We start from the raw sequence: 60,948 nt of genomic DNA, 5'->3' as shown, positions 1-60,948 counted from the left end.
AGTTTAAAAATGTTTAAAATGTTTTACTATATTTTTTTGTAAAATTCCAACCTCTGAAGGCTGTTAGGCTTTTTCATATTTAAACCCAAACAGATACTACTAAATGAAAGTTCAGTCAATTATTGAAACAAAAATACAACTACCCAGAATGGTAATTTATTCTATTAAAGTATTCTTCCCATCCCAAATAATTTAGTAATTTGTCAAGGAAGTTAGCAAGACAGGAAATGCCAATACTGTATTACTTTACTAAATTCAGGTTGACGTTGACGGCCCCGGTCTGGATTACTATACATAATTACTAGTATGAAAGTAATTCCGCTAATCTTTACAATAAGTTGGAGTTACGTGACAAGGTAAATTATTGTACCTTAATTTGAGATAATACAGAATTATTGTTTTGGAATTTTTCTGTTACTTTTTATTTTACCTTAGATTTTTTTTAAATATTACAGTCATTTATTGGTGCTGTTCATAGTGCCATCATCATGTAGCTATAAATGAATAAATATATTATTGAACATTTATGTTTAATTTACATGGCTGCGTTGGCAAACTTGGTTAGAGCAGTTTTTTTCCAAATTGTAAACTGTCGAACTGTCAAGTCAAGTCAGCCAGCACAGCATAGCATAGCAAGAAATCAGATTGTTTATGTTTATATTGTTGTGTTTGTTTTGCTTTACTTTACTACTTTGTTTCGTTTGAAAGTTCCAGTTAGTTGTTGTTACCCAAACTAAATTAATTTAGACCTACATTTTATTTTTGTTATTTTATAAAAAAAGTATCTGGTATGACGGTTTAACCTGTGGTTTAACGTAGATTAACTTACCAATATAATATGTCCGAATGTGAAGAGCAGCAAAGTCTTTTGCAAAAAGATTTGTCTTTAAAAGAGAGTGTAAACTTAAGGGGTAACCGTAACAATGACAAAGACACTTTTATCAATAGAAATAGAGACTTGCCTTACTCTGATGAAGACTGGTCCGACACAGATTCAAGCAGTTGTAGTTCATATTATAGCGATTGCAATTCTAGGTAAGTGTGTAACAATAAATCTTGTACAGAAGCCATTCTTATATTTTTTTTACTGGTGCAGAATTAATTATATTAGGTTAACTTATTGGTACCCTGAAAGTACAATTCCTAAGTGCCGACTGAAGGTGCAATTAAGGGTGGCGTCGTCCTTTAATCCAGCTTAAGGGAAAATAAGCAATAAGGGAAAATCACTTAATTAAAAGTTGAAATCACCCATTTCATTTTTGAAATCCCGGCCGATGAAACCCTATTTTTCCTAGTGTGGGCGGTGGTTCAGAGCGCCCCCCAACCACCGGCACCCCTGGGCATATGCCCAGTCTGTCCGTTTATAAAAGTGGGCTTGCCTACATTTAAGGAATATAGATGTTGGCTACAACTGTTACCTAGCTGTACAGGTTGAGCTACAACTCCCTGTACGTTTTGGTTAGTAAATATCTAAGGATATCTTGATATATTATCTGAAACATTAGGATAGCATAACTAACCTAGCTTAAAAAACCTTAGTTTTAAATTAGACCTGCCTTTTAGCGTGTATCAAATTACACCTGAGGCAACCTTCCTTCCTACTAGCATCGAGCATCAGCGTTGCTATGCATAGCAAAGCTGGTGGCACTGCCTACGAATTGACAGGCAAAGTTCTCTCCAAGTACTTAACGCTCTTTACCCTGTGGTTAGCATTCTGGGTTAAAGTAGTATATTTTCTGTGCATCGAGGGAACATGGCTTTAAGTATTGATTCACTACGTAAATAAGGGTGGTTGACTCAAGATACAATGTATTTTGGAATCATCAAAGTAGGCCTAGTCATTTAATGGAGCATCAAAACCGTTAACTTAGGCCTATTAATATATTAGTGCCTAGCAGGCTTAATACATAGATAGGCTAGGCCTACTTATATATTTTTTTAATTAATGAGCACCTGACTTACAGTATTATTTGTTTGTTAGCTCAATTATTGAATGGGAAAATGAAGTGACTCCCGAGGGTGAACTATTTTACATTGAGTCGTACTCCCAACCGAAATATCATCAGAAACAGTTGACTTCACCAGAGGCCGCATCAAAGGATGAAAATGCAACTGACTCTTCAGCCAAAGAAAAGAGGAAAATCACAACTAAAGGTAATAAGAAGAATTTATCATAAATTCACTCATTGCATCCTTACTTTCTATGGGGAAAAAGCAAATGGGCCCCTTGAGTGATACTTACTTACCCCTTGTTATGGAGTTAACAGTAATTAACAGCAGTTAATTTATTTTGCATAATTTGTTTACTTCTCATAAAAGAACATAAAATGGGAAATTACATTTTCACTGTACACTAAACCCCAAAACAGGCAGTGACATGTTTGTACATAATCCAGCAAGTTTAAAGTTCAATATGTGTATGTCCAGGGGCGATAGCTCTATGAATGAATTTTAGTTCAAATTAGGTTTAACTTTTAAAATGTAGTTATATGCCTTATAAAAGTTGAGTTGCAGTATTGTTTAGTTCACCCAAGTGCAGGGCCATCCCTAGGGTTTGTGGCGCCCGGAGCAAATGTGGTCGTTGCGCCCCCTCCCCCCAGTAAAAGTCGCATTCACATATTTTAATACTATATGTTAATACAAATAGCCCCCATATATATTTAATGTATATGTTAATACATATATGTTAATACTATATGTTAATATAAATGCGCGGCGCCCCCTCAGCCGCGGCGCCCGGGGCAACTTTCCCCGGTTGCCCCCCCTTCGGACGGCCCTGCCCAAGTGTCTCTGTGGTGTTCTATGGCCTTGAAATATTTTATCTATGATGGCTTTGTTAGCCTATGAAAATGCACAGCTCTAAAATTATAGATCCAATATATACCCAAAACTAAATTTCTTAGTCATACTATAGGCTAGCTTAAGTCAACATCCTGTCTTTGAAATAGTTTTTCAAAGTACATAATCAAATGCCTACCCACTTAGAAGTTCAAAGTTTATGTATGTTTGCTACTTCATTTAGTTAAGTCTATTTTGTCATGCGTTGCTGTAGGAAAACTAGTTCGTTTGATCAGAAGAAGAAGTAGCAGAAGGAGCACTCGAAAAAAACCTGATATTAAAAATGTGGAAGACTCAGAATCAAGCAATAAGACAGGAAGTAAAGTCACGTTCAGAGAATCTCAGGTAAGTTTTTTCAATCTCAAATTGTTCTTAAAAAAATACTTTAGGCCTAAATCACAATATTCTTTTTATCATTATCTGTTCATAAGTAAAGTAACAAATATTAGACAAAACCTTTGACTATGGGTAGGCTAGATGCCGGTATTAAATTCTATTTTAAGCATTTTTAAGTTCCATCCAACTTTAAATTAAAAACGAACGTAGTTTTATTGCGCCACCAACAGAGTGTGCAGATGAAAATTACTGGTTTCTGTCTAATTTGACTGTGATGATAAATTATTTACTTCTACACTTTCTTTGGTACTTAATTTACAATTACTTACAGATGTTCATTCTTAGGTTAAGGTACAAGATGACTAATTATTTTCTTAGTCATCGGAAAGAGTATGAAAATATTTATAATCCTGTCAAAATATAAGAAAATAGAGAAAGCATTTAGCTTCAAGGTGAATCATGTGAAAAAATTGCGGAAACTTTTGTTTTTAAACACATAAATCTCAAATTTTTTCTATACCAACCTGCCCTTGTGGTCAACTTCAGCATCTCTCACAAAAACAAAACTGAAGGCCCGCACATTCTATTACTGGTAACAAAGATTGCGGCAGAAAATTGTAGAATCCAGAATCTATGTCCCCAACAAATAACCTTGAGTTCCGCCCATCTACACAAAGTATAGTTTGTGAGTGAAGTAACTAAGTAATGATCTGCTGTAGGAAGGGGAGTGCCGAGAAGTGATGCTGCGTGTGGTCGGGGACGGCAGTAGTCTCGGCCGTAGAGCCACCCTGTCCGAGACATTGCTGGGACTGGTACTGACCACCCTGTCAGACCAGACCAGGATCATGGTAGCAGGGTTCATCCCCAACAGCCAGGCCTCCAAGAAACGTAACATCAAAGTCGGTTCGTAAAACACTACAATCATTAACACTTTTAAACCTAAGCCTGAGTATAGCTCGAGACATTGTTATTTAAATTATTAAATAAAATAAACTGTTACCTGTTAAATATCTTTTGATTCTTGTTATGACGACCGGCTTTGTTTATTCAACAAGAGATCGGTGCTAGTAACAAGACCAGGATTTGGACCATCCTCTCATCAAAACATGTAAAAGGTGCTAACGGCACTAAATCACACACAAAGTAGACTTAAAAACTTACAGATTATGTCTTGGTTTCAGGAGATTGGCTCAAAAGTATTAACGGGGAAGAAATCGACAACAGTTCATTGAATGATGTTTTGAATAAAATAACTCCTCCCTGCGAAGTAAGTGATCTTCAATAAATCTTACAATTATAGGTATTTTCTGCAACATCTCTAGATTAAGTTCAATATTATTATATTATTATAGTTGATGTTGTTGTAGCTATTACTATCAGACAATTAGGTTTGGTTGCTGGCTTCAAAATATTTGACCCTACAGTAGAATTTCTTTTATGAATCACTACTGATGCTCGTCACAACTGAAAAAGAATTGAAACCATCAGAATTACATACAAAAATGGAAATGTTTCAAGCCACACATTATTTGGGGGAAATTAGTGGATAGAGTGCAGTAAACTTACTGCCAGTTGGAATGTCACCATTTTCACTCCACATTTTTATAAAAAATATCAAATTAAGTTTTGTACTGGTTTTAAATCAGTTTCAATAGTAAATAAAAATATCTTTGTTTTACTGCATTTCCCATTTAGGGAATAAGCTATTACCGTAGTACTCATGGTAAGACCTGGACCCGGGACCGATTTAAATTTTTGTGACAATTTATTTATTTATTTATTTATTAAACATCATCACATTACATCAATTCTCTTGACAGGTGATTTGTCACAAAGTCTAATACTAATACTATACTACATTTTAAAATAAAATAGCTTACAAAAGAAATAAAGCATATAATAAGCTAAAAACCTGTGGGAGAAGCAATATCTTTCAAATATACTCATTTTCCAGATATTCCTCTAACGAGTAAAATGCCCTCTCCAAAAGGAAATTTTTTAAAGATAGTTTAAATTTAGAGAATGAGGCAATGTTTTTAATCCCAGCGGGTAATTTATTGTAAATTTTTGGTCCCATATACTGAGGGGATAAATGAAAGATTTTAAGCCTATGTTGAACTGGTTTTATAATATTTTTGAATCTTGTGTTATGTGGATGAGATTGTTGACAGTCCATGAATGTGTCGAAATCACTTTTAACCATTAATGCCAATTTGTAAATATAAGAGCTAAAAAAAGTTAAAATTTTAAAATTAATAAATAAATCTTTACAATGTGTTCTACGGGAGACTCTGGCCATTAATCTTACAGCTCTTTTTTGGAGAATAAATATTTTTTTGGCCTGGCTTGATGAGCCCCATACAGTAATTCCATAATTCATAATCGATGAAAAATATGCGTGATATACTACTATTTGTGTTTCTAGATTAGTAGTATCCCGAATTATTGTGAGAACAAATGTTGCTGAGCGTAGTCTTTTTGATAGGTTTTTAATGTGTTTTTGCCAATTTAGTTGTGAATCGATTTCTATTCCCAAATAATTTATTGACTGTTGTGAATGAATTGTAGTTAAGTTTGTATTTACAATTATTTCTTGGTTAATATTGGATGCAGAAAACTGAATTAGTTGAGTTTTTGCCACATTCATGGACAGGCCATTTACTGCAAACCAATCCCCAAGGAGTTGAAATTCCTTAGTTATTGAGGCTTGAATGAACTCATTGTTTTGTCCTGTGCATATTAAAGCGGTATCATCTGCGTATTGAAAGGTGGACATCTTAGTAGCATTGCATAGATCATTAACATAAATAATAAATAAACAAGGGCCGAGAATGGAGCCCTGAGGAACTCCATTGGGGTTAATGTTCCACTCTGATTTATAATTTCTCTGCATTTTTTGTAAAATAAGTCTTTGTTTTCGGGTCTTTAAATATGATATGAACCATTTTAATTCAGTATTTTTTATTCCATGAATACTTAATTTTTCTATGAGTATCTCATGATTCACACAGTCAAAAGCCTTGGATAGGTCACATAGCACACCCACAGTCTTCTGCGATCCATCCAAGGCTTCCGCAATGTAGTTAATCATTTTTGTTATGGATTTTTCAGTACCGAGTTCTGGGCGGAAACCAAACTGTGAAGGATTTATTAAATTATTGCTTTCTAAATATTCTGTTAGTTGAATCTTTACAATTTTTTCAAAAATCTTTGAAAAACAAGGCAGAAGGGCGATGGGGCGGTAGTTAGAGGGATCGTTGACATCGCCCTCTTTGAACAGAGGTTTAATCTCAGCCAACTTTAGCTTATCAGGAAAAACCCCCCTCTCAAGGGACTGATTCACTATTTGGCATAATGGATGTTCTATAAATTTAAAAACTCTTTTAATGACAAAAAGAGGAATTTCATCCCAACCTGAGGACTTAGTGTTACTGAGAGATGTAACAACTTTTCTTAACTCGTCAATTGAAACATTTCTAAATTTAAATGTTAATTTGGAACGTGGATGATTTTCGATTAGTAACTGAGTGGCTTTTAATTTATCTGTTGATTTGTTGGCATACTGAGAAACATTAATAAAAAAGTTATTGAATTTATTTGCTACCAATACTGCACAATTTTGTATATCCCTTTCATGTTTGAATTTAATCTCAACTGGAGTATCAGATATTTGTTTATTAAGTCCTGTTTCATTTTTCACTACTACCCAAGATGCTTTACTTTTATTCTTAGATTTTTTAATAAAATCGTCATTAGCTTTCAGTTTTGCTAATGCAACTACTTTTTTAAAGACCTTTCTGTAGTTTTTGTAATAGATTAAAAACTGAGGGTTACGATTCCATTTTGATTCTTGGTGCAACCTATTTTTATTTTCTGCTGAAATTTTTATTCCTGTTGTTATCCAGTTATTTTTGTTACGTTTATTCTTTGGACGATCTACTGTTTTGGGGAATGCCTCGTTGAATGAATTTAGAAAGTTTGTAAAAAATTTATTGTAATTTGTATCTACATTAAAGGTTTCAAAAGGGTTCCAAATAACATTATTTAGTGTGTTTTCAAAGGTTTGAAAATTTGTTTCTGTAAACTTCCGAGTAAGTTTTTTATTTACACCCTTAAGTCTTGGAGAGGACATTTTCTCAAATGACAAAAGTAAAACTTTGTGGTCTGATGCACCTATGTCTAAAACTAAACTGCTAGTTTTTTTTGTCTGCAAGTTAGAAATAATATTGTCAATGCAAGTACTTGAAATACTCGTTACCCTAGTTGGAACAAGAACGTTAGGTTTGAATCCAAAACAATCACAAATTTCTAGTAAATTATCAGTACTTACTTTATCGGTAAATAAATCTATATTTGTGTCTGACATTATAAAAACATTTTTTGACATTGCTTCCAAAGCTATTTTGTCTAATAACATTTCAAACTTTTCTAAAAATATCTTATCTATGTCCCTACCTGGAATTCTGTATACTGAAATAAAAACTGAATTCCAGTCCTTGACTTCAATAAAAGATCCTTCAAAACAACATTGTTCATTTAAAAATTTTAAGTCATTTCTAACCTTAAAACTAACATTTTTGTCAATCATTAAACATGAACCCCCCCGCCATTGATCTATTCTAGCATAGTAGTCAGCAATTACAAAACCATCTAGTTTATTTAAAACATTTATACTTTTAACATCAAGCCAATGTTCATTTATAGATATAACATTAATTTTGCAATCCATATTTCCAATAAACAGATTAAGGTCTACATAGTTGTTTAGAAAACCCTGAATGTTAAAATGTAATAAAAACATATCTTTTCCAAATTTACTATCAGACGCTAACTTGACATGTGCATCAGTAAAATTATCTATTTCTCTAAAAAAATATCTTTACTATTAGTACTACTTGTATTCTGCTTGTTGTTACCACTTGTACTCTGCTTTTCACTACCACTTTTGCACTTGTTACTTTCACAATGCTGTAACTGATGGTGTGATGGGATGAGTGGAGGGAAGGTGTTGAGGCTGGCCAGGATAGGCACATCATCGTCTGGCCTCTGTGATGTTGGATGGTCATGGTGGGGTGAAGGACCTGGAGCCGCAACAGCTTCAGACATAGAAGCATCCTGCTCAGTAGCTGACAACTTAGTATGCCTCTGTATTTCCTTGTATTCATTACTGATGTCATGAGTTCCGGGACTGCTGCAGATGTAATCAGTTTGTGGAGAAGCAGGATGACTGGATTGTTGACTCTCACAATACTGTAAGCGGGAGTTGACTGTAGAATTATCTAGCTGCTGTGGAACTTGCAGTTTTGAAGGATCAGATGGAAGATCATCACTTTGACTCTCGGAAGCTCGTAAGTTGGTGGGTCTTGTCAGTCGAATTAATTGTTCGAGTCGATGCTGAAATTCTTCATGTGCCAAACCGTTTCTTAGTTGTCGGTGAGATTTTTGATAGTACGACACAATAGTAACCGTAGCCTTAGTTTCCTGTTGAAAGTTTTTTAGGTTGGTGATAAAGTGGTAGAGCTCAATCCTATCTTGCACACATCCAATTGGTGAACAAATTAAGTGATTTAGACCTTTTCTTTTGAAATCCTGGGTCAAATTTTTAAAAGCTGTATCATAATCAAAAATTTTGGGTTTACCGTAGTATTTGCCTTTAGTGATGAGGCTGTATATGAAAGTACCTTGATTTTCTTGTAAGGCTAGGTGTTCAGTTAGACGTTGTTCAGGACTAGGTTTACCAAAATGTTTTTTGAAAACTACAGCCACTCCAGCAGACATATGGCGAGGATCGCTAAAGTCAGCTGAGATAGAGTGTGCAAAGCCTACAGTTTTACAGCCTCCATACTTCTTAATGACTTCCGACATGTGCATATCTGTGACAGTTATGTTTGTGTTCAATTCTTTTTTACTATGAAATAAGTTTGGTTGAATTTTTTTAATTGTATTAAATATCAGATGAACTAAGAAATTTTTGCCTCTATTATTAATATGGAGACCATGCTTCGTGAAGTGAAACCTCTTTAAATTATCAACGTCAATAATATATACATTGTCAAGCCGGGCCACTAGTTCTTTAAGGTAGTTATTTAAAAGGTCAATTTCATTGTGAAGGGAGTCATTTTGATGCAAATCATATCTTCTTGGTATTGTTGTTATAACCACAGGCGAATTTGCACTGATGTCTTGCAGCTTTTTTTCCACACCAGAGTAGAGAGGGGATAGATCTTTACGTAGAGTATCATTGGTCCCACCCATAAGCACTGTAATGTCACCCTTTGAATGTGACGCAGTCTCGGCGACTTGAAGGAGGCAAGCATTTGGCATCACAGATCCCAGAGTTTGAAGCTTATCTGGATACTTTTGTTTTAATGTAGTACCTATATATCTCCCCTGACTATCCGAAAAAACTGAGACATTCAAAACAGGCTTACCAACACGGAAATTATCTGAGAAGACAGCTGTTTTTTCCTTTTCATACTTTGGCTTCACTAGTTCACAAAAACACAATCCGTTCAAATTCATAGATATATATACAGGGTGTCCATAAAAAACGTTTCAGGACTTTGGGAAATGGATCCCCATACTAAAAGGAAGAAAAAAGATTATGGGAAGGTATGTCCGAAAATGCATATTTACCCAGATATCCGCCATTTTGTTTTTTATACAAAAATATTTTTATCTGTGAAGTTTTTTATTCGATGATTATGAAACTTGGTAAACATGTTACCATACACAAGACCTATTATAGAAAAAATAATAAAGTTGTTCCGATTGTAAATTTCAAAATGGCGGCCGGTTGATTTTTTCTAACTTAAATAACTAAGAGATCAAAAAGATCGGACAAAAGATAACTGAAATATTAAGTTTTTTCTGTAAAAATAAGGCAAAAATTGAGGGTTCCCCGACTAACATTGCCTTATTTTTACAGAAAAAACGTAATATTTCAGTTACCTTTTGTCCGATCTTTTTGATCTTGGTATTGTTCGATAGGCAATTAAAAATGCTAAAAGAAACTACTCTTAACTTTTTTCATAGAATTAGCCGTTTTTGAGTTACTTAAGTTAGAAAAATTCAAATGGCCGCCATTTTTAAATTTACAATCGGAACAAATTTATTATTTTTTCTATTATAGGTATTGTGTATGTTAACATGTTTACCAAATTTCATAATCATCGAATAAAAAACTTCACAGATAAAAATATTTTTGTATAAAAAACAAAATGGCGGATATCTGGGTAAATATGCATTTTCGGACATACCTTCCCATAAACTTTTTTCTTCCTTTTAGTATGGGGATCCATTTCCCAAAGTCCTGAAACGTTTTTTATGGACACCCTGTATATGTGTCCTTTAGCACGATAATTTAAGCAAAAATGATCAGATTTTGATTCAATTTGGTATAAACATGTAAACCTACATTTATTCGAACGAGTACGCGAACCAGCATGATCGGGCTATAGGAAATTTGTTCTTCATGGGGGGTTTTACGGGATAAAAATGGTGGTTTTCCACTTTTAACCTGTAAAACATAAAATTTTGCAATTTCTTGTACAACCATTTTGTAGAGCTTAAAAAAAAACACAAATAATTTAGTATGTTAAAGTGTTATCATTCGCCTAATGCTTAGAGAGAAAATACAACAAAAATTGTTATTTTAAAATTCCCATGTTATTCTTATGGAGAATAAATAAACTGTTGTAGTTTGACTGTTTATGGATTTGGAAAATGCATTTATTTTATACTAAACTAGGCCTATTAACATAAAAAAAACACACTTTTTACCCTCCCTGTTGCAGCAAACCTAAGTTACTTGTTAAACTAATGCTATTTAGATAGGGAATAAATATGATATTTTTTTAGGAGATATTTCATTGTAAATCCAATCAGGCAAATGGGAATTCGCTTAGTCTGCAGGTATGCTGCCCTGGGGGTATTTTGAACTATTTTAATAACAAAATTCACAGAAATAAAACTGATGATACTTTTTTTAGGTGACACTGCAGTTACAAAGAGTCGCTGAATGCGATATCACTCAAGTACCCGTCTCACAGCCAGATAAGGTATAGTTTTATAATCACATACAACCAAACTTATTACGACTTAAAAAATGCTATAGTTTACGATAAGCTGTCTTATCAGTTTGGCTTGGTTAACAAGTTAACGTATTTAGCAGAAATCAGTAATTTACATCATCACATTCTGTCAGTGGCTCAGTTCAATTCGTTTATTTTCTAAAAAAAAACTGGCACAACTTTAAAATCTTATTACAAAAACCGTAGTAAAAAATCAGGTAATTTCCCATCTGAGTAAGGTAGGTAGTAGATTTTGTATCCAAAAATGTTGTGGAAACTCACTTTTACCAATCTTCATAGAAAATGTTTAAAATAATACCTTAAATACTAAAAATTTGCTTTTAGGTTACCGTCGAGCAGTCGCCGCTGGTGAAGCAAATAGTGTCGGGTACGGTGGAGAGGGCGGGGGAGGAACTGCCGTTCTGGGTGGTGTATGCAACACAGGAAGGGGTAACGGAGACCAGTCCAGCTGATCAGGGGGTGGTTTACTGCTACCCCCGCCAAAACACGTTAGCAGCTGCTCGAGGAGTGTTCCTTACCATAGCACATATGGCTGGACAACTCATTCCGTCACCTGTCACTAGGTTGGTTTATTATGTGTCTTAAAATTATAAAATTAATTCATCTCGTTCAAGCCACCTTAGGACCACCAGGTGTCAGAAACAAAATAGGGGCATTTTTTGTTATTTCACAACCACTATGTAATTAGTATTCATAACAATATACAATTGAAATTTTAAGTTACACACCTCCATTACCGCAGGGCGTAGAAGATATTCAGAACTGTGCCATGACTGCAGGAGACAATGAAGATATCTACACAACTGCGGGAAACGATGACTATGTCTACATGACTGTGGGACATGATCAGAATTTAGCAGTGATTGCAGCAGAGGATGATAATGTCACATGATAAAGGGATATGTTCATGATTTTGCCGCGATTTTGGGATACGATGATCAAATCAAATCAAATCAAATCAAAATGTCTTTATTTCGCAAAAGTAATCATTTTTACATTTTTACAAAAATACAGTATCAGATTACCATAAGAAAATAACTGAGTACTTGAACTAAACGAAATTAATCCCACATGGGAGAACCCGTGCGTGGGAGTGAGTCATTCTGTACTTTTATATGAAAGAGAAAAAAAAAAAATTTTTATACGTAATAAGAAACAAAACAAAATACTTCTATCCACTGGCATGATTCCAAAGCGCTAGCGGAATTTTGGCAAATCACATTGGAACATAGATAAAATGATATCAGGTTGACTCGTTGACTTTCCCCTACCATTAACCCCCCAAAACGCCCCCCTCCCCCCCCCCCAACACACACACACACACACACACACTCACACAGACACGCGTGCAAACACAAACACACGCTGTATCAGCTGTATCACCTATTGTCTGTATATGGAAACTAATAATCTATTAGCTCCATCCCTCCCAATGAGTTTTAGCCAGTGAACAATGTGTTTTTTGTACGTTGTAATTGAGTGTCTGTCATAGTCTCGTAAGTCTAGTGGAAGGTTTGAGTAAATGATGTGTGCAACGTAATAGCAATTTGTTGTAGAAAATGTCTTTGTAAGTCTTGGTAAGCGTATGCCTTGGCCTAGTGCATGTCGAGTATTATGGTCATGTTGTGGACGATCAAAGAGTGACTCATGATGATTGTAAATAAACATCGAAACTGTTCTGATGTATATTTGCGTTAAATCAAGTACATTCATTTCGGTGAACAGAGCATCCGACGAGTATTGCTTACCCTTGCCCAGTGCCGCTTTTATGATTGCCTTTTGTGTCACAACAAGAGGTTGTAGAACATTGCTGTAAGCACAGCCCCAGGCAATTATCCCCCCCTCAAGCAGTGACTGTACATAAGCAAAATATGCATTTTTAATTTCATCTATTTCAAGAAAATGGTGAAGTTGGCGAAAAGCAAAAATTAGTTTTCTTAGCTTTTTGTTTAAGTATGACACGTGATCTGCCCATGACAATTTTGAATCAAACACAACTCCAAGATATTTATAATTTTGAACTCGATTTATTACCGGGCAAGCACAATTGTTTCCGATTTCAAGACCACATGAATGAATTTTGATTTCTTTGCGAAGTGTGTCCCCTCGAGCTCTTAAGGAGATTGGAATAAATTTTGTTTTAATGACATTGAGCGTTAACACATTCTGATCAAACCATTTTTTAATTTTTGACACGCCTCTTTCGGCATTGGCAAAAGCTGAGTCCCAAGTTTCGCCTTGGAATAAAACTAGGGTGTCGTCAGCAAAAAGGTAAAAATCACCTTCAATATTTAATTTCACAAGATTGTTAATGTAAATTAAGAATTGTAAAGGCCCTAACGTGCTACCTTGGACCACCCCAAAGTCTACATTACCAAGATTTCCATTGATTCCATTAATATTTACAAACTGCTTTCTATTATCAAAATAAGATCGGAACCATTGCAGAGCTACACCTTGAACACCTATCAGTTCTAATTTTTTTAAAAGGAGCGATCTATCAACTGAGTCGAAAGCCTTGGCCAAGTCAAAAAATACCAGAACAACACGCCTACCTTTACTGATGGCCAAATTTATATCTTTATTAACTTCGAACAACGCATCTGTGATGTTTTTTGATTTTCTAAAACCAAACTGGTGGTGAGTTAAAATATCGTGCTGGTTAAGGTAATGAAAAACTTGATCTTTGATAATTTTTTCCAAAATCTTAGTGAACACACTTAGCAAAGAAATTGGCCTAAAATTTGAGATATTGGTGACGTCACCGGACTTGAAAAGGGGAACAACCTTGGCAATTTTGTAGGCGTTGGGGAAAATACCACTTTGGATGCTCTTGTTAGTTATATGTAGCAGTGGTTGTCTAAGTGTCTCCCAGTTGTCTTTGAGTAGTTCAGCTGATACACAATCATACCCTGGAGCTGAGCCACCTCGCAGTCTAGTGACGTAGGTGTAGAGTTCCTGTTCAGTTACAGTGTGAAGTGTGAGTATGGAGTCAACAGCGTGGTCAGTGTCATCGACCACAGGCAAACCGCCCGAATCTATACTTGCTGCCAAGTTGGGACCAACGTTGGCGAAGTACTCATTAAATTCGTCGGCTACCTGTAATCTACAGTCGTTGTCAACATTCAGTCTGTTTCCTGAAAATTGTGTAAGCGGGAAAATGTCCTTTCTATTACCTCTACCAGCTAATTCGTTTAATGTACTCCAGAACGTTTTTGGATTGTTTTTAGAATTTGAAAGTTTTTCCCTAAAATAATTGTATTTAGCTAGTTTTGTATCTTGATTTAACTCATTTTTGATTCTTTGATATTTTGAAATCAATTCCATATTAAAAGGTTGTCTCCTAACTAACTTGCTCAATTTGTCCCTATCCCTTATTTTTCGTACCAAGTCATGGGTGATCCATGGTTTGAGTGGCCTCAGCCTCGGTTTGAGAACAGGTCTTTGTTTGGTGGATTTATTTACACAATCTTTAATTTTGTCAAAAAGAATGTCTGTAGATGTGTTAACGTCACACGTTTGTGAGACGTCTGACCAATCACACTCTTTAATGTTTAAGCTCAAAGATGTTTTGTCAATGTACGTGTTTGTGTTGTGTGACGTGTCCTTAGTGTAGGGTTTGTGACTTATTTGTAGGCAGATACTGTAGTGGTCAGTTATGTCTGTCCTCACCACAGCAGTTTGTAAGGCAGTGTAATCATTGTGGTTAACAAATATGTGGTCAATATTTGTTTGACTATTTCCTACTACTCTAGTAGGTGTATTTATGCCACATATAAAACCGTGTTCGAAAAAAACGTCCAAGTAGCGTTCAGTTTTGTAGTCAGTTTCTAGTAAGTTGGCGTTAGTGTCACCCATGAAGACGTATGTGTTGCAGTCATTTTTGTTCTCATAGTAATGTCTAAGAGCGTTAGTAAAGTTGTCTAAGTCACTGTCATGTGTACGGTACACAGTCAGAACGTTACATCTAGTTCCTTGATGGACAAAGTCCAAGGCCAGTCCGTGCACATCGCCCAGCTCCAGTTCCTTGCATTCACACACATTCACTCTCTCACTCACATACATCATGACCCCATCATTTTTATTTTTTCCCCGAGTCGTACAATACAATTTATACCCCTCTATGTCCAACCCCGTCCCCCCATCCCTACCCAGCCATGTCTCCCCAAGCGCTTTGAAATCAAACCTTACATCGATTGACTGTAACATTAATAAAAGTGTATCGACATTTTTATTGTAACTACGAATGTTCATGTAGAAAAAATTGTATGAGCAACTTTTAAAAACAGAGCTTATGTCCTTAAAACTATCAACTATTGTACAGTCTATCTGCCTATACTGATCAAGAAACAAATTGGAATCCTCCATGTTCCCTAAAAAATGTAAACAAAATGATTTTGAGCTATTTCAAGATTGAATCAAAACAAAAACCAGTCGCCGCTGAAAGGCCCCACCCAGTCCCTCGTCCACTAATGTAAGCTATCGATTACAAATTTAAGTTATCTGTCAGCTTCATTACACACACTTATCTTTCATGACATGAAAAAATTTAAATGTTAATTAACTACTTGGAAAATTAATTTTCTTGGCCTTTCTGTATAAGTATGTCTTATTTTATTTCATCACATTTATTCTAAAGCAATATTTTATATTTGATATTAATAGTCAAACAAATGAAGTGGTAAATATGGTGATATAATATGAATAGATAACGCAATAGATGAGATTTTTTTTATTATTTTTTTACTGTTTTTTGCATGTCTGTAAAATTAGATTAACTCTTAAAATAAATAGATAGAAATTCATTTTTCTTTTAAAATATAAACTAAATATAACTTTAAGTGTAAATGGCTTAGTAATATAATTAATTTATGTTGCATGCCCTTGCAAAAATACATTGATCCATTCTCCATACCTAAAGTAATTGAGATAAGAAACATTCAAATATACGTTGTGAAATTGAGTAAGTTCAAGTAGGTACTCCAAAGCTAAACACTTAAATACAAAACTATTTCTTTCATGCCCTAGCTTATATTTTAAATTAAATAATGAATAAATAAATTATCAGGCAATCATTTAAAACTACGATGTTAAAACTTAAGTTTGAAAAATAAATTATAATATAAATAAATAGCAAGAAAATATATAACTATGTTTATCAAGGTGCGTGCAAAACCTAAATAAAGTAAATACTATTGTTAGTGTGACTGATATTATACCTTAACATATTTACAGCGCGATATTGTTTTTACACATCCTGGCCACTGCGATCTTCACACCTGTCCGTTGTTTCGGCTGTTTCTTCACCATTGTCCTCGTCGTTGGTCTGCTTCTGCCGAACCGCCGCCCCCGCTGCCGCCTCCACGTCCTTGACGCTCCTCACTCGCTTCGGTCTCTCGTTAGGTGTCTTCCTCACAAGTATTTTACCTTCCTTCACCCATGCAAATGCTAAACGTTTCTCTTTGACTAATGTCTTGGCGTGGTTTAATGTTGCCTTACTGTGAGCTGACAGGTGTTCGTTTATGAAGACAGGTGAGTTGGGGAAGCTTCGGTGGACCATGAAGGCTGTCAGGTTCTCTGGTAGATCTTTGGCTGCGCTGATCCATGCATGCTTGGCAGTCCGTCTGATGAAGCGCACGATGATGTTGGGGAAGCGCTGGCGACTCGAAGGTACTCGGTGCGCGATAGAGATGTCATCACGCCTCCATGGCGTCTTTATAGCGTTGGCGACTGCTTGCAGCACTGCGTAGACATCCTCGTCCTTAGTCAGGGGGACTCCGACGATCTCTAGATTGTCTATTCTGCTGTATTGTTGCAGTTCCTGAAGGTCTTCCGTCAAAGTGCCGACCTGCTTGGACAGGTCATCACACCGTGATTTGAGCACGCCACACTCCTCTCTTAACAGTTCGTTTTCAGATTTAAGATCTGTTATTGACGTTACTACTGTCTCTTGCCACGAATTAATTTTATCATTTATTTCGTTAAGCTTACCATGGATTGATTCATTTATCTTCTTCTCCATTTCTGAGAGTTTTTTACCAAGTGTATCGGTGAAATCGGCGCGCAAACTATTTATTGCTTTAAGTAGCGACGACTCCTCACTGTCACTAGCACTTGAAATGGATACCGCCGACTCTTTACATTTGTCGCACTTGAACTGATTATTTTTCCGCGTCTTCCTCTGCACGTTCAGTCCCGCACAGGCCACGTGTAGCACATCGCCGCACTCCGAGCACTTCACAGCGTCAGATCCGTCCACATTGCACTCCACATTGCACTTCACACACTTCTCGGCCATAGTTTAAGCAATAATTTTTAAGTAATGTATATAAGAAAACTCGGAATATCAATTGTAACGATATTCTAGCATGTAGTCACGGTGTATGCGACGCTCAGGACCGGGCAAAGGACGATCAGATAGCGAGCTCCTTCCGCATCGGCTGCCTGATAACGACTGATGATGTCTACGTGACTGAGGGGATGATGATCAGAATTTTGCTACGACTCCAGAAGACTTCAATAACAGGCTCTCCAAACTTGAAAGTCTTCCACTTAGCCTATCTAGGGAAAATGTATAATAAACTGATTGTCTCTAGTCAGTTGACATTTTTGAACGGTTAATTCAAGAAGTTACAAAATTTATTTTTGATAAAATGTAAAGTTAATAAATTTGTTAATTGTGTATTCACATATTATTATCATAGCATGCGTTTATTTGAGTTCTTATATATTTTAAATTTTTGACTAATTTACCTGTTTCCAGCTTTGCTAGTTCTGTGTAATGTGAAAATAAATTATTGTTTTGTTTTTTTACTTTTCAGCACCACAATAGTACACAAAGGTCAGCTGGCTCATGTCATTTACACTGCGGAGAATAAGGAGCTGTTGTTGCTAGCCATTCCAGACTCAAGGTGAAATAATTTTTTTATCAATAATCCACAAAACTATTAGTTCTTCAGCACTCCTTTCCATTAACCTGTCTATCAGTACATTTTTAGTTATTTTAATGATCACATGTACAAATCCATCCGCATATCCTTACATTTTATTTATAATAATCTCCATTTCTCGATCTTATCTATAAACTATTATTCAAATCAACAATCAATAAATCAATCCATTAGTAAGGAAATTAAACCACTGGTTATTTGTGATATGTCAAAACCAAATCTGTAAAACAAAAAGGTTTCAGTTTAAGGTTCAATTGACGAGTTTTGAGATTCAATCTGCTTGAAACTCAAAGATCACTACTCGTTAGTTACACATTGCCTGTCTCCAACCTTCATTTATTTTATTAGACAATTGGTACCGGTAGTGAAAGTTGTAGATTGATTGTTTCTTACAGTAGACCCCCTCTTAACCGACCCTAATGGGACCGGACCTAGGTCGGATGATTCAAAAGGTCGGATAAAACGGGCAATCCCTAAAATCATAACATAATGATGAAGTGCTATTCATCTGGAATTATATAATCATTATTTTGAAGTCATACTTGCATTATTTATAAAATAAACTACTCTTATCTCCTTTTTCATACGGTATTGATAGAAATGTCACAAATAAACACAAAACACGGTTAAGTCAAATTTGATACCCCATAGTTTACCTGAATAGGCCTACATTCAGTGGAATATATTATAATACTGGGCAAGAGTCAATAAAATTCCTATTTTAATAACTTTACTACTGTAATGTATTAATTAATGCTTTCCAAATACATCGTAATACAGTAAAGAACCTATTGTCATCATTAAAGATACAAGCAACCATTTTGTTAAGACAGGACGTTTATTTATAGCCTCTCACTGGAGGCTCGAGGCACAAAAACTATCTTGACCTTGGATCGGTTAACACCCCTTCCCTGCCCTCCATACAAGTTGCGTTGTTTGTTTACTCAAGCGATAAGATAATCAGTTCTCAAAATCGTAACGCACTTTATGATGTTATGAATTTGCAGCACAGATAACAAATCAGATCAGATGTGCTCGAGCTACGAACGAACGATGATGACAAACTGACAATAGGCTTTGCTATATTTTTTGTGATCATCACAAAATAACTTATTGTTTGTCATATCCTGTGGAGATAAGCATATGGTTCAGTTCTCATCGCCCAGCGTGGGAGCGGAAATGCAGAGATTCCTAGAAAGCGGCGGTTAAAACGAGCTACTCTCAAAGCAAGGTCGGTTAAAACAAACTGTATTATTTTACGATCAAAGGCGGATGATCCGATTATCGGTTAATACGAGGTCGGTTAAGAGGGGGTCTACTGTATTTTGTAAATTCTTGATGTAGAGTACTGTCAGGAAAAAAAAATAATTACAAATCAAAATAAGGATAGTGACAAGTAACAATTTCCATGCTTTTTTGATAAACCTATTTTATAGTTAAAAATTTGTACCATGGATTACAGTTGTAAATTGAAACTGATATTTGATAAAATGTAAAATAAATCAAAATATTGTTACTGCTGTGTCCTAATGGAAAACATTTTTAATTTTTAGTTAGGAGAGAGCACTATTTTATATTTCTTTACCAGTGAATGTTTCTAGAATTTCTGTAAATACTTTAGTTGTAGGTTATTTGGCTTAAGATGCAAATTCTGTCATCAAAAGCTATATTGAATGTTTGTTCTCAACAGGTGCTCATTAAAGGAAGCTATTTTGCTGAACACCGACATTGTCCGATGTTTAAAGTTTACCTATCAATCTTTATCGAGGTAGGTTTACTTTTGAAGTACGTTTAATTTGTGAAACATGCTAAGTCACTTATGATGCCTACTTGCTTGGGAAATTTACATTAATGTATGGATTTATTTAAATGTTTTATAAGTTCACTTAATTTTAGGAGTTGTGTTGTGGGAAATCTAAAACATAGGAACATAGGAGAGCATTGAACCTCTCTCTAAGTGAAACACATGGCCTTTGATACTTTGTCAGCCTAAAGCATACATTATGTAGAACATAAATCAAATATAAGAGATAAAACAGTTGATAAAATTTAAGCGTTACTCGTACATCTTCGAATGACGGGACAAGTAGTCTGGCGGAAGAATAAAATCTGTCCATAAAACTATTTGGCCAGTGAAACATTGAATGTGAGTCGTATTGTATTATTTAAACTTAATGTTTAACTTTACACATGTTAACTTACATAGATTGTTCTTGCTCTATGTTTACAGATGTTTTTCTCTCAAAGAACACCATGCAGCCCTAGACAGAGTTTTCTCCCTGTTGCAAGCCCAGTTTCTCAGCTCTTCCTTGATAAATATTCAAAGGTTTCTCGATTTCTTGCCAGCGGCTCATTTCATAGCCTTGCCAAGAGACGCTCAGGTATGTATTTTTTGCTGCTTGTGTATTTGGGTTGAGAAAAGCTATAGAGGATTATTAGCTAAAACTTAATCCAAATGTTTTTGTTTTTAGAAATGGGTGAGTGCAGTGGTATTTAACATTTTTATTTGGTTTGAGTATTTAATTACTCGGTTAAAATAATAGCCTTTAAAATTCAGTATAAAACAACATATTTGCTTACTTGTAGTGCTATGCATCAACAGATATTTTTGATGTTGAAAATCAACAAATTCAATAGATTTAAGTTGTACCCTAATTTTTTTGGGACAATTAAATACTTATTCACTTGTACTATTAACATTTTATTTGTAACATTAATTGAAGTTTAATTTTGTCCACAGGTTCAAATTGATGATGCCCTAAGTGAACTTGAGTCCAATGATTTTGGAGGATATGTAAGTATGGTTTGAACTTAAAAAATAAATCAATATGATTGTTTTGAAAGAAAAAGGGATGTGATACCTTTAATTTTAACCATGGGAAAACTTAGCATTACACAACTGTTAAATTACAAATAGTTATAACTTATAAGTTACTGTAGGGAACTAAACCATCATAAATTCAGACCAAATAAAATCAGCTATCCCTAATCCTGACAGCAATTTCACAGCAGTGTTTAATAATTTAATTCAGCTAAGTTAAAAATGTGCTCACAGACATTATTCTTAGTGGGTGACTATTTGAAGCAATCATGTTAGATTTAAGCTAGTTCCACCCATCACTTAGTAATGATGAAGTACAAGCTATCCTAGAAAGCACTTCATCATTTAAGATTTTTAATTTTCTTCCATATTTCATTAATGCTGATGACTAGGAACCTGAATTAGTTAGGAGGATTCATGAAGGTTTTCTGTATGACCATAAATAGATTGGTAAGTAAATTTTGGGTTGGATAAATTTTATTTTGCAACAGTAGGACAAATGTTTCTGATAATAGTTTTTTGTTAATAGATTTTGAAGAATTGAAACAGTCCATCACTAGGCCTACATGGATTTTTAACTATACATTGCTACATGTGTTTGTTCTTGTAGTATACATGTAATGATTCTATTTTTCCAGAATGATGAAGACGACTGCCAGAGGCTATACTCGATCATCGGCTCCTGTCTGTTTTATAAGGTTAGTTACATCGACTTATATGATTACTCTAAACAAAAAATGTGAATCGTTAATATTATCTAAACAGTTTGAATTTGCAGGGATATCTTCTAGCCTCTCATTTCAACAGAGAAGACCTAGTGGATGTGAATGCTTGGTGTCGTCACAACGGACTTTTGTTACTTTCGCGATCGGAAAGTGTTCGAAACCTTGTTATGTGGAGAGAAGTTTTCCCGGCTTCATGTAACAGAGGGCAGCCGGCTGTCACCCTCACATACTTCCTACCACAGGGTCGCTGGTTCCTGCTGGTGGTTGGTCAGGTATGTAGAGAGAATGATTGTTATCTTGTCTCAAACAAAAAGAAAATTAGATAGACAAGAATTCATTCATTTGCACCTAATGGATTAATTATTGATTTCACCATGCCCATTCTTGTAATAATCATTCATTATTTGAACTTTTGAACACTTAAGTTTGAATTCTTTAAAACAGGATTTTTGTGAACTCGCACATAATTAGGTTGAGTATAAGTAGTAATTTTTTTGATTCCAAGGTGCAGTTCACATATAATCTACCCATCCTGTTTCCACCGATTTCTACTGATTTTTAAAATCAGGCAAAACAATATACCAAATTAAAAATATAGCCCAAAGCCCAAGTGTTGTAGTTATAAACTTGATTACAGGTTGCAGCACACGCCAGATACTTTGGCTGTGGCTTTTTATGTTAAGGTATACTCCCATGGATAAAGCTGTATGAAATAGTGTGGTAATTTGATTATATTGAATTTTAGCCTTCTGATTGCATTTAAATACTAAAGAATTGGTGTAAATATCTTCATTTATGAGATCAAATGTGTTGCTAAATTGCAACCGGTTCCGACACACATAGGAGTCATCACTGGGCCTGTACAGATGTGTTCTCGCTTCATTCGAAATTTTGGGTTAAAAACAAGGGGTAATACTGCAATGGCACGGAACACAAAGTGATCGGGTGGGAGATATGTCTATAACTCTTCTATAAGTATTACCCTTCGTTTTTAACCCTAAATGTTCAATTTTGTGTACGTGTGCGTGTTGTATGTATTTATTTATTATGAATTGACGACCTTCGAATGAAGCAAGAAGACATTTGTACTAGCCGGACGATGACTCCTATTTGAGTTGAAACCGGTTGTAATTTAGCAACACATTTCATCCCATAAATGCAAGTATTTACTACACCAATTCTATAGAAGTTAATTTGATGACTGATATCACTGTATCTGGAACTGGAATGGTTAAAGTTAAGATTTTACAAGAAAAAAGAGTTTTAAAAATTATAAATATTTTTTGGTTTGTAGGAAGACTGTCTGTTGGCCTTACTGTTGGAATCTGGAGGCTGCACGGTAAAGTAAGTACTAGATGTCACAAAAGTTTGAAAATAAATTAACGCCAATAATTTTTAAAATTACTTTTATTACCTTATGATACTGCATGCTTCTAAGTATCTCATTTCAAAAAATAAACAATAAAACACGAAAAACTATTTTAGAAGATGTACCTCCTTAAAGATGCACTCCAGAAATTTTTTCCCAAAATTATCCATCACTTCCGATACAGTTTCTTCTTTAATTGCTGTTTTTCAGTCCAGATTATTTCTTCCCTACATTTAAGATTCGAGGCAAAATGCTAATTAATGTTATTTTAGTTTATATACATTTTTCATCAAGAATAGTAAATATATTTTCTGCTCTTATCTTTCAGGATTGAAGGAAATCCCGGGCCAGAGCCGGTATATGTTAAACAGGCTCAGGCAACTTTACATCATGTTCGAGAGATCCAAGTTTTATCCCTGGCTGACAAATGGTATGTTAATAAATAAAATTGTTCGTCTACAATTAATCTTATTGTGAGTTAGAATCCATAATCCTTCTGTGGAAAGACTTTTGCTGGTTCATCTTGACTCAAGTTGAAATTGTTTGACGTTTAAAACTTTACCCATTTGTCATTGATGTTTGAGCTAAATTTTTTTCCAAGCAGTGGATTGCTCAGAGGAAGTTCTTTAAGTTTTCTAAAAAAACCCGTTGGAGAGCAAACGTAATTTTTTTTGCTGAAAAGTTTTTTTTTAGTATTACTCTCAGCCTTGCGCTTAAACCATTTGTTGGTTAGATACAAAGTTAATTAATTTACTACAACGCTCACAAAATGTCATGCCATTTACAGTTAATTTGAAGGATGACAGTGTTTTAAAAACATGATTTGTGTTTTGATTGCTTTTTACTGACTAATTTCAGTCTTCTGGAGCACATTTCCTGTTTTTATTTGTCTTGTTAATATTTTATTCTGGTTTAGGATCCAAAATCACTGCCGGCTTCCAACCATGTGTCCGGATTCACAAACCAAACCCTCACTCAACACTTCTGGTGAAAATTCAACAAATACTACTGCAGAGTTCTCACCAAAATCTACACCAAGTAAGCTTAAACCGGTTGTGTTATTCTAGATGATACGCTACAACGGTTATGGCAGATTGTCAAATTTAGGTATTCGGGTGATGACCGTGTCGTTGAAAGAGAGACTAGAGGCCGACGTTCGATATGCATAGCAGCTATACATCTTCTATCCAAAACGTTGGCCTCTAGTTTCACTCTTTCAACAATGCAATCATCACCCGAAGACCTAGATTTGACAATCGGTTGTGTTACCATTCTACTGTATTTAAAAAAAAATTTTTCACAGTATATCAGATTTCTGTATTACTGTTCCGAGTAACACTGCAAACTTTAAACTTAAACAATATTACCTATTTTATTAAATTACCATTTATTTGGCAATAATATCTTAATTTCTAATGTACATGTTTTATACAATAACTGTGTTATCTAGAGGTTTTATGTTTAAGGTCCAAGCACCTCTAAAAAACCACAAGAAGTGACTTCCATCCTGAAGCACAGAATTAGTCCAGATGATAGCCTTAGTACAGGTAAGAAGTCATAAAAATAACACTTTATCTAATCTAAACTATTCATTCATTCAGGGACAACAAACTATTTTCTTCCATGCGCAAATGAGATCTTCAAAATATTAGCAACAGGATGACAAAATCTTACTTAATACGCAAGCAGATTTTTTGTGACAATTACTCCTCCGAAACTACTGAACCGATTGACATGTTTTTGGTGTCATTGGAAAGAGCCTAACGTGAAGTTGTGCAGGAAACTTTTTTTTTAGGGAAATAATTAGAGAGTGAGGCCCTTTAAAGTTTCGTATTTCTCCATAAGATTAACATGGGAAACAAACATTGTTATGAAACTCCAGCTGTTGTCAGAAATTAAAAGTGAGAAGAAGAACATATGTTCATTGTAAACAGTCAATAAGTTTGCTAATTTAGGCCCGGTTTCCCCAAAATGGTGTAAACTACGTTTATAATAAACTAGTTTATTTTTAAACTCCGTTTAAAATGTGTGTTCGGTTTCTCCGACATTTTACTGGCTTCGTTTAAGATAAACGGCAATTCGAGCGGTTGGCAATCCTGAATGTGTATTTGTAAAGAATCTTCGGTGGGCTTTGGGCTAGTGTTTCTTACAACGCTCGCTACGCTACGCTACAACTCGGTAGAGCAGACGAGCAAAGTGTGAATGCAGCTATAGAATAACATATCACTGTTTTTAAGGTTATGTTATCATTTTATTATATAAGTTGTTGTCAAATTCAGATTCATTCCATTTATTGAAATGGTCAATTCTGTCCCTTATTTTAGTAGGCCCTCTTGTTCTAGGTACTAAAGTATCATAATCTTCATCTTCTACTTCTTCGGAAATGTCTATTAACTCTTCCGTTTGAGGGGGTAAATAAGTTACTGCAATTAATTAATAGTAGCCTTACTTGAAATAAAATCAAATATACTAAAAAAAGAGCTTAATAAAAACAATAAATTAAAATACAAATAAAACTTAACTTAAAGCTATCCCTAAGCCAAGCCTATTTTCGTCCAAATTAATTTGTAGTTGCTTCAATTATTATTGTTTTACCACCTACTTTTTGTTTTGATTTGAGGTTATTTTACTGTTGTAATTTACTAATTTGAACTCAGTTTATTTTATCCCCAGTAGTTAAACCGAGTCGAGAGGTGGTTTAGTTTGAACTTAGATTAATACCTAGTTTAAATTTGGGGAAACACAAATCAAAGTTAAACTAAGTTTAAATCGCCGTTTAACTTAAAACTAAGTTTAAATGAGTTGGGGAAACCGGGCCTTAACAGTTGGCTACAAACATATACTGACTTGGTTGAAATGAAATTTTTACTATTTGAATTTGTGTTGGCGTAAATATTATTGGAAAAAAGCGAGAGAGCCTGGATAAATTGATATACTAAAAAGAAAACTGGATTAACACTGTGCTGCATTTCTTAGTAATCATTGAAAGAGCCGATTTGCAAACTATGGAAACACTGGAAAGGCATAGAACACCACCAAGGAGAATAAATAGAAATAATGTTTTTTTTTTAATTTATAATCGTTATTATGGACAATTTAATAGAAATTCAAAATAGACTAAATCTGGCAAACAGATGTTTCTACACTTGCAACAGACTGATGTCCTCCAAGTTACTGTCAAAAAACACCAAAGTTAGAATTTATAAGACAATAATAAGCCCAGTATTATTATACGGAGCTGAAACATGGAAACCAAATAAAAAAGAAGAAAAGAAGTTAATCACATTCGAAAATAAGATTTTAAGAAAAATCTATGGACCAATTTATGAAGGTGGTGAATGGAGGAAGAGACATGAGAGAACTCTACAGAGATCCAGATGTGGTGTGTGAATTTAAGTGTAGAAGAGTTAGATGGGCTGGACATGTTTTACGAAGAGAGGAGCAAAATAAGTTTGAATTAGTTTTGGAAGACGACCGAGAGGAAGGCCAAAACAAAAATGGTGGAGCCAAGTAAAGAAAGACATAGAGCAACTAGGAGCAACTGAGGAGGATGCAGAGGATAGAGCAAGATGGAGAGGCTTTTTTGGTGTGGCCAAATATCTTCTTAGATATGCATGGCCATGAGAGTAAGAGTAAGTAAGTAAGTATTATGGACAATTTAATGCAGCTATGAGTAAGGCTTTTTGTAGAAAACCCTAAAAAAATATCAGCTTTTGAAAAATGATAAGATATTTACAAGAAATGTTGATTATATCGATCTGTTATGTACATCTTGAGTATTTCCATAATCTTTGAGTCAAATCATTTAAAGTCATCAGAAATTATGACTGTTATTCGTTTTAAAATAACGCCTGTAATACTTAGCAATTGCAACAGGGACACTAGTTGTACTTAAAGCCCAACATTTTCATTGTGTATTTTTGTTGTTGATGCAAATTGAGTATCTAGCAAAACTAAATTTAGATGATTTTTAAGGATTACTTACTGACGAAAGTAGGTGAAAATTCTATGTGTTTATTTGCAAATTTTCATCTACTTTCTTCAGTAAGGTAAAACATTCCTGCCTTCTGCATACTTTCTTCAGCCTTCTGTTAAAACTGATCCACCACAAAATCCTTTAAAACCAGGGCCTAAAGCAATTTTTACAAAAAAAAAAGGCTTTATTCAGTTGATCCAGTGATCTATGATTTAATTCAGTGATCATTGTCTTCTAGGAGTGGATGAGTGGATATAGAGCTCGCCTTCAAATATGAAGGTTCAGAATTGGAAATACTTTATTCATGATTTATAACATTTTAAAGATTGCTTAGTTTGCTTGTTTGATCCAAAGCAATATGCAGGCTTTTCTTATTTTTTTTTCTTCTTTGTTACGAATTCATCCATATTGCGTAGGTCGTGACATGTACGAGACATCAGAAGACTCGACAAGTCAGGCCGCGTCAAGTGTCGTAAGTGACGAAGCTGCTCCAATACTTGGACGAAGGGCCGAGAGAGAACGAGCCACCGATTCCATCCTCTCCGACTCAGATTTCTCCGACGACCTTGATGAATGGACGTCACTAAACGTAAACACTTACGAGTTTGTTTGTACTTGTTGATTGAAATTAAGTGTATTTTTATGAAGTTTGCCTAGAAATTATTTTGAAAAAGTTTTAAGACCATTCCTCTAGAGTCCACACTCATTATAAAGCTGAGTGTTTACTAATATTGACTTCAATGAGAGCGAGCTGGTCTAGTGTTAGACGGTACTTTGTTCCTTGATGTCCCGGGTTCAAACCTCGCCAATCACCAATGGATTTTATAAAGTTATAATAGCCTGACTAGCCAAAGTAATGTAAAAAACAATTCCTAGTAAAAAAAATCGCTTGAATTTAAACCTTCAAATAACTGCTATGCGAAACAAATTCCAAAATAGATCTTCTTAAAATACGTTCAATCACTATTTTATTTTAAATGTGTTTTTGTACTTTTATAAGTTTATAGATAATTTTGTCGATATTTTGGGGATCGCTATAAGTATATAAACAAGGGCATGTTGCTCTATCAATCATTATTTTCTTAATTAACATCTCGTAATTCTTTTGACTGAACAATTTTTTCCAGAGTGGAGCTGGGAGTAGATTATTCGATCTCTCGGAAATTGGAAGGAATCTACTGTCTGATGTTGAATATTCCTTACCCATGAGGTAAATCAATATTATCCTTGATACTATTTGGATTAGAAAAGTGAGGTATAGTTTGGAAAACCATCATGCAAGATTGTTTTCAAGAATAAAAAAAAAAAAAACCGAGGGATGGACTTCCAAATGTTATCATGTTTGTCCTTCCCTCATCAAACTACTACTGATTTTGTGAGGGTAGTAATTACTTTTCATGTTCTTATATCAAAACTTTAATCCAAAACTGTTCTTAAGCTTTCAACTCTCTTAAATTTATATTAGAGGAATTCGTACAGTTTTTGAAATACCTTATTAGCTGATTTTCTCCTCTGTTTAGTTAAACACCTCCAATTTGCATGTGAATTTTGAAGACAGTAGGCTATAGAAACTGTGTTTTCTTAATATCTGGCATATTCATTAATCTAGCATTGCTCGAAGGGTGTTTTTTAGCACTGAATAAGTCTTTGGGGTGCGTTTGGCAAATGACAATGTCCACATAGAGTTTAAAGGGGAGGGGAGTATAGGTAGTTGAATGGTGCTACCTGTTCTCTCCTAGAAAACAGAAGGTTTAAGGTTAAATCCTGTGGAAAAAGCCTTTGATTGTTTGAAAATGGACCCAGGTGTCCTTGATTTTATTGGGCTTTGAATAAATGGCCCTGTCCAAAGAACCAGCAATTTGTTTAGACAGAAACAAATCTGTCATCTCCATTCATTCAACATGCATAATTATTTTCAATTTAAATTGTGTGATATTATAAGGCCTTACCTTAGCAATCCTGTTTTTTGATCCGAAATTAATTAAGGTCCATCATCAGTCGGGATCTAGTAGACCAAATTTTCTAAAATAGAATCCACCCGTTGGGTTTCGTAGAAAGTTTCACAACATTTAAGACAATACAAGTCATAGTCAATGCGAAAAGAGTAAAACAATTAGGGTTAAAAACCATGGTTTTTATAATGTCAGATAACCTCACTTTGGTTAGAGAACCTGTTGCTGGCAACTGTCAAAATCAACAGGATTGTACTTGTTGTAGGTTATGTTGACTACGGATTGAAAAGATTCTGGTCTTAATTGGATCGAAGTGGACAGGTGTATGATTGATTATTTATTTTCAGCAATGTGTCAAAAATTATGTTTGCTGAAAAATTGCGTTGGTCATTGAGGATTTCAGATGGGTTGGACTTGGTGTTGCTGTACATGTGAAATTGTTCAATTATATCCAACATATTACTTTTTGATCCTTTATGTAAAATTTTGAGGTCTTGGTCTATTGTAGAATATGAATGGTTATTGTCTATAAGATGTTCGGCATATGTAGATTGGTTTTTGTGGGAGTTTTTGGGAAGGTGTTCCTTATAACGGACATTGAAACTTCGGCCCGTTTGACCAATGTAGTATTTTGGGCATGTGGCACATTTGAGTTTATATACCCCTGATGCGTCATGATTTGTTTTATTTCTATGTTTTGGTTTGTTGAGGATTTGGGCTAGGGTATTCTTCGATTTGTAAGCAATTCGATACCCTTTGTTCCTTAAAATATTATGGATTGAATTGTTGACTCGGCCATGATATGTCATCAGAACAAATTGGTTTTGAGGGTTGGGGAGGTCTTTTTTGTTATGTTTATTCTTATGCCGCCATATGAGTTTGCTTATGATGTTGGGGTTATAGCCGTTGTTAGATGCTATTTGTTTAATTATATTGAGGTTTAAAAAACAGGATTGCTAAGGTAAGGCCTTATAATATCAATTAATATATAAGCAATCCAGAGGCTTAAATGATTGTTAAATTGTGTGTTGAACATGCCGGATTAGCGAGGGTTTACCGTACTTTATTTTTGTGCGAGTCTAGACTCAATTAACATTTTTTAAAGTAATGGTTCAAACTCAGTTTTTGTTACCACTGCTTTCATTATAATTCTCCCTTTCTGTGCTGTACAGATTGACCGCTGGAGATCAGAACCCATTGTTCTGCTACGTACACCTGGACTGCGCTGAGGGGGTGATTCTCAGCAACCCTACGCTCACAGCGTCGGGACAACTGAGGCACATTCTTCACAACTTCCGCACCCTGGCTCCCCTTATACACGAGCTGCTACAGAATACTGTGCGGTTTAAGGTGAATATCGTAACTTTTTGGAAAATTAACAATTGGGGTTAGTTTATTGCTTTGCCGAAAAATCGCTAGTGAATCTCATTTGGTTTAATCAATTAGTTTCATGAATGAAATTTCTGGTTAGTCATCTTAAATTTGAAGAGGTTGATGAACTACAGTATAAAATATCAATATATTTACTACAGTAGAACCTTGTTTACACGGCCCAGCTTTCATAAGTACATTTTTTAAACCCCTTGAAAACGACAAAACAAATGTTAAATTAACCTCTATAACAAAATATTTCCATCAAACCAACCTAATAACACATTTCCCTCTAAACCTCAATGACTTATATTATTTTAATGTAACTCAGAACCTCCTTTCAAGTTTTGTTGATTTATAGAATGATTATTGGTTCATCAACAAAATCCTTTTTTTTTACAGAAGCTGAAAGTTCAAGAAGTATCAGAGTGCTTGATCAATAAAACATTGATTGCTAACAAAGAACATGCAATGCTGTTTGAGTGTCCTCCCGCCAAAACTGACTCTGGGAAGAAGTCAAAACCACTCACTTATTGGATTGTAGGGTAAGCATAATTTTTCAACATCGCTGTAATTTTGTCGTTTGTAATATTTAATATGTAATGTTTGTCTGTCTCCTAAAAGTCCTTATGTACAACTAACTTCCCATCTGATTATCATGTGACTATGGAAATTCGTTTCATAAACACTTTGAATGGTTTTTGTCTTATTCACGCCTGATAATCCAGCAGTTTGCATTGGACAAGGTAGTGAAGAACCGCCATATCTTGTCTGCGTTCTCTCCCCGTGGCGAGGCACGGGCAGAACAACTAGGATTGATAAAGTTATTTATTTTTATATCTCTCAACAGCTGATTGATTTCAACTCCCCTCCTCTGTCAACCACGGGTTTGGCTTACAAAACAATAAATAATGTCTTTACTATCTAACCAACTCTAAGCACAACATTTTTACTTAAGTCTTTTGTGTTCTAATGAGGGCAAAAACCTATTCTACCGTATCTAATTTGGTGATTGGTTTTCAGGCGGTTGTTTTTCATGCCTCAGCCCCGAGAAGTTTACATCTGTTTCCAAGACTCCTCGCCTCAGAATATGGTAGAAATCGCCTGCAGACTAGCTTTGAGTGCTTCTGGTTGAGAATACCCAAGTTGTAAAGAATAATCAACCACTTTAACTAAGCTAGCTCAACCCAAGGTTTCGAGCTGACTAATAAGCCAGATGGATATTAAAACCCATCACCGAATGTGTAAATGACGTCCTCTCAACTTGTCAACGAAGCTGAGTGGTAATAGTGCTTGCCCTCAAATCTAAAGGTTGTAGGTTCAATCCCGAGCAAATTTTATTTTGGACCCAGATGTAATTTCTCATTGGACAATCAATAAATGATGCTATCTAATATCTAACTAAACGTCAACGATAAATTGTACTTTTTACATTTTTTTGATGTCCCACCTTCACATTCTAGGACGATAGTTCTAGCTCAGAACTGTTTTACACATTACTTCAGGGTATACCTTGGGGTTGCGGCATTATCACATTGATAAAATCCATTGGTGATTGGCAGGATTTGAACCTAGGACCTCGTGGACTGAAGCCCGTGCTTTACTACTAGACCATTGAAGTCAATAGTAGTAATCGTTAAATAGTATCAAGGCCATCCGACTCTGAAAAAAAGTTAGAAAGTAGCAGCTGCATAGAAATAATAAAAATTAAGGCTTATGTATGTGCTCTCAACCTTTTGGCATAATTATGTACAACACAAATTATTAAATTGAGAATGTAAAATCAGCTATTATCGCAGTAAGGATGGATATTCAAATTCAAATTATCTTTATTTACATCGCAAAAACTGTTGATGTCAACACCATCCTTCTTTTACTCTTTTCCAAAGAACCGTAATAATTTTTCATTAAAGGAAATATTTTGCATTTAGTATATGTACCAGGTACCTGTTAATAGTCCGTCCATAGTATAAGGCTCAACACTATAATTTTATTCTCTTGTTTATGTTTATTTATAATAATGGTTTTATATAAGAGTTTTAAATTTTGTATAAATGTTTTTATAAACTAGTTGGTGCTGTCCGATTCAAGGACGTTTATAACTAGTTGTGGAACCTTGTTTAGATATATTTTTTAATTTGTTATGGTAACAATAAGAGCCATCGAAATAGCTTTAATATAGAGGCCTTAATATTTCTTAAAATAATACGTTTTGCCTAACATTTAAGATTTATCTTAAAAATAAAATTGTTATTAAATGTGATATCATAAACGATGTTACTTGTGTATATTATTAATATTGATGTGATAGAGACTGCGTGGATAAATTGTAGAAGTGCGTTGGTCAATAAATTAACTAACAACGCAACAGTGTAGATACAACTTGCCTTTAAAGATTATCTTTGAGAATATTGTAAACCTATTTTTTTTTAGTATTGCAATTTATTTCAAGTTCCAGTAAATAGTTTCACACTGTGAGTGCTTCTCGCAGATTTTTTGTATATTTGCATGAATTAGGTTTGCAAGAGTACTTTTTCTCTTTTTTTGTTTGCTGTTAGGTTGAAAACGTCTATTATTTATTGTTGAAAATCACTAAGATAGTTTATTTTTAGTGTTATTAATATTTGTGTAAGCTACAAAATGTTTTATATGCTGTATATAGATTTTTTATAACAGACAATAAAAACAATTTTTATAATTCTGTTATGCATTTTACATTCTCAAAGTCGCCTGTATTTCCAATAAAAATTATATTAATGGGATAGGGTAAAGATTTAATCCTCTTTTCATTTTATTTACTATTTGTGGACCAAATTGAAGATCTTTTAGTAGATATTACGAAAACCGCTAGGTGTCCCAGTTAGTATATTGAATTTCAGAATAATGAAGATTCAAAGTTGCAAAATCATAGAGAGTTAATGCTGTGCTTGGCTTTGGTTAGTCAAACATTTGTATGAGCTGTTCTTTTCTGCTTGAAAAAAATTATAAACATACACAAAACCATCAATATCATGTTTTGAACCCAACACATTTCACATTTTTTGTAGGCTACATAACTCCAACTGTATTTCAAACGAAAATCTAGTTAAAAGGAAAACAAAAATGGTAAACAATTGCCATATATTTCATTAAAATATTACTAGTATACAAGTGTAGAAATTCTATTTTTTACAGATTTTAAATTTCTTATATTAATTATATTAACAGTATACATAATTTCTACTGATGTCTACTAATAAGAATAATTTTGAACTACTATAACATTTGGGGAAAATGATGTTTTTGTCTACAGCACTTACAGAAGTACTTATTTGCTATGGAATTTAAATTAAATATATCACAAACAATGATGTATATTGGGAGGAATTTTTAGTCTTTTTTTGGGAAAAGCAGCTCCTTAGTCACATTTTGATCCTGGAACAAATAAAACACAGATTATTACAATTCATTGTCTGTTAAATGTTGGAGGTAAAATTAGAGATTAGTGCATTTATAATTTTTTATAAATGAGTTAGGTATAAATTAAGTTTATTAAAGAAGAGAACAAAATAAATTTACGAATACTACAAGTACCTACAATTTCATGAATGTATACCTTTTTGGATATATACAGTGTGATTGGAAAAACCCCGAACGGTGTAATACCATATATGTTTTTTCACCACACTATGATGTTTTTAGCGGTTTATATACATTAATTGGTGGCTGAAAGTTACGTTTTGCTGGCCATGCCAGCTGTCATCGTTATTTGGAGACCGAGCAGGTTTTTACATCCCTAGGGCGCAAAATCAGCTGCCCGCTTACTTTCTTAAAACATGATTGCATATTAAATACATAATCAGTATCCATAGCTTTGCAATACGTTTGTTTTATTGTCACCGCTGCCTAGCAACTATTTATAATTTTTTTTGCTGATTCCTCAAATTATTTCTTCACATAACCTTAAAGTTAAGGTTGTGTTGACTATCAGCATTGACTTTATATCTCTACACAGATATAAAGTCAATGTGTAGAGTGTAGAGATATAAAGTCAATGCTATCAGTGTGCATTATTATTGTGGTGAATAGTGGTAATAGGGTATAGTGTGGTGAAAAATAGCATTCGTACCACGGACGGAAATGGTTTTGCAGCTCTCGATCGTTTTAAGTTCTCGACTTTGTCTCGAACTTAAAAACTAATCTAGCCGGCAAAACCTCATTTTGGGCCCTAGGTACGAAATATACTATTTTACCTCTGAAGGGATGTGCCCACTAGGAGTCAGACAAAATTCTTATACAGCAGCTTAGGTCGAGTTTGTTATCAGATTAAAGTCTTAATTAACACCAGTGTAGGCTTCTGCGAAACCGACCAAAGTGGCCATTGGACTCCTGGCTGAATAAACAGCTGATCTTGGTAACAAAGCTATCAAATCATTCAAACACTCATCTTCGTCTCAAAATACACACCTGGTGTGTCAAAGATTAGTCTAAGGTAATCTAACATAATCTTAATCAAATCTTTTTCCGATTCGCAAAGAAAACCAGGTTGTATCATTGGGTGCAAGTTTGCAGGACTTAACTACATCCTTCATTTGGAATCTGTGCTAAAACGCAACCAATTTTGTATACGTTTGTATTTCTTCCTTATAATTCTAACTAGAATGTGAAAATATAACAGAAACAATGGTGGGTGCTTACACAATCCACTCACCACCGGCTGACTCCACTGCAGGGTCGACTCCGATACCCAGGAATGTGTAGCTCTTTGCGTTGGGCAGACCTCGGACCACGCACGCTGCTAGCGCCGATTTGTTGATGTTCATAGACGCGCTTTCAAACCACTTGTCTTCCTCCTGGTTGTAAAACTCCGTACAAGCCACTGTGGAGGTACCTAGAACAGAACTTATTTGGTACGAGCTGGGACAAGTTTTGCTTATTAAGGCCAGGCGCACACAGGCGATTTTGAGTCGCGCAACAGTTGCCCGACTAATCGGGGGACTGTTGCGCGACTCACTCGGAGACTCTGAAGTCTAGCGACAGTTGAGCTGGAGTGCGCACACAGGCAACTTTTTAGTCGTGAATCTAGTCTTGAGACGTGTTGGAAACACATTCGTTACAGCGTTCCGAATGGATTTCAATGATACAGCCATAGTATGTGCTTTGTTGCTGAAGTTTCGCGCGCGAAAGAAAAAGAGAAGATACTGGGTTCATCCCATATATAGTGAGCGACTTGTGAAAGGACAGTTCCATTTTGTACAATGACTTAAGAGAACACCCAGAGAAGTTTTTCAAATATTCAAGAAGACTTGTGAGACACTTCGTATCAACCTCTTCTCAACTTCATCAATTAATTGATCGACATCCTCATCACGCAAACTCATACTTGTAATTTTCTAAAAACTTCACACACACAACAAGTGAGCAAACACTAGTGACAGTTCTGGCCACGAGTAGTTGAACTACTGGGGTGAGACTGAGCGACACAGCGACTATTTAGTTGCATGTGTGCGCAACTACACTCGTTTCAATGGATACCAAACCTGGAGCGATAGTCCCGCAACAATTCAGTCGCAGAGCAGTCGCTGGCAAATTGGGTCCGGGAACATCGGTTGCAACAGTTGCGCGACTGTCACCAGACTGTTTTCTTCGTGTGCGCACTCCAATTTAAAACAATGTTGAACATTTTAGTCGGGCAACTGTTGCGTGACTCAAAATCGCCTGTTTGCGCCTGGCCTAACGATTTATTAACCCTTTTTATTTTAGAATTATTTGGGTATGAGCATTTTTGTCACGAGTCTCATTTGTTGTTTGGTAATTGCAAGATTTCTGCTCCTAATATGTTAGTTAATTTTGAAGAACCCAACAAAAATCCATGCAAAGACATTGAGAGTAAAACGTACAATTTTTGATTGCCACAACAACATTACCAACAACAACAACTATGGTACTATGGTCGATAGTTTGCTTGTATCCAGGAGTGCTGTTGCTTTAGATAGTTGGCATTTTTACCTCTACTCCTGAATATGAGGCAATGTATCTCTGTTAAGTAGATTCTTGCTCATTATATGTCTTAATTACCTTTCCCACCCAGTTGGATTTTCCTTCCTATAAAAAATTTTCACAAAATTAATTTCTTTCATATCATTGGTATTTGTGAAGTGTTGTTCTCAAGATTCCAGTCTACATTTTAGGAAAAGACAATCACCATCCATAAACTACTAGCTGTACCCGCGGGCTTTGCCCCGCTTAACTTCATAAGTATTCGCATGGCTCAATCACGTCCTGGTTGAAGTTCATTCGCTACGCTCACTCACCTTCAGGTTGGAAATCGTTCGCTTTTAAATTATATTTATTTGTAAACATTGTAGATCAAAAATTCTGACATTGGCCCACTTAAAACCCTCTGGGGCAGAGCCCTTTTGACGGATCTGCACCAAACTTCACTCGAACCATCCTTGAAAAATGCTTAATAATGCCTGAAAGTTTCATTACAATCTGTCGAGGTTTCGGAGTCCATAACGTATATACACACACACACACATATATATATATATATGCATATATATATATATACATATATGTATATATATATACATACATAGTTCCTCTTTTATAGATATAGATGAATAGCTCAACTGAAATGAGATTCTGCCCCAAGATTTCTGCTCTTCCCCATCTCATCTATTTGTACTTATAATGCCGCCATCCTCAACCATCTCATCGTCCTTTTTGGCTTAGGGTGTTTTGGGTGTTCACAGTTATCAGTGCATAAACTGCCTTTCAGAATTTTAAAGGATATTTAGGGCGATTGACCAAATAACAAAATTTTTGTAAGCAAATTTCAAACCAATTAGAACAATTACAGCGCTTTAGAAACTCATCTAAAAAAAATAATCACTTTTAAAACTATTCGTGTAAACAATTCCCATCAAATCAACAAAAATCATAAGTATATTTTAAAATTCTAATTATAATTACCATCAAAGCCACCGATGACAAGAATTGAATTGTCCACTATGACACTGGACAGGTTACTTCTCGGATTCTGCATGTCTGCTATCTGGTCCCATCTGTTGTAGACCGGATTGTAACGTTCACCTGTCAGGTCCAGTAAAATTAAATTTATTGATTTTTATTTAATCGTAAGCTTTTAAATGTACTTTATCTTATACCTTGAGAATTTATCTATACCTTCATTATAATTGTCAATATTATTGAGATTCATGAACACTTACCTCAAGGCGTTTTTGGAAAGTGGAGACCGTTTTAGATCAGTATTTATAACTAGTTTTGTTTTTTTATCAGTTAAACCAAATAAAATTGTTTTTATTTAATTTAACGGACATGCTAAATTGTTCCTACATTTAGTAGTATAATACAGTATCTCTAAAAAATCAATGTCTTCAGTTTATTGTTTTACAGGAAGACCTGCAGTTGATATATTCCTTTTTTTAATCATTGAAAAACAATTATTAACATTTTTGAGGGAATTGAGTTCAGAAGAATTACATCTGCTCAATATATATTACGATACGTTTATCTTTATTCTGTAGCCTGCAAAATCTTTAAACTTTTTTTAAAGAAATGGGGTGTCCGATGTAAACTTCCATTAATAGTCAAAGGTTTTGCTAATGGAAAATATTATAAAAATAAAGATAAAACTTAAATCAATGATACAATGATTAGATATGGTATCTGAACACACATGAGTAGAGTCTGTTAACTCCATCGTATCCCCCGAGAGCGTAGATATAGCTTCCGTGAGAGATGAGGTTAACACCTGACCGAGGCACTGTCATGTAGTCTACGAAGAGCCAGCTGTCGCTTTCCGGAGTGTAGACTTCCGCTGAGCGCATCACCTCGCCTCCGTCAAACCCTCCAGCCACGTAAATCTGGGACCAAGGAAACTAAAGTAGGCAATCTTGGCAACATAGTTACTTTATTCAATATAGAACTTTAAATGTGTTTAAGAAGATAGATTTGAAATTTTGAAATTGCATTACGTTTGAGATTTAATCTTTACAGTACAATATACTTCCTTCATTTTGGACACTTCAAGATGGAGGTTTTGATGGATCGGAGAAAGTCAAAGCCATCAGAAGTTAGTAAAAAAAGAAAGAACACTTTTCAAAATAACTCGGTTGATTTGTAAAACTAGAAAACTGAAGTGGTATAGTAATAGCAATATTATCTATACGTATCAAACAGAAAATATAAACAAGCTGTGACTTGTTTCAGAGGCTATAAGTTTAACTTTATGATTGCATGAGTATTATGGAGCTGGATGTGAATATAGCTGAGTAGTAATCAGAAGGTTAGCTGGTTCGATCCCCGAGAATAGACAATGGATTTTAAAATGGCGTGAGTTTGAAATCAGCTGTCCTTGATGAAAAAAGAAAGTGGTCCAGACTAAAGAACCCAGTTTTAGTCAGTAATAAAGTTTATCAATGCATCTTACCGATTTCAAACACCTTCATTTACATTCGGGTTAAAATATTCTTAGATGCCTTCTCATTGTGAATAGCTAATACAGTGATGTAAAGTGTCTTGACACCAATTTGCCAGGTACTGACAGGATTGACTTAAAGTTTCAAATTATGCCACTGGAGTTAGAAATACAAATGCAATAAACAGAGTCAAATGACGATTGCGTCTTTGTTATCGACAACACTCAATTAATTCATAAACAACATAAGTGATGTTGAATCCTGGTAGACAAAAAGTCACCAGAAGGAATGCTCCTCACCTTCCCGAACAGAGAAGCGGCGCTGGCATCGGATCTGATCTTGTTCAGGGGTGCTATCATGGTCCACTGATTAATCAGAGGGTTGTATTTCTCCGCAGTATTTAGCCTAGTGCGGCCGTTGTACCCTCCAATTGCGTAGATCTCACCACCTGTACATGCGACTATGGTAAGCCCAGGACAAAAATATCTACACTGTTTTTTTTATAATTGTAACCCAAAATCAATTGAATTTCTATAATGAGATTAACATAAAGTGATGAAAGTCGTAGCATTGTATAACTTTTTTTATAGCACTTGGTAAAAAAGATTAGATTAATCTTTCACCACAACTACTTTTTTTGTTTAAAAGGAATGCCCAAGTTACTTAAAACCAAATATTTATTTGTGCAGAAAAAATATGAGATATTAACAATTTATTTTTAAACTACACACAATACTACTCATATTTACCTACGGCTTTTGCCTGTTACCAACACATATTAGTCTGGGTATATGAACTACACCCTGTCCTTGATCATTGGGCAATAGCTGATCATGGCAAAAACAGCTGTCATTTGTCAGTTTCAAGGTTACAAAACGTGTCTTAGGGATGCTAGCTCAAACCGTCGCTTATATTTGTGTTCAAATACACCCAGTTGTGTTCCCATCCTAATTTGTCTAATATATATATAATATATATATATAAAACACATTATAAATTTATAACTTAACTATTCCACAGCTTACCAAGAGTAGCCACGCTTATGTAACAGCGTACATCGTGCATGCATGCCTTCTCAGTCCACTTGTATGTGACCGGGTCGTAGCAGTGCATCGTGCTGAAGTACTCGGAACCGTTGAACCCCCCGATGATGTAGATCAGTTTGTCCAACACGACCACACCGTGGTACGCCCTGATCTTCTGGTCCTTCATGTGCGACAAGTACCAACTGTCTGATCTGAAAAATGTTGGACTGAATTATATAGCGTTCAGTTTACCCTGTTTCCTAATTTGTTCAATTTTTCAACTGCTGTCTCTGCTGCTAAAATGTGCTTTCTCTAGAGATCAGCTCAGCAGCCATCATGAAAGCTTCTTCCTACCAGCTGAGAATAATTTTAGTGCTAACATTTGCTACTAGGTATCACCACAATCATCAAAACAAACATAATTTTGTAGTAAAACGGTCAAGGTTTTTTGACAAAAGGGTGTGTCCTTTTGAGCTTGAAAGTATTTCCATAACCACCAGTAGCTTTGACCATCTGAGTGGGAAAGGACAATCAATGGAAAATTTTTCTGCCCTGCTGTGCAATAGCTTAAGGTTAGTACAATTAACTTACCACCTGAAAATTAATACAACAAATTGTCTTCCTGATTACAAATTGCTGACGATTCCTTTTATAATCAACACGGTGTAAGGAATATTTTTAGTACAGATACATCTTTTTGCAGGAGAGGAATATTATTTATCTTTAATAAACAACACTTTCACTGAATATTATTTCCTGAAAGAGAAATTTTTAGCATTAAATTCCAGGGTCATCAGCTTTTCTAAACTAACTAACTATCCACTGGTTGACAAATTTGTAGGGCTCTACTAACTGAAATAAAAAAAAATAGTAAAAATACTAGTAGCCCTAGTTGATATAGTAGAAATCATAATAGTCATTCCTTGAGACAAATTACCAACCTTTTGTCATATGTCTCAATAGCATCTGTAGGATATCCGTCCGACCAACCGCCAATGGTGAAGACAACCTCATTGGGTATCCTCGGCCTGTGATGGCAGTAGAAGTAAAACGAGTCGTTTTCACTGTCGAACAGAGTGTCAATCGTCAGCAGCAGGTCCAGACTCTCCTGTGAATTTGGTGTTTTTATGAAAAATGATATTAAAACAAAAATATTTTCATTGAAGAAATTATTTGTGAAAACATTTTATTCTATGCCTATTTGTCAGTGATTAAATACTAAAAGTCTTAGCTTATGTTATCCATATAGAATAATAAAAATAAGTTTATTGCATCCCTCATAGCAGAAAAACTTAGTAGGTAAACTGGACTCTCTGAACCAATTATCATACTGGCAGAGATGGCCTTGGGTGGTGTAAACATTCAGAGTGGGGCCACCTACCAAAAAAGTAGTAGGTATCCAACAATACTAACTAATAAAAACCCAATGTATAATATTATGATACTTCCCCCTTTTACTTTTTTCATAACTGACAAAATTGACGTATAGTTAAAGGATTTAAAATTTTTTTTAAAATTTTCATTCAAGACGAGGTGCGGAGCCCTATGCTGCACCTTTCGCACATGCCTTAGGCCGGCTCTTCATACTACCCACCGTTTCAATTTTCTTTTATTTAGAACCTTTTCCTCAATAAATCAACTATTATTACTTGGTCTGCAAGTTTACTGTGGTATTTTTTGGTTACATGCATAAATAGACTATTTCAAGTGTAAGTTTCTGCAGGATCTCCTGATACTTTCAGCAGTGGTAAAAGTTGAGCGCAACTAATTGATACTCTCACCTTTCTACAAAAAAGGAATATAAGTAAATGGTGAAAGTTTCAATGGTACTTTCTCATTACCTCGGTGTTGTAAGGGTAGTTTTTGATTCGCTGATTGTAGAATTCCCCAGACAAAAGGGCAAAGCGGATGGATCTCAGGAGTTGAGCAAGGCTATGACGTCTTGACTCTGGGTCGTTCCGAATCCAGCGATCGATTGCTTCAAAAACTACCTGAGAACAAATTAATCTACTAAAATGAAGAGTTAAATGAAAATTGTATTTTTATTGTAGAGTAGGCCTATGTCCAACCAATGTCTTTAAAATCAGTCTAAGATCAATGAAATCTTTTCAGAAATGTAATAATGTGTTCTAGAGTAAAAGAAGTGATAATGTCTTCTAGAGAAAGTATCATCTTTGACTATTAATACAACAACTAGACATTCCATCCCCATGTTAAAGTTGTAGCCAGGTTTTTAATAAAATTTGTCTTAATTGATGTGAGCCACCTCCAGATTGCGCTGATCTAAATTACTAATTTCTGCCGATTACATTATGGTTTTTACCAAGTCAAACTGATGGAATGACTTATTATGAGCTATAGCAACTGTTGTGACCCAGCAATTACGTCTAGGTATCCAATAGTCAATGGTATCATTTTGCAAAGTTTTAAAATTTTTGATTGAAAATACCGGTATTTGTTTTGGTGCCTTATAAGTTTGATTGAAAAAAGTTTTGGAGTGTTGTGTGTGTGTTAAGAATCTCTTCAAACCTCAAACTTGATATGAGATGTCATCAGGCTCATATTTCAGTTTTAGGTTGAATAAACAATGTATTGTAACTTCACCTCGTATGGTTTTCAGTTGACAAAACAATGTGTTGTAACTTTACCTCCTCCTGTTTTACGTTGAGCTCGTCTGCACTGAGAAGCTCACTGAGCTCGTCAGCAGTCAGGGTGAGAAACTCTGAAGAATTCATGAGCTCCTCCATCTGGTCCCATCCGAACTGCCACACCTTCACCTGCAAAAGAAAGGAAATAACATTCATGCTCTAGCTCTTATAATTCACTATGCATGATATTCAAAGATAAAAACATAGAACCTTTTCCATATAAACATAGGCTATTACCTTACCTAAACCTGGGACCCCTTTACTTTTCAGTTTTGACTAAAATCAGTTTTCACTAAGGCTAAAATCACCATCCATTATCCATTCAAAATCACGTTTTGATTAGGATGCAGGTTTGCTGAGCCGGTGGTATTTATAAATATTCCCTCCTTGTATACATTTCTAATCGGGTGTTCAGGTTACGTGGTAAACCATTGAATATATACCATAATTTCCTGCACTCATTCAAAGATTGTATTTAAAAGAGCCCATAAACTTTCAGGATAACAAGTAGCACATAATCCTCCATAGAGTGTGATAGGTTATTTATATTTTACTTTTCCCAAGCCAATACCAAAGTTAGAATTAAGTATAAGTTACATACATTTTGACAAATGCTTTGAAACCCGATGATAATGAAAGTAAGATGGTAGGCTAAGTAAAATCCTTCTAAAAAATATGAAAGCAATTTCTACAGATTTCATTTCTCCATATTTTACTAGTTCCATCACATGTCTGATGTCCATTTGGATGGGAAGATTCACGGTCAAAAGAAAATGCCAACTTCTTACAAAAAAACACAGTTTTTAAAATAATAGGTAACTCTAACATAAAAGAGTGAAAATTTAAAAACGTACGTTTTCATGTCCCTGGCCTTTTACTTCGTAGATACTGGATTTGTAGTTAATTATTATGTGTTTTAATATTTTTTGGGACGGGGGCAACATGTTACACACATTTATTTGGTTTTAAATAGGTTCTAGGTATTTTTTTCGTATTTTTAAAGTCTTGAAATTCACGACCATGACGTGTCCCTAGGGTACATTTTCCAACTTTCACGCTGTTTTTAGACTAATTATTCATGCCGAAATATATAAAGCCATATTTTTATGTCATCAATGGTTATTAAACTTACAAAAAAGGAGCATATTGTAATTTTATTGTCATTACAAACTGACTACCATGACAAAATAAGTCTGTCCCTCGATTTGGCGTCACGACCATTTGGGAAAATTTTTCAACTTTGGAGCACGACAGTGGCAAGCCTGGCGTCGATGGAGTCAGTTGGTTTTAGAGACTAGTTCGGGGTGTACGTCAGGATTGTAGTGCCGGTCGTTTTGAGTTGAAAGGAGGAATTACAAGATTAATAAAGGAAAGATTGTGTTTTTTGTAATTTTGGTGTGTCCATGACCGTACGTAGTCATTCGATAAAGTAGACATGGTGTTAATTTTTGTTTATAAGATATTTCAATTGCTAGATTAACCTAGCAGTCCACTTTGTATCCTCGAACATGAGGTGCAGGGCTACCGCCAGAACAGAGCCAAATAACACGTAATTTCACGACCAAAGTTTCACGACCATCGCGGGTTTTTTCACGACCAATCAAGCCTTATGGATTATAGTGTGTTTAGTAGTGACAATAACTTTAATATAATTGTAAATTGAACAGTTAAGTTCAATTGAAACACATATTTTTATTATAACTAATAGGATAATTGAAGGATTGTTTAGAACAATTTAGATTATTCCAGACAATTCACGACCGTACCGCTTGTCCCTGACCATCACGTTTATGATTTCTATCATAAAAATTTCAAAAATTAAAATATCGTCATATTTCAATGTTTTATACACAAAAGAAGCACACCTCTATACAAACATAACGATTTTTCGGGTCTCAGGTAAGTTTTTTCGGAGTTATACAAACTTAAAAAGATTTTATTGGCTTTTTTCAATTTTTTGAGTTTTTTTATTTTTTTCTAGAAAGACCAAATATACCAAAAGCTCAGTGACCTATTTATTGTATAATGGTCATAAAAGTAAATAAGTTTATAGCAAAACATAGCTATAAAAATAATATTAACTATTTTTAATATTCATTTAAACGTCCGTTATGGTCGTGACGGGATTTTGTGTTTTTCCACTAAAGATGCTCTTTTAAAAAGAAACTACCAAAGATATTGCGTTACCATGGACATTTTATGAAACTTCAAATGTTAATGAAATAAAAATAATAATAAAAGTTTTGAAAAAAGGGGAAAAGAATTTGCAAAGTGCTTTTCCTGAAAACGTACGTTTTTAAATTTTCACTCAAAAACGTCGTAATCTTTTTAGTGTCTTCGTTGCAGTCACTCAACAAAGATATTTTAAAACCTACGTCTAATTGCCTTACCTCAAGATCCCGAAACAAGTAGTTCCTGGCGAATCTGAGCATGCTGGCAAAGTTATCAAAGCTGATTTGTTTCCCGATGAAGTCTGCGCAATGTTTGACTAGAGATTCGCACGAGAACCTGTCGGCGGCCACCATGAGCGCCTGCGCGTTGTGTACGTTCACCGCGCATGTCCCGGTGTAGGCGCACTCCACAATGGCGGCGACGATGTCCTTTGGTTCGTCGTCAATCGTCATTTCTCCAATCTCCCGCCCCTCTTGGCCCAGACTGTTGGTGAAGTAGGCCCTGAAGTATGGACTGAAGGCGCCCAACACCACTCTGTGGACTAAAAATCTTCCTCCGTCTGAAGTCTTGATGACGCCGTCGCAGAGTTGTCCATTAAGTCTCATCTCGTTGTAGTTCGAATGCATTACGAAGGTTGAATTTTTAAGGTTGAATTTGTAAATTTTCAGATTTTGATGTGGTTTAATATTGTTGTTTAACTCATATGTTTTGAGTTCGTTTGGTTTGTTTTTGTGTATGCCATAGAGTAAATGTTTTGATTGCAGTTGGTTATAAATCCGCGGTCTGGAGTAACACCGAGTTTGTTTAATCTATGGTATCTCGGTTTGGAAAGTATGAGATGTAATAATGTTGACTTTGGATACAGCTTTTAGGTTTAAAATTCTATTGCAAAATGTGACGCTCGTTGAAATGCAATGCAATTTACTGTAATGTTCGATTACTTTTGCGTAGATTTCGACAGCATATTCTTGTCTTGTTTATGGTATACGGTATACTGTGTTAGCTTTTCTCTTTGCTTGTAACACCGGATAACGAGCATAAGTTTATAAATATATTGCTAAGTCGATGAAATATAATTAAAATAGTAACACACTCTAGTCTAGATATAATACCGGTACATACACACGTAAAGGTACTTTAAAATTGTTTACAGATCAATAAGGATGAAAATGTCTCAGGAGTTTTAATTACTCGCAATGTATGGAAATAAAATTCCATACTTCTTAGGCAAATAGTTTATACCAAACTTCATTACAATCTGTCGAGCGGTTTCGGAGTCCATAGGGTACGTACATACATATATAGGCCCTACATACATACTTCCTCTTTTACAGGTAAAGATTCAATACAATGTTCTTGTCTATAGTGTTTAACGGTCAAAGCAAAACGTGTACTACTCTTATTATGATGCCTAAAGCCAGCAGAAATCGATTTAACTTTATGCTAACAATATAGGCGTAAAAGTTTTGAACTTTTAAAACATCCGTTCTAAAATCTGATCTCTCGAGGAAATAGTTGGTAGCTATGAAATATGAGATAAACTTACTTTAGCTAAGTATTCATTGACTTTGTGTCAAATAAAACTAAAGTACCTCGCTTGGTTGCTACGAACCACTGATTTGTAAGTTTGCAAAGTCATCCTGTTTCCACCAAGATAGTCGTGCCCAACCATCGTTTGGATGGCAGTTGAATAAAAATGAGACATTTTCTCCAATATCACCGTGTTGCTGACGTTTGCAAAGGAAGAAATTGGTCGTCCATTTAAAGAAAACGTTTATTTATCTGTTGAAATATTTGATGATCTTTTGGTGTGTTTGTTGATGGTTATTTTTGAGTACGCTGATTTTAATTAACTATTTTTAGCGAATTTCAATGTAGGGAAGTAGCTATTACCGTAGGTGGCACGGTAAGACCTAGGCCCTGGACCGATTTACTTTTTCATTTTGATATCCCCAGAGGCCAAAAACACCATTCGTTCAAATTTATATATGTATATATACGTCCGTGAACGTGAAAACTTGAGTAATTTTTGTCCGATTTTGATGGCATTTACGAATGAGTTATTGGATCAGCTGAAACATATGAATTAAATTAATCAAAACAAACGAATATTTATTTCTCAAATCAGAGTGTTAAAAAAAACTTAGTCTGTGCGTGGTCTGTGCTTTCTACGAATAACCCGGAAATGAAATCTGTGTATTCACTTTAAAGAAGTCTAAACAAGAACGACTCAAAAGTAAGTACCGCATGGATTCTTTAGCTTTTATTATTTCTTTATGCACGACATGGCCTTCATTTTGACATACCTCCCAACCATGCTATGTATATTTAAGAATTCCATCTTTAAAATTTTAAGGATTTAATATCACCTCTTATCTTTTATTTACTACAGGTTTCAATGAATGGTTATGTTGTGTAGAATTTGTTACCAACAGGAAACGGTTTATATCAGTTTTAATTAGGTTCTTTACCAGGGGTCGTAGAACGCTCTGTTGTATCCATTGGAGTTTTTTAAACTCATTAAGCCGTTAGTTTCGTTACCTAATTTCGTTAAGAATTTCGTTTCCTCATAAACCCATTCTAAAAAGAACTCAATTATCATGTTGATGAGAACCATGAGCATGTTCCAAGATTGGTTGTTGCTCACTTGGGCACCTACTCTATCAAAGCAAAGTTGGCTAACTCCGGTCGAACTCATACTACGCAATAGTCCGTAATCCTTTCAAACTGACTAAGAAGGAATTTCCCTTAAAAGTTACCTTTGTCACGACTTTAAAGCACATGGTCAGACGCTAATGAATGAAGTAGGTATTGCACGTACCGGTACCAGAATCTGTTTTTTACACATTCAGTTTTTGTGGCTTTGTCAAGGGTGCGCTTTTTCAATGAAAACTACTTCTGTGTAAAACAAAATATCGTTTATGGCCAAATTATTACTTCAATAGTGTTCAAATAGGTCTTATAAACATGTAAAAACGTAAATAACTTAACATTACATTTTGAAAAGGTTAATTATCTAAAATGTAGACTCCTTAAGTAAGGACCCATAAGTAAATCAACAATGCACTTACCACGCAGAATTAAATGTATGTTGTGTACCTCAATAAGTGGAATTTGAGAAGGATTCAGTGTGAATGCTACGCACGGGTCAGCAAGTATATTCTTAACATGAGTTTTAATTTTCATTCCAAAAACTTATATATTCAAACAGATTATTGAGGAAAAATAATTCTATGCAAAAGTTTAGAATTTAGTTCATATTATAGGAACACAAAACAAAATTTGAATAGCTAGAATTGAACTATATTCGAAAATATATTCCTTGAGCGTTGAAGGAAACACCAATTGAGCAAATGTAAAGTCGGTTGGTGATGTACAAATGTACGGACATTCCAAGAACGAGTTTCTTCCTTCCCAAATTGCGGCAATAACTCAAAAGAGAAATATGGAAACTCGGACAATAGTTTTGTACGAATTGTTTGACGGAAAGCTTTGTACACGTGAGATTCAACCATTTTGTCTACGACTTTGTATCAATAAAATTCAACTAATAGACATAAAATTGTTTTTGACAAATTAACAGACATAAAAACTATTGACAATTATACTAAACAAAATTTTACTTTGAATTAATGACATAACTGAAAATACAGAGTCTTGCCTACTAGAAACAACTAGAAACAAGCGTTTGGTTTGAACTATGTAGGATACAAAACTATCTATGCTAATGAGAGTTGTACAATGTACATAGATGGACAATCAGTCACGTTAAAGAAACTTAACTAAAAACTCAACCAGTCGAACAAAGAAGTGAACAAGAACTGGAAAATTTGAAAACAAACTTAAACCGAACAAAAACATAAACCAAGTTACAATAAAATTGCTTTTTTTTACCAAAGTTACTAAAAGGTATAGGCTACTATGTAACCAAGTAAAGTTTGATTTTCAAATGTCCCTTGGCGAGACCAATACTGTATACAGGGATATACTAAACATTTCATGGAGTAATAAGAGCGGTGTTGGTGGACTAAACAAGGTTTCATTTCCGGTTAAGGTTTAGCAGTCTTCCGGTTGCAAACAGTTCAGACAAAAGTTAATAAATTTAATTTTAAAATTAGAAAAAAATCTATGTAAAGGTCAATATTTTAGGAATGTGCAACTCTTCAAAAATAGTTTTACCTTTTTCCAAAGGAAGTAATAAGTTTTGGTGACATTCTTTTGTTACAAAAGTAGTGCTTAAGCTTATTTCGCTATCGGTAAATAACACTAAAGTAGTTTCTAGTTTTTGATATAATATTAAAATTGTCCACCTTATGAGAAATTACCTTTTTAAATTCTTATACACGATTTTTGTCGGCAGTTCGTTAGATAACATTTTTTTAATAATCTTTATTGGTCAAACTTAAAAGAAAGAGTGGGTGACACAATAGAAACGAAAGTTTTGACGGAAAAAGTCTCAAACACAGATCAATCAAGGTTGACAGAAACAAAAGTTTTTTCATAAGCTTGAGTGCGAAGACTTGCTGGGCAAAACAAAAATATTTCTGAATTTAGAGTTCCTTGTTTAGAGTACAGTGTATACTCGAGTTTTATTTTATTACAACTGTACTTCTGGTGAAATAAAATAAATGGCTTTTATAAGTAAACGATATACAATTACAAAAATATATTGAATGGCAGATTGCTAATCTCATAACTCTTCAGCATATATTTTTCTTTGTTGACGGAAAAGTCTTTACCCATAATAAATAAAAAAAAAATGGTTTTAAGTTTGTTGATGTGAAAATTATAAAATGTTTCGATAAAACAAATTTATCTTTCTTTTAGAAATAAATATGGTAAATAAATGAATAAAACCGCATCTTTCGTAGGTTAGAGAGTGAATCGTCAATTCCAATTGTCTAAAAGTTGTCTTGTCCATCACATCCTCAAGCTAAAGAGAAATAAGATGTCTAAACCAGATTCAATGTTCCTTTGTAGTAAATAATAACGTATCAGAAGAAAGCAGTTTGTTTACGATGTAACATTGAATATTTTAGGTATAAACATGCCAACCTTCCCGGTATACCTTATAACCTGGGTTTTAATAAATGGGATAAGTTAATGAATTGGTGTATAGGTAAATCTTTGTTAAATGATCCCCACAACTTTATGTTTTTCTTAAGGGACATATTACATCTTATTTTTCTGGATCCCATTCATAAAGGCTGATAACGTATGGATATAGATTGGTAGTGTAACAAAATATTTTTACAACCACGACTTATGGGGGCTTTTGAATGTAATGAGAGAAAGCTAGGTTTTGATAAATAGTAAAAAAAAATTGTTCTTAAAACCCTAAACAACTTATGTGAAAGGAGCCAACAAGGGCAAGGGGAAGAAGGGGCAAAGTCCGTTTTACATAATTTCCAGGAATCGAAATCTTTAATTTGACTTGGCCCCTTATAGGCCTACTTGTTGTCAAAATCTTTTAGATGGTATTTGAGGGTGATACTTGAGGCCCCTTTCTTCCACAATATTTATATATTCAGAAAGTAGGCAAAAACAAATAGTTATGCATATCTATCTCAATTTATAAAAAAACGAACTTTGCCCCTTTACCCCCTGTGCCCTTCCTTTGATTCCCTTAGTGATGGAACTGCTTCTGTAGTTAACTTTATTTTGATCGAAGTAATAATCCCATTAACACTTGTATTATCTGTAGCAAATCACTTTACACATACCATAAATCAGGAAACTAGTGTTTTTTTTCTGAAGAAGTATACATGTTAATCACGAAACAATTCTAAAATGGTGTTAGATTTTTTTCTAAACACAAACCAAACAGTTACACAGGCAAAGGATTACGAGAAACACACGAGTTGAAGGATCAACCGAACTGTGCTGCATTTGTCAACGTTGAGCTGAATAGTGTCAGATGAACATAATGATGATTGGGGTATCTGTCACATTCCATCATGTAATTACCAAGGCATAATTTGTTGTTTGATATTAGAATAATATTAGCGAATTTCTCATACAGGGAATAAGCTGTTAACGTAGGTCTCATGGTAAGACCTAGACTCGTGATTGATTTACTTTTTCGTTTTGAGGTTCCTAGAAAAAAAAAAAAAAAAAAAACACCCTCCGTTCAAATGAATTATATATATGTGTCCGTCAGCACGATAACTCGAGCAAGAATTATCAGATTTTGATGAAATTTGCTGCAAACGTGTAAACCTACGTTAATTCGAACGAATTCACGAACCAGCGTGATCGGACTATAGGGAACGGGGGTTTATGGAGGGTGTTATAGGATAAAATTGGGGTTTCCATTTTTTCACACTAAAAACACAACATTTTACAATTTTTTTTCAAATCATTTTGTAGAGCTTAAAAAAAGAAATAATTTTGTATATTGAAGCGTTGTTTTATGCCTAAAGGTTACGGAGATAATTAAAACAAAAATTTAATTAAAAATTCCCATGTTATTATAATGGGGAATAAAAAAACCCGTTGTACTTTGCTTGTTTATGGGTATGTTTTAATCAAATATGGCAATTTTGTTTATTTATTTCATTCTAAGCTATCAACATTTCAATAAAAAAACCTCAATACCTTCCCTGTAGCAGCAAACCTAAGTACTCACTAAAATTAATGTTATTTTAAAAGGAATTAAATCTGACAATTTTAACGAAATATTTTAGTAGTAATCAAACCCGGTAAATGGAAATTCGCTTAGTCTGCAGGTTTGCTGCGGCGGGGTTTATTACGTACTATAATACTGAATTGAGGATTTAGAAGACGGGTACCTAGTCCAGTAAAAAAAAACTAACAACTTCAAAAAACCCGTCAAACATAAAGGTCTACCTGATCTTAAACAGTATCAATGAACGTGTTATCTCCCTCATGCATGGGCAAAACTTAACAGTGAACAAGAAAAAAAAATAACGACATAATTTAAAATTGGAAATAGCTTTATAATATCTGGATATACAGGTGGTGCTTTAAAAAGCAACCATAATGGAGTTTATGTATCATATAGTATGCATAAATTTTGAGAGAAAACAAAAACAAACTAACAATAACGCAAACATTAATTGAACATATCTATAATTTTATGTATCCATATATAAATCCCAAAGTACCCATCAACTTTTGAGAAAACTAAACAGTCACACCTCCATAAACCAAATACTTAAAACGTTCGTCATGACGAGAAACCTGCGCAAAACTATCCATTATTTCATAATTTGCTTTTTAAGGTCGTAATTCCTTTCTAAAGGGAACTTTCCATATACCTAATGTTAAAAATACCTCAGCTGTACTTATTTGTTTGTTGTTCTTTCAAGGTGTGATTGTATGTTTGTATTACTCCATTATATTTAGTTTATTTAAGCTTAACTTAACCGATCAATAATAATTTTATTAATACTTTGAAGTCAAATGGGATGAAACCCGTGGGCAACAGATAGGTTGCTTGAATCGTTATCCACTTATACTTGGCTTAAAATACCTACTTTGTATGGTCGCTATTTCAATGAAAAGTATTAAAGTATTTACATCTATGAAGACGATTTGAACATTACACAATTATTTTAAACTCGATGTTGTTCTACAAATTAATTTAAAAAGCGTATTGAATTACTATACTCTATTCACAAAATTCAGGTGGTTTTAGGGAAAGATGTATATCTCCTTCTACTTGACCCCACCTATAAAACAAAAGCTCAACTGCTGAGGTATGCCAAAACGTCAATCAGCAACAACACATACATTAAGCAAAAAGATTGTGGGGTAACTTCAACTTAATGGGTAACGGACTTTAGTAATCTTATCATATACTACAATTGCTGACCAAATTACATCCATTCCACACACTTTTGATACTTATCTTTAATATTTGGTTATAATTGAAACTATAATTAATCTACTAATATATTATGGCAAGTTCATACATTTTGTTTTTGTAGTCTTTCACAAGACCATATGAGAATGATTTTTGTATTACGTCCACTCGAACATCAAAAGCACAGCTGCAGGACATTATTACTCTTTTGATGAATCCCCACAAGGAGCACAAAGGATAACTTTTATATGAACTACGTTCTTTGAGGGAGCAAAAGACTTAAAAATTAAAGCACTTTATAGAACAATTGAACTAACGTAAAACGTGGGATAATGCTCATGAGGACATACTGATGAGACTCTATTCAGAGGATCAGTCTTTTTCCACAATAAGTAAGACATTTGGGTGCTTTAGGGTAGCTATACACGTTACGGGTCCAATCCACAGCATTCACGAACGTTTTAGCGAATTTCGATTTCGTTACTTTTCCAATCTCCCTAATACCACTGCCGTTGAAACTGAAAAACCTATCTAAGTACTAAAAGTTGCATTTCGAATTAATTCCACTTAATTCTACCAAGTCATTGGGAAATATATTCAATACTATTAGTGACGAAAATACATTTACAATTTCACACATATGAACAACATTGAGAAAGCATTACCATTTTTAGAGCAGTGCGGTGCAAACCTAGCTGTGTATTTAAATCTGAATATGAATGCAAGATAGGTATAGAAGGGAGTGAGATGATCTGTACTGTGATCTTTTGTTACTAAATAAGGTCAGCTGTGTCTTTGACTAGGGCCTTTCGTTTAAAGCCCAATCGGTCAGTCGCTGCTGAATTTGGTTTTGAACTATAAAACATCTACTGACTTTTCTCTGGATCGAACCAGCAGCCTTTTGATTACTAAGCACTATAACGATTCATCTATCCAGTCAGTTGCATGGATTTTAACCAGCTAGCATTTACACAGCATACGACAAAGAACATTCTTAACAACATTATTAGTTGTGATTGTTGTAAAATCGTATCCTAAACATAAAAAACCTACAACACAACACGGCCATCTTTACGAATTGTGGATATTTATAGGCATGCACTTTGGATGCGATACTCCCTGGTGTGGATTAAAGTCCGCACTAGTGAGTACTACGACTATCCGCAGTACTATCCTGAAAATTAGACCAATTCGTCGTTTTTGCCTTGGTATGTACCAAGGCAAAAATTTGGTTCGGATTCCACTATAAACCGTAGGTCCCTCAGTTGCCATTAGCTGTATTGGCTATTAATTAACAGCTGTGTCTAAGGAATAAGTCGGCCTTAGTCACTAACAAGACTACAAGATCGCACCACTCATCCTACACTCATCTCCATTCATACTTGGCTTAAAATACCTACTTTGTATGGTCGCCATTTCATTGTAAAGTATTAAAGTATTAACATCTGTTATTTTGTAATAAATAAAAAAATCATTAATCAAATCAGTCTGTGTATACGGTATAATATCAATATACACTCACTTACGTCAGAATATGTTATGAGACATGAGATAAACTTATTACAATGTTATCAACGTGGCCGACGTGACGAGGAGACAGTTATGAGCCCCTCTCAGGTCTCGTGGCAGGTTATGAAAGTAGATTTTTTACTGATTGTCATTGACCTTTTTCAAGGACAATTTTTTATTGGTTCATATAATTGTCTTCCTGCGTTGAACGTGGATTTGTAAAGATATGGTGTAGAATTACTCCTCATTATACAGTTTTTTAAGTTAATTTTTAAGTGTTGCTTTATCTTTAAACAAATTTGTTACGTTTGTTTTGTGTACAAAATTGATATTATCACACTCCAATCAATTGCATGTTTTAAATTAAACTGAAATACGGTAGAATATATAAATCAATGCGAAAGATCACTTAAAAAAATTATGCTTCATTATCAAGACCATTAAATTAAATTTTACACTTTACATCCCACGTAAGATTAAAAAAACCATTAAGAAGCTTTAAATAATTAGAATTAATTTATTTTTTGAAAATATTGCAAAGGAATGCTGTTAGATTATTAAAAATAAACAAATGTTTCAAATAAAACATTTTGCACCATTAAAAAACTGGATCTATTGTAATTACACTACCAACATTTATAGAGAAATGAATTTATTAATACAAATAAACACGCCTGCATTAAGAAAAAAGATTGCCAATGACGCAGAAAAAATATACACTTAAAATATTGAAGAATTATATACCTCTATAAGACTGATTAATTTTGACGTTTGCCATATAAATGATTTCTCATAAGAGTCAATTACCCTCTTAATGTTTCATGTAAGCAATAATAATTTTCAAATATTCCTACTCATGGATGGAACATATTTGATAACGTGTTTCATTACCATACTAATCAAAGATAGAGACAATATTTTCGGTTATTCTGTAAAAATGTTTTATTACATACGCTTGATGAACTACATGGCTGGACAGACTATTGGCAAGAATAACACTGACGATTTAGGGAAAACATTTGCCACTGACATTGATTAGTATGGGACCTCAAAAAGTGTGGATGATTATTCGGGTGGGCATCAATTGCGCCCACTGACCTGAGTCAGGTAGTCGGGTATTCCTGAATTGCGCCAACTACTCCAGGAGCCACCCAATACGTTCATTAATATCCACCAAGTAGCGGCCCTCTTTGACTGTATAATTGAGTAGATTAGGTTAGGTTGGGTTTGGTTAGGTTAGGATAAGTTAGGATTATATGTAATCAGGGACATTCCGTCTGCCAGCAACTCACCCCTACCTGGCTTGGACTTGGGTGCAACAAAGGTGCAACTAAGGAACAATTTTTTGGACCCTCTAAGGGATTAGCGCAATAATTAAGGACGCAATTAATGCAATTAATTCACCAATTAATTATTAATTAACTCACGTAATTAATGCACGACCGATTATTCCTCCATTATTTATCAGCAAAGTACGACGTCAGTTTAATATTTCACATATTGAGTACAATACCCGTAATAATGTCATGTGGCCATGGCTTTATTAAAGCTACTTTTGAAAGAAGATTAGAGGACCATCAAATTTAACTTTGTAATCTACTTTGATATGATTTGCGTTACGTAATTTGAGTCTCCTGAAATCATATATTTAGTTAACTCTTAACCTCGAGAGTAATAGTACATTTGTACTAGTAAATATAAAGGAGCTAAATACAAATATATAATTTAACCTTTGTAAATGACAACCGAAATTAAGTGTGCAATGGTGAGGTTGAGGAGGTATTTGAACTTACTTTAATCAGTGTGGAAAATGGCTTTTAATTACAGGCCTACCTTAGGGCCTCATAGATCTACTGTATAAAGCTTTGTTTGTTTTTAATCTTTGGAAATAAAATATGGTCTAATACGATTTTGTATTTATATCCAGCATTGTGTTTTTCTATAATAGTTTTGGCTGCATATCTGGATAAATTCACACTTATATTAAACCAACTATACTGTTCTGAATCTACCTTTTATTTATAAGAAGGTATCAACTGACTACAAGACCCCTGTTGGAATTGAAAGCTTTTAATTTCTGTTGTAAGTCTTCAGTATTCGTAATAGTTTGGAATAACTTCAATAATAGTTAAGTATCAAGTTAGTTGACGGATATTGGTGTATGGGAATACTAAAAATCCACCCTAAATAGTTTATAATTTATTTGATACTGGATCTAATTTATTTTCATAAACTTAAGCCACTGAAAAATTAAAGCTAACGCTCACTTTTCTATACCATATACATATTTGTAGAAACTGTTACTAAAACTGTAAACTAAAACTGTTATAACTTTTATTTAATGCTGTATTTAATCCTTGTTTTTAATCCTAAATAACTTTAGGATTGTCTAACAGGGGATCAAATGTGCAATTGTTTTAAATCATGACTGTTAAGTTAATGATACATACTTCCAAGAAATCAGTTAGAAAATACACTCCAAATAAAGTTATATATTACAACAAATAATACTACAATATGTATATCTTGAAAACTTTAGGAAACGCCAATTGAGCAAATGTGAAGGCGGTTAGAAATGTACAAATGTACGGACATTCCCAGGGACGAGTTACATCTTTATAAATTGCCGCAATAACTCACAAGAGAAAATATGAAAGTTCGGACTGCAACTTTGAATATATTGTTTGATGGAAACCTTTGTACTTGTGAAATTTTGACATTCTACTTTTATTTTATAAATATAAGTAAAACCATGTCAAACTGTTGAAATACAAATATTTTGTTCAAAGAAAACCTTTGATACAAGTAAAACTTTGTGTACGAAAAAAGTAATCATCCATACAAGAAATATTTGTAAATGATCATAACAAGATTTCCTAAAAAACCAAGACCTATTCTATTTAAATCAACAGTAAAGGTTATTTATTATTTTTTAGGAGGTGGAATTATAATGAAGTTAACAATCAAATTACACCTGCTAATTTGTAGCCTAACAAGTAGACTACACTTTAGTTACTTGAGTTAAAAGTTAATTAAATTTATTGTTAAACAATTTGTTTTGCTGGTGTGTAAAAATTCCAACGTTTTTCATTATTATTGTACCATATTTCATCAATGAAATGTGTAATATAATTTATATCGGAGTTGACAGAAAAGTAATCACCCAGTGCAGCCAACTGTGAAAATCCAACATTCCCTGTCAGTCCCGGTGGAGTTGTCTGAACAAATCTTATTTTACGAGTTCTGTTCTTCACGGGAATTCTTCTTGATTGATTATTCAAAAAGAATTGTCATCAATAGAAGGCTTAAACGTCGAATTGTAGGAATACAATTCAAGTCGATTAGTTCTTGGAATTCAGAAGATACGATTCTGATTTAACACGGAATTAAGTTCGAGATTTTAATAGTCGAGATGCTACCAGATTACAGGTTAAGTAATACACGTATTTACCCCAACAAAAAATATAAAGTTTTCAAACCATACTAAAGTATTAAAATGCAGCATTGCAAATCAAATTGAGTTCATGCACCCTTTTATAGTTACCGTTCGCAGTTTTTGTCATCCAGTTTCAGTTAACGTTTCACAAGTAAGATTTATTCGACACACGATGCAAAAGTCGTTAACCTAGTTTGTCGGAAAAACAATAAAGAGGTGAATTTGTGGCCTTCTTTGTTGTGAAATAAGTTCCCTTTCGTGGGAACAAAAGTTGAGCTTGTACTGATTTTTTTACACTTAAATATAATCCCTTCGTACTATATATTTTCTAATTTTAGCAGCTAAAAATTGAAATGTCCTTAGTGTTCGAGATAAGAATATAATATTAATACCATTGTGTAAAAAGTAAATACGGTATGCGTCTTTTCAACTCGGTTCTAAAAGACCAAACGTTATACTGCACCCATTTCTCTATTATATTCTTTCGTTGTAGTTTTCACTTAAAATATAATTTACACAATTGAGCAAAACTATTATTAATAGCTGAACATACTAAACCAGGAGACTCTTGTACAAAAAATGGTAATGCAAAAGTATTATATATAGGGTGTCCCGTAAGTGAACATCCAAACTCCGGTGAATGGTTTTATGGATCGAAAAAAAGAAAACCAAGAATTATTTTCCCCTATATCACTACGTTTACCGTATTTTTGAAAAATGTACATAAACATTTATATCTATGAACTTTTTCAACCGATCATTATGAAACTTGGTATGTATTTCAAAGTCTCTCATGCCAGTAAAAGATAAACTTGGTCCAATTCGAATATGACAGCCATATAAATGTTTGTAACTCAAAATTTGTTTAAAGGCTTATTTTAGGAAGAAATGTCCAGAAAGCTTTTATTATGCATAAAAATCATCAAGTGGTCAAAAAATCTATCTAATGCACTAAGTACCTCTTTAGCTTAATCAAATATTCCGATCTACATTGATTATGCTGCATGTGAAACATACCAAAGCGAACACAAGGCTAGTTTAATGTTGGCTACTGGTGTGGCTAAGCTATATTATAGGCTAGATTTTGAATTTCTGTCTGCAGATAAAATTACTAAACGTTTCACTATGTAATAAGGGCGGTTTCTGCGGGCAATTCAAGGGTTTCATTTCCGGCCGAGGTTTGAGGCACTTCCGGCAACAAAGGGCTCAGACAGAAGCAAGTAATTAGTTAAATTACAATTTCTTTACATGGTTGAATAAAACAATAAGTTTTGTGTCTGTAGCTCTAAAACACCTATAACGATTTTTCAAATAAAAAAATAAAAGTCATTATGCAAACATTATGCAAATGTCCACTTACGATATACTTGTACTTAACGGTATAACAGACAATTTTTAATTATTTTACACATAAATATCTCTTTTGAAATATTTAATCATAGAAGAATATTCGGTGAACTTAAATTGATATGCGTTTAGGTAAAGAATAGGCATCTTTTTTAATACTGTATTCAAAACAAAATAGTAAACAAAGATTTAAATACCTATTGAAAATTATTATGTGCTTCAAAAGATGATCACGGTTAATCCACATAAAGTAGTTAGCAAGAAAGAAAGCAGAAATATTTTTTGAAGGATCGTTAACTACCCTTAAATGAAAAGTGAAAGACGAGTCTCCTTCTTTTTATCAGAAAGAACATTTTTGTGTGAGTTTGTGTTATAGTTTGATTCAAGAAAAACCATAAAAAGTAGCAACCATCGCATGAAAATGTTAGATTTAAAAATTTAATTACATGAATTGGTAGTTTGGTACTACCAACCACACCTAATAATTACAACCTAACCTAAGGGTGGAATATATTTTAGGTTAGGTTAGATTAGGAATATTTTGTTATTTAAAGTAATAAAAAAATCTTATTTCGAAATCGATTCATCGGTGTGGTCGGTCGGTATAATACCAAAGTATCCATGAATATTTTAATGACGTTATTGTAGTCTTTAAATGATGATATTTGTCTCTAGATGTAGGTGTACCCTAATAGTATCCTATCAAAAACATACTACCCAGATTAACCTAATTGAAGATAATTATAAATGTATACGTTTTTAGTTCGTAATTAAAATTTGATGATGAAAACTTTTTAGAACTATTGTTGTTAAACACAACAATACACTTTTATCTTCCTGGGAAAGGACATTCAAAAAGATATTATGTTATTCTGAATTCACTAAGTGGTAAACATAAAAGATTGCGGCTTAAAAATTAAATCAAGACTTTTTAACACATACAAAAGTGGCTGGTTACATTACTTTGTCGTCTTAAAATGACTTTTGAGAAGAATTTATTTTATTTTAGCAATTATTGTTTGTAGTAATTTATTAATGCTTATTAAATTCAGAAGAATGACTTTCAGGTAATAGAATAGAACTTTAAGTTATGGTGAAGACAAGTCTTAATCTCTTTTCAACCATAATTGAAAAAAAAAATCACAAGTTATTTAGGAAACACTTTGCGAATGATGAATAAAACTACAATATTTCTGAATATATACTCCTTTACGGTTTGGTTTCACTTCCATTGTTGAGTTTTCTTTTTCATTGTAAAGGAAAACAATTAAATCGTTGACCTTTCCTTAAAATACATACAATTTTACCTAGCTATGTTTACAATATAACGATTTAAAAATGCCAAGTTAGTTTTATAATATTATACTTAAAAGATAATAATATCATTCAACTTTAACAAATTGTGTAATCTTTTGCAGTAGACATTTTATCGTATCAAAATTCTGACTTCGCTAAGCTCTGGGCTTAAAGTCTTACATCTCTCAGTAATTAATTTAATTTCCCGCTTTAACCAGCTTGGTTTGCCTTTCCACTTCGTTAAGAAACATTTATCAAACATCCTTTTACTAGGACTTTAAATGATATTTTAAAATTCTACAAAATTATAATACAATTTGTAACGTAACTTTTTCGTTGTAAACGTATCTATTTAGAACGGCACCAACATGGTCATTTTGTCTTAACTTTAACGACTTTACGTTATTTTGTTGTTTCTGTTGCCAATTTAATATTTTTTCGTTTTCTGCAGGAAATTATTGCAAATCCTGTTTGATCTTACTTATATTGGTATACAAAATTGATATCAGGAACGAGAATCGATTCAGTTTGCAATCTTGCCAGTAGCCTTTATGGTAAAAAAATCGCTATAACCAGTCGGTTACCGAAACTATAAATATTATGTCTGTACAACAGGTCTAAACTACATTAACATTGTACGTCAATTTCCTAGAATTTGAATTGCCTCTTCTTAATATGGTGGTGAATATACGCAAAACCAAATAGCACACACGTCATCGCCCACGTTTCATAGCATTGTTTGCAATGCAATATTTTAATCAATTGTGCCACCTTCATCACCATTGCTAGAGAGGTAAACAAACTGGCATCAGAGAAACTTATTTTTATTT

The 60,948-nt window shown here is 34.2% G+C and overlaps 2 protein-coding genes across 4 annotated transcripts; one reads left to right on the top strand and one right to left on the bottom strand.

The window, feature by feature from the left end:
• The first annotated feature begins 649 nt into the window (after positions 1-649).
• On the top strand, positions 650-32,840 carry LOC128993249 (protein inturned-like). 2 transcript variants are annotated; one of them, XM_054417032.1, is made up of 22 exons: positions 650-1,035; positions 1,982-2,154; positions 3,053-3,183; positions 3,894-4,077; positions 4,356-4,441; positions 11,166-11,234; positions 11,592-11,830; positions 18,089-18,178; positions 19,908-19,985; positions 20,448-20,598; positions 20,958-21,011; positions 21,677-21,736; positions 21,817-22,035; positions 23,058-23,107; positions 23,461-23,562; positions 24,049-24,170; positions 24,599-24,679; positions 27,525-27,697; positions 28,236-28,318; positions 30,233-30,410; positions 30,837-30,976; positions 31,455-32,840. In XM_054417032.1, the coding sequence occupies exons 1-22, from the start codon at positions 839-841 to the stop codon at positions 31,564-31,566; spliced, it is 2,772 nt and encodes a 923-aa protein (XP_054273007.1). In that variant the 5' UTR covers positions 650-838; the 3' UTR covers positions 31,567-32,840. The 2 variants fall into 2 exon arrangements, with proteins under 2 accessions (XP_054273007.1, XP_054273006.1); XM_054417031.1 differs by having other exon boundaries at positions 30,834-30,976.
• A 704-nt stretch (positions 32,841-33,544) lies between these two features.
• On the bottom strand, positions 33,545-45,389 carry LOC128992360 (kelch-like protein 10). 2 transcript variants are annotated; one of them, XM_054415903.1, is made up of 10 exons: positions 44,921-45,389; positions 42,531-42,659; positions 41,724-41,873; positions 40,824-40,990; positions 39,883-40,094; positions 39,157-39,305; positions 38,116-38,302; positions 37,389-37,508; positions 35,109-35,301; positions 33,545-33,845 (listed from the first exon to the last, which is right to left on the bottom strand). In XM_054415903.1, the coding sequence occupies exons 1-10, from the start codon at positions 45,326-45,328 to the stop codon at positions 33,833-33,835; spliced, it is 1,728 nt and encodes a 575-aa protein (XP_054271878.1). In that variant the 5' UTR covers positions 45,329-45,389; the 3' UTR covers positions 33,545-33,832. The 2 variants fall into 2 exon arrangements, with proteins under 2 accessions (XP_054271878.1, XP_054271879.1); XM_054415904.1 differs by having other exon boundaries at positions 35,122-35,301.
• Positions 45,390-60,948: the final 15,559 nt, after the last annotated feature.

The sequence above is a fragment of the Macrosteles quadrilineatus genome, unplaced genomic scaffold (genome assembly GCF_028750875.1).
Source record: "Macrosteles quadrilineatus isolate MER2022 unplaced genomic scaffold, UCM_ALF_1.0 Scaffold_4__1_contigs__length_99947679, whole genome shotgun sequence".
Classification (NCBI taxonomy): Eukaryota; Metazoa; Arthropoda; class Insecta; order Hemiptera; family Cicadellidae; genus Macrosteles; species Macrosteles quadrilineatus.
The sequence above is the reverse complement of the archived record's forward strand: the minus strand, read 5'-3'. Positions and strand labels throughout refer to the sequence as shown.

Excerpts from the sequence above, each read along its gene's own strand:
- LOC128993249 (XM_054417031.1), top strand. The coding sequence starts at position 839 with ATGTCCGAATGTGAAGAGCAGCAAAGTCTTTTGCAAAAAGATTTGTCT. Across the intron at positions 2,155-3,052 it reads GAGGAAAATCACAACTAAAG|GAAAACTAGTTCGTTTGATC; the intron begins GTAATAAGAAGA and ends GCGTTGCTGTAG. Across the intron at positions 19,986-20,447 it reads ACCTATCAATCTTTATCGAG|ATGTTTTTCTCTCAAAGAAC; the intron begins GTAGGTTTACTT and ends CTATGTTTACAG.
- LOC128992360 (XM_054415903.1), bottom strand. The coding sequence starts at position 45,328 with ATGCATTCGAACTACAACGAGATGAGACTTAATGGACAACTCTGCGAC. Across the intron at positions 40,991-41,723 it reads ACTACCCTTACAACACCGAG|GAGAGTCTGGACCTGCTGCT; the intron begins GTAATGAGAAAG and ends CCAAATTCACAG. Across the intron at positions 35,302-37,388 it reads TGTCATCGGTGGCTTTGATG|GTACCTCCACAGTGGCTTGT; the intron begins GTAATTATAATT and ends GTTCTGTTCTAG.